We start from the raw sequence: 70839 nt of genomic DNA, 5'->3' as shown, positions 1-70839 counted from the left end.
TTTTCTCAGACATCAGGAAAACTCCTGAAGCTCGAACTCCTGCCTTTGAGCTGTCCAGGTCCTTGCGCCTGGCTCCCCTGCGGCCGTCCCACCTTAGTTCCCGCTTTCCGGCTGGCCGGGCACCCTGACCAGGTGCGTGGGACCAGCCAGCACCGAGCTAGGCTGCCTCCACGCACCTGCCTTTGCCATCCTCCTGCCCCAAGTGCCTTTGCTATTCCTTTAGCCCAAACTAAATCTGCCCATTGCCCGTCCCACGCTGACTCTCACTTCCTCCGGGATTTCTCCAGCCCCCACCCATCTCCCCACTCCCGGAATTTCCTTTTCATACAGGAGCATTGCCATCGTTCAGCACCTCGTTGTTCTCAGTTGTTTCAGCTATTGTGATTCTTTTTTTATTTTTTTGAGAGGGCTAGAAGACAGTTTTATTTAGCAAGGCTGAAGTATACTCTCAAAGAGAGAGCAGGCGGCCTGAGAGGTCAGGACCAGCCGTGATTCTGATTTTTAAACTAGTTTATAATTCCAAGGTCAGGACAAGGATGAATCATTCTCTTTCTACCATCTCTTCTTCCTTCCTTCCTTCCATGTACCAAATGTCTGATTTGCCAGTAGAAAACTGGTAGGACTTTCTTCCACACCGATGGGTCTCTCCAAGGGCCTGGCTGTGTCCCAGGTTGACAAAATTGATGTTTTTTTGCTTTTGTTTTCTGTTTTTCTTTTAATGTGTACCTGGCCTGATCTTGCCCATTCTCTTCCTTCAGTTTTCCTTCTCCAGCCCCCCAAATCCATCCCTCTTCTCAGTGCCTGGATTCGTACTGAGGAACCAGTGACTTAGAAGAGCCCCAAATGTGAATTCTCCCTGAGGAAATTTTTGACTAGGCCCCCAAAATTTGAAAGGATCAAATTCTAATGAATTCAATCCATGAATTTCATGCATGAGCTAGACCTTATATTGTCCAATACAGTAGCCACTAGCCATGTGTGGGTATTTAAATTAATTGAATTAAAAAATATAGCTCCTCCGTTACAGTAGTCACATTTCAAATGCTCAATAGCTACATGTGGCTAAGGGCTACCATACTGGCCTGCACAGCTATGCTTACATCATCACAGAAAGTCCAGCTGGACAAGGCTGAGAGAAGGAAAGACATTCTTTAAAAGCAGGTCTGAAGTATATCAGGAACTTCCTTCAGTCCTGAATGACCCCACTGAGGAGGTTCTTGCTTTGCCTAAGAGAAGAGACAAGTCTTTAAGGCTTTCTTACTGAGCTGAAGGAGAGCTCTCTGAGCCATCCCAGTCACCAGAGATGTGCTCCGGTGAGCAAGGGCCTTAGGGCCACGGAAGGAGTGGTCTTAGGGTAGTAAACAGGCCCCTGGCAACTCCCAGGCCTGGGTCCCTGCCCACTGGCTCTGCGATGCCATCTCTGGCTGGCCAGAGATGCCCACTCACAGGGTAGAGCTGAGCAGAGCTGTCCCTCGCAGCCCCAGGTAGGGGAGGTATGTTCCACAGTGTCCCAGGAGCAGAATCCTAATGTGTGCAGCAATTGGCATCAATTATTAAGCAGAAAGCCCAAGGAGAGTCTGTGGGCAGTGGGGAGTGTGGGAGGAGATGGGGTGGGAGGGGGGGACATGAGGATGCCTAGACAGAGGCTCAGGGCAGAAGGCTCAAGGGCTGACCCTCCTACACAGAGACTAAAACCTCAGGATAAGGAATGAGTGGTATCCAACTATTCCTGTGGCTGAGTACCTGGGGAGATACCCCTCCCTTAAGAGGGCTTCTGGCAAACCTTACCGTGTTCAGGGTCAGACACTGGGATGCTCAGGGGACTTGAGACAGCCTGACGGGAAAGGTGACGACGCCTGAGATGAGATGGCTAAGAGGACCTGGGTGCAGGGCAGGGAGCGCCCTTCAGAATATGAAGGGTAGTTATATCCAGAGCAGGGTTCAGCAAGCTCTTTATGGAAAGAGCCAACTATTTTAGGCATTGTAGACTTCTGGTTTCTGTCACAACTACTCAACTCTGCTGTACACGGAGGGAGCCGTAGGCAACACGTAAACAGATGGCATGGATGTATTCCAATAACATGTTGTTTACAGAAACAGGTGGCAGGCTGGATCTGACCCTACTCCTGATCTAGAACTTCAGTCCTCAAAGTGTGTTGCTTGGACCAGCTGTGCTGGCATCACGAGGGGGCTTGTGAGAAATGCAGAACCTTGGGCCCTGTCCTAGACCTGTAGAAACAGATCTGTGCCTTAATAGATCCCCTGGGCCTATTGAAGTTTGAGGAAAGGATTTAAAGGTATTCTGGGAGGCTCTAGTCAGAATCAGGAACCCATTGGTAGAAATGGAAGCAAGTGAAATTTCATCTCAACATCAAGATGAACTTTCTATAAACAGAATCCTCAAATAACAGGAGGCTATCTCTGGAGGTAGTGAGCACCCTGTCACTGAGATATTCAAGCAGCTACTATAGATTACATAATTCTGTAACAGATATCCATGGTTTTGGTTGGATCAAGGGACAACTTTCGTATCTGAGGTCTCTTCCAACTCTGAGTTGAAAGTGGGAGAGAGAGGATTTGGGGAATATAACAATCATAGCCAGTGTTTTGTGAGTGTGTAGTATGAGCCAGACATTTTGCAAGCACTGGTTAACGGCTCTCAAATTACTTTCAGATACTTGCTGGCATGTAAGAGCAAGTAGATTATAATCTGCGTGTTTCAGCTTTAGAAAGTCAAGTTGAGCCCAGAGATAATGTGCATGGTTTTGTCACCAGTAGATCGATGCTGTGCTGAGGGCGTAGAGCTCCCCAGAGCTGGTCCAAGAGCTCTGCCTATTTTGGCCACATCACTAGCTCGAGTCTCAAGAGAGTAGGGCTTAGAACACTTTGCTGCAGAAAAATAAAGTGCCCTGTCCTATTTGTGTGGAGGCACCCAAAGACTTACTGCCTCTTTTGTCCTTGTTTTTGTGTTTATGATCCCCATTATAGGTTTTAATGGCGGACCTTGGTTTGGATTCTGGCTGTCGCTTCACAGCTGCGTGGTGAAGGGCAAGTCTTTCGACCTCCCTAAGCCTTGGTTCTTTCCCTTATAAAGGGACTGACAATGCTGCGTATTTCACAGCGTTGTCAAGGATTAAGTGAGAATGTATGAGGCTGCCAAGGGTGGGACAAATGTCTGTTGTCTTTTTTGATGAAGCCTGCTCTTCCTGCCCCTCCAGTGCTTGCCACCTAATAAGTGGTTGATACATACTTCTTGCATGTGAGAGGCACACACGGTCCTCGGCAGTCTGGGAAGAAACTGCTTCCTAGTGGGGGTGAGGTGACCGCCCCCTCCCTGCCCTGCACCCCTCATCATGCCATGCCTAGCATTCATCCCTAGCATCTGTGGGCTGCAGAAGTTCCCATGAGCCAGTGCCGGGTCTACCCACCCTTTTTCCAGCTTTGGCTTGGCTCCGTGGAAGCCAACATAGAGTTCTTATCTTCCCAAAGACACCTTTCAGAAAACAACATAGTGAATTTTTTATGGTGTTTGTGTGTTTCTTAGTTTGAAAATGTAGGTGGGAAGGCAAGAGTGCCCTTTGTACCCAAGGGCAGTATCTAGCAAAGCTTGAGGTGTTACTGATTAAAACTGTCCCCTATCTCATTCCTAGCCTCCTTCCCCATCATATAATTTTTGGTGCTTTTTGGTTAATTAATCTAAAGTGAGGATAGTCCCAGATGAAGCTGTAAATTAGTTTCAAATGGCGCAGCCAGGCCACCCACTACTGGAAGATCATATTGCAGTGACAACATTAAAACTTGAACAGCCCTCAGCAAGGCGGGAGGAGGGGAACCCTAAAACCTCAAGTAGAAACACATTGCCAGCTCTGTTCCTCGCTGTAGCCCTTGCGAAAGTGGAAACAGATGGATGGTGGCTTTGATAATGAGAGAGGCAATCAACTTTAGATTAAAAAAAAAAATCCTAAACCCTTCCCAAAAAGGATGAGTCTGACAGTAAAATCCCAGACACATAACGTTCCATTTAAGAGGCTATTGACATAGCCAGGCACAGGGGTTTGTGAGCGAGGTCAGACCCCCTCTCCTCTCCATTGTCACCTCGCCTCCGAAGCCAGAGCACTCTGCTCCCTAACTGAAAACACTGCAGTGTCTTTGGACGTTAGATGGTCAGATTTCCCCTGGAAATCACTAAGTGTTCCCAGGAGGCTTGGCTGCTGCCGGCTGCCAGATACTGGAGAGGAGAAAAGACATTTCTGTTTTTAATTTAGCTTAATTATAATTTTTTTTTGGTTGGGGTGTGTGTGTGTGATGTTTGGGTGGGTTGGGGGCAAGATAACAGGAACAAAGAGAAGCAGTACAGTATTAAGAGGAAAGAAGACGCTGAAGTCACAAGATCTGGGCTCATGCCTCAGTTTGGCAACCTACCAGCTGTGTAACTTGGGACAAATTCTAACATTTCTTGTGCTTCCATTTTGTTGTCTGTAAAATGGTGGTGAAAACCCATACAGCATTGCCAAGGAACTCAGGTGAGGTGATGGGAGTGAGTGCACCGGGTAGATGCCGAAGTCCTGCCACGGCCCTGCATGTGGAAGGTTCTCAGGGACCGAGCCGGGCAGAGGGGCAGGGAAAGGTGTGAGGAAAGGGTCTCGGGGCCTTGGGCTGTAATTCAAGCTCTGCCACTTGCCAGCTCTGGTCTTGGGGGCCAGTTCCTTCCGTGGCTGATCCTCAGCTTTCTGCCTGTCTGATCAGGGCTGTCATTCCTGCCCTGCCCACCGGCCGAGGGAGACTAGGAGGAAGAGCTGATCAGGGCTGTGGCCCTGCTGGACGGCCAGCCCTTTGCCCACTCCCGGCACCTGCTGGGCGCCCAATCAGTCATTGTCAAATGAGCAAATGAACACATGAATGGACTTGGGCAACCGAAAAGGTAATAGTGCTGGGAAGTGGTCCGGATCCATTGATGTCTCAGTAAGCGCAGCACAGTTCTCTGCGGACTTTGTCTGAAGAGACAGGCTACGTGAATTTCTGTTCAGCAGGTTGTTTGAGGCCCCAAAGAGAAGAGAGCCTCAGATGGAACAAAATTTTGGTTTGGTCCAGAGAACATTTGGATGTTCACCAGTTCAATCTTTTTGGAAAACATGGAGATTTGGTTCTGATTCCAGTCTCTGCTCAGGCTTTTGTCAAAGACCGTTTTTGGTAATATTTATACACATCATGGGGACAGCGTACGGGCCTGTCTCATTCACTGAGTGTTCTAAGCATCTACCAGGTGCCCGAAACGCAGGAGATGCCCAGTATATAGTAAGTAAATGCAGGAATCTCTTCTCATTTTTTCTGTCTCCCCATCCCCCAAGCCAAGGTGAACAATGAGCCTTACAAAGCCACGTACGGTGGCTTTCTTACAGAGGGGTGCTTCTGAGCTGTGGCCTCCTCAGATAGAGAATTGCTCAGCACACAGATTTCCCCTGGAAATCACTAAGTGTTCCCAGGAGGCTTGGCTGCTGCCGGCTGCCAGATACTGGAGAGGAGAAAAGACATTTCTGTTTTTAATTTAGCTTAATTATAATTTTTTTTTGGTTGGGGTGTGTGTGTGATGTTTGGGTGGGTTGGGGGCAAGATAACAGGAACAATCACCAGAGCTCCCCAGCGGGGGCTGGGCAGCCACAGGTGGGCCTGGGGACTGCGTGCCCGGGGCAGAGCTCTGCTATTGTTTACGCTCTCCCAAGCCATAGCCAAGATCTCCTGAGATGTGCCTGTTGGGTTGATTACTGTCTTTTTGGGGGCCTGCTCCCCACTCTACTTTTTGGCTTGAGAATACATTTTCCATCAGGTGTTCTCAAGTCCAGGTCTTGCTCAGTCCACTGACTTTTCCATGCCCTGCAGTCTGCCCAACGGGTATGAATCCACTTGCATTTCTCGTGAGAAGGTTGTTTACCCCTGGTGTCCGCAGGGATGGAATTAACAGCAGCAAGAAACAGAGCCCCATTGATGGAGCTGTGGGGCTTCGGTCTGGTCCTCCTGGGCTCTTTTGGACCCTGCTCGGTGCCCCGGGAGGGTCCATGGTGTTCTTGCCCCTGCTCTTGTTTTCTCCACCCCTTCTTCCTTCTACCCCCCCTTCTCCCCTTTCCTTCTTATCTTCTACCTCATCCTCCTGCTCGTCCCCACTCTGAAAATCTAGGCCTTGGGCGGCATCAGGGTGGGGGGAGCTCAGGAGGCGGCCGGAATGAATGCTTCCATGCTCTATAACAAGGATTCCCTGGCACAGCGCTTTCTGTCAGCCACCGGTGGCCAGCCACGGAAAGCGGTGACCCATTAGCTGTTCCTTTGACTCTCAGAGCAGCTCAAATCACGGCACTGGGATAGTTTCGAGACTAACTGGCTATTGTTAGAGACATTTAGAAATGTCTCCCCTTTACTCCAATGTCTCCCTCTCTGCCGGTCTCAGCTCTAACAGCTGGAAGAAATTTCTCCTTCATCTGCTACATTCAATCTTTCACTAAGCTCCATCAATTTTGCCTTTGAAATGCCTTTTGCACCAGCCCCCTCGTTCATTCCCGCTGCGAATCCCTGAGGCCCCCGGCTCTCATGCCCTGTGCGTGTCCGAGCTGCCTCAGGAGCCTCTTGGCAGAGTCCCTGCCTCTGGTCTGTCTTCAGTCCGTCCTGCACAGCAGAGCTAGACTCATCTTTCTCCAGCAGTCTGTGTCCTCGGATGCCTCTGCTCCAGGACCCTCTCTCTCCGGAGCGTTTGGCATTGCCCTGACAGCTGCTCTAGTGCCCTGTAATTTCTTCTTAGACTGGTGGTTGTATTAGTCGCCTGTGGCTGCTAATAACCACAAATAACCACAAACTTGGTGGCTTAAAACAGCAGAACTTGTCCTTTTGTAGTTCTGGAGGCCAGAAATCTGAACTGAGTCTTATGGACCCACATCAAGGTGTCAGTAGGACTGTGCTTCCTTGGGAGGCCCCAGGGAAGGGTCTGTTCCCTTGTCCCTTCCAGCTGCTGCTGTCTGCTGACATTCCTTGGCTTGCAGCCGCGTCATTCCTCTGCCTCCGTGGTCACATTGCTTTCTCCTGTTCTGTCCGCCTGTCAGATCCCCTTTTTATAAGGACACTTGTGATTGCACTTAGGGCACATCTGGGCAATCCAGGATAATCTCCCCATGTCACAATGCTGACCGCATCTACAAAGTCACTTTTGCCATTAAGGTGACATTCACAGATTCCAGGGATTAGACATGGATGGATATCTCTGGAGACCATTATTCATCCTATTATTATTTTCCATTCAACACTTCAACAAATGTCTGTTGAGCATCTGCTCTGTTCTAGGCAATAAGAGTCATTAAGACTAATGAGCCTCCCCAGAGCCAGCCTCCTGCAGGGTGAATTACCCCTTATCTGGGGCCTTCCCTCCCGGAGCATGGTATGGTTGCAGGGGTTACAGAGCGCAGCCCTCACATGATGCCACGTTGCTAACTGTCATACGCCTGTCTCCCTCCGTTTAGGTAAGCTCCTTGAAGGTTAAGCTCACTCACATATACCTGTGCTTGGTGCTGGACGGGATGTCTGGACAGGATTCAGTGAGGGTTTGTTGAATCAATGTTGCTTCCCTTTTCCATTCTTCCTAAATACATTTATAATCTGCTTGGATACTAAGCTGGCTCTAATCATACACTTCTGCCTCAGAACTAAATGTCCAGATTCCGGCCTTCCTGGTGGTCATCTCTTTGGGTCTCGTGACTTGGGTGTAGCTACAGTGGGCACCTGTGCCCCCCCACATGGCCTGGTCCCCAGCAGTGGCATACCTTATTGTTTATTTAATGCTTCCCATTACCCAGTTCTTTGGCCTGTTGGCTTTGTGGGTGGTGCGGGCAAGGGAAACAATAACAATCTTTTATCATTAGAAGACTGCAGTTTGCATCCCCTCCTGGGTCACGGTTCATTGGGACTTTGCCCCTTGGTGGTGTCCTAGTGTGGCCCTTCCACACCCACCACCTCTGACGTCCCGCACAGTCAGTTCAGATGTGGGAAAACGGTACCTTCTTTCCACAGGCACGTAGGATGGATGCTCTCAGTAGGGCCTTCCTCTGCATGTCCTGACACACAACGCAGAAGTGGGACAGACCTTATTACATGGTGCCTTATGCTATTGGTTTATTATTTTAAAATTGATACCAGTTTCCCTGCCTTAGGAAAACACATGTAGTACAATAAAGCCGTGGCACCAACTGGAGTGGTGCCAGTAGAGGCCTACAGGTTTGTATGCAACCCGTGGGTCTGTACACAGCCCTTGGAAGTGCTGGGCTTGGCTGTAGCTTACTGTCTAGGAAGCATTTTTAAAAGGCAGGGTAATTCCAACATTACATCTGTACCATAAACAGAAAACCAGCATTATGATGGGGTTCAGGGCCAGCCACCCCAGCATGTGCCCGTTTGGCATATGGGTCATTTCAAGGCTGAAAACAATCAAGGCTGAAAACAATCAAGGCTCACCACTCTTGGGAAGAGCTGTTTACCTCCTCCTTAACTGCCTGAGAGAATTTAGATTCAGGGTCTGTACCGGAAAGAGAGCTATTCTCTTCCCAGCTTCCTGTGAGTTGTCTTCCTCCCCTTTGAAGCCTGGAGCCCTACCACCTTCCCCATTGCTCAGGATGACACATAAGCCTCCATTACCTGACTTCTGGGGAGCCCTCGTGTCTCTGTGGGGCTCCCGGACATCCGAAATTAGATTTATTTTTCTTCTGTTCACCTGTCTTAATGTCAATTTATTTATCAGAGCAGGGAAGAAGGAAAGCTGTTTACTTCCCTGCAATCACTTATCACGAATAGAATATAACTGTAAAAATAAATATAAACAATGTTATTCACCTAAAAATTGAAATAAACAATAATAAAAACTGAACTGATTCACAAAATCAAGCTGATTCATAAAAATGAGATCCTCAGTGAGAAAAACAGAGTGGTTTAGGACCAGCCAATAATAAAGTAATATTAAGCTTGATGCCAGTTGGGATAAGATGACCACGGATTTCCATGTCAATTAAATTATAACATTTTTTAGTTTTGAGGGTAACCAGCACTGAGAACCCCATCTCCCATGTGTCCATCGTCAGCAAGTGTACCTTACTGTTGCCCAGTTAGTAAATGTTAAACAACTAAAATTGTATATTTTGGTACATTTAAAATAATAAATGTATTCATAACTTACTTTATGTGAAGTTATGATAATATAATATATATAATATAAATAACTATGCAAATATAGTTTTAAAATGACCCTGTAAGCCCACCCCCATCTTGGAAACATTACTACAAACTGTAGGTGCCTGAATCCAGTCCCTGCCTCCCTCTCTTCCTCTACTCAGATAAAAATTGTCCTGAATTCCTTTGTATTTAAAAATATTCTAACCACCTATGACATTCCTGAACAGTATATTTAGGCTTGAATATGAGCTTTATAAAAATGCTGTCATACTCAGAATGTCTTCTAGGAGACTGGGCATTGAGTTGTGGTGCATGTGTGCAGCGGATGCATTCAGACTGCACGTGACCCCACGGATCAATCTGCCTGAGGCAGGAGACTGGTCACCAACTCCTGTTCTAGCTGGTCCCAGTTTTCACCTTAAATGAAATTTAAAGTTGGGTGGAATAAGGAAAAGGACTCCCCTTTCTCCACCTCTCACACCCCAGTTACTTCCAGTGGAGAAAAGAGGTACCAAAGGACCAAGACAGCTCTCCTTAGAAAGACCTGCCTGCAAGGTTGGCCCTAGGCTGGCCTCCTCAAACTTGGCTTTTGGAAAGATTCCCCCTGTTCTCTGATAAGAGTGGCTCACTGTGCCCAGACCGTCCAAACAATGTGATGTGTGCTGAGCACCTGCTTTCCCCCTGGGAGTCTGGAATTTTGGTATGTGGTGGGCACAAAGGGCCTACATGACCAGCATCCCCCGCATCCAATAAAAACCATGTGCATAGAGTCTCTAATGAGCTTCCCTGGTTGACAATATTTCACACGTGTTGTCACAACTCATTGCTGGGGGAACGGAGCGTGTCCTATGTGACTCCTCTGGACAAGGACTCTGGGAAGCTCGTGCCTGGCTTCCTCTGGACTTTGCCCTGTGTGACTTTCTCTTGCGGACTCTGCTTTGTATCTTTTTGCTGTAATAAATCATAACCATATAGTATACAGTATGTCTATTCCCTCCTGGGGTGGCCTCCAGGGCCTCAGCTCCTCCAGACCCTCTGTTTTCCTGCACCACCATGAGCCTCTGAATAGAGGAGCCTCTGCTCCGAGGTTTGCACTTTGGGACTCTGACTATCTCACACACACACACACACACACACACACACACACACACACACGCACATACACACACACACACTCACCTCTGATACTTGGGATCTGGAGCTCAGGGTTGGCCCAACACAATCTGTAACCCTACAGAGCAGCTCTCCTCGCAATTGCCATGAGGACCCCGGGAAACCCTTCGGCACGTCTCTTGTCTTACATCCTGGAACTTAAGGGTGTTGATCGACTACCATGAAGGGTGTGTGCTGTGCATGTCTGACAATGTCAGAGGCAGACACCACTTCAGAGAGCAGGGAAGATCCGAGCAGGGGAAGTGCTTGGGTAAGAGAAAAGGGAGATTAATTAACTTGTCAAACCCTTCCTCTCAGCTTGAATGCAATAGATTCTGTATAACAAATCATTATTTCTCAGCAGTGCCAAACATTCGTTGTCTTGCTGCTTTTCATGTTCCAATTTCTGGTTCTGAAGATAAGCATAACATAGTATTCACAAGGCTTGCCTATGGATGGGGAAGCATATTTTACAATAGTAAACAATTCATATTACTCTTAAGTTTGTATACAGCTTAAGACAATATGTGTGAAGACATGGATTCTTTATATTGGCAGCTAGATGGACACTGAATCACAGAGTTGCAAGTTGTTTTATTTTTATAAAAGTATCCAAATTTTTAAAGAAATTATATTTAAAGCTTTCAGCTTTAAGTACCTTAGATTAAAATATTTTGTATTAATTATGATTTATATTTTGCCTTTTAATTTTTGTAGTAATTTTGAATATTTTAGAGGAGAAATAACTTTTGCTAAGCTCATATTGAAATATACTTTTAATTTTCCCAATAGCTATATGTATTTTAAGGTATTATAAAACTGAAAGTGTATTTATGGGTTATTCCCTTTAAATGCAATGACATTTTATTTTTTAATCATTAGATAATTGTTGTCAATAGAAAAAGATTTTGTGAAGATAAACATACATGGAGATTTTGCCGAGGAAGGCAAGAAGTGTAACGAAATAAAATAATACATGAGTTACGGCTATTGTATTTTAGTACTCATGCAAATATCACCAGCCCAATAATGGAATACTCAGACCTGTATAGTAATTTCTAATTCAGTTGTCTTTGATGGAAGACTTTCAGTTGCAGAGGCCAGCTCCACAAACCAGCTGAACCTGAGAGGAGTGGATAAAGAGATCAAGAAGAACACAGAGATAGCAAGAAAGACAAAGAAACCGGAGCTGGGACAACAGGAGGTTCCCTGACCGCTGATGGCAGGCAAGTGACGCAGATTAATTTCACAGCACAGCTTGTAGACACCGGCTCACATCCCGTGAGCCACCCACCGCGATGTCACTTTCCGGCTGATCTCACGTCCGGTGATCTCACCGCTGGTTTCTGTTGTTCTCATTTCCAGTGATAACACTTCCAAAAGAGATCTTACTTCCGGCCCTCCACCTTCAGGCATAAAAAAAGTCACAACTTTATTAACATTTTCTATATTTTGTTGTTATGAAGACATTTTTGACAAGCTAGAGCATAGGACATCACATCTGATAACGTTTTTGTATGTAGGCATGGTGTATGGGCCCCATTTACCTCTCGCCCTGGCCCTGCCAATATTTGGTTGGCCCACAGCTGTAGGGGCGGCTTCCGGTGTGGCACAAGCATTTACCAGCAGAGGGCCGGGCAGCTGTGTGGACTGGCAGCTGCTGACTGTGTGTGTGTCACCAGGACCAAGGCCAAAGGGGAGAAAAAAGCCCTGGGATCATCCCCAGTGACCTCAGACAGGAAGCCCCGAAGAGCTTCCCCCCCCCACACCCTATGGCTTCTACACCCCGTGCTGGAAACGCAGATGCTGGCAGAGGCACACAGGGTTTGGGCTCGGCTGGACATCTGAATTTCAGTTCTGCCACTTTCTGGCAGTGTCACTGAACAAATTTCCTTAAGCTCTTTGATTTTGTCTCAACATATGTAAAATGGGAATACTCATTGTTGTGAAAATGGGAGATTTGTATTTAAAATCCATAGCGCAGCATGGTCCCTGGGGCTCAATATAAGTTAACCAATGGTTTTGGAGAGGAAACTGAGTAAAGATGTTAAGCAAGAGGCCAGGGTCACACGGGTGGCTGGTAGGAGAATGAAGACCCAGGCAGTCTGATGCCCGGTCCGACGTTCTTTCCCTCTTATGGGCCCCGAATGTCCAGGGTCCCTCTGAAGACCCCTGCTGTCCTGCCCGCACCAGGGCTAGGCACGATGCCTGCCTGCCGAGCTCAGGGCATCCTGGTCTGAGCACTGGTTCACTTTCTTTGGGATCTGGCTTGGAGGATTTACAGCCAGGTTGGGTGCACACCAGAGGTCCCCTTACCTGTAAGTTATTCCACCAGTAATTAGATTTCCTTCTATGGTGGGAAGCCAGCCTGTGTAAATCCACAGAAAGCTGGGACCAGATGAGAAAAGGGTCATCTGAGTCTCCATGCTGCCTGCAATGCATCTTCCAGGAAAATGGTTTCTCTGGGCACGTGAGTTACTGTGGTCCCACGGTGACTGTAGCTCAGGCCCTGACCTTTCCTGTAGTGCTGTGTTCAAGTGATATAGTGCTCAGGGCCCCTCGGCAGCCTGCTCGCCTTGTCCTGATCTCTGAGTAGAACTGCCTAACTGACCTGCTGTCACCGGATATGACCGACAATCAATGGAAAAGCAGCGCTGGATGAGGGGAGGGAAGACTGCTCCCGTACCAGGCTGCTCTTCTTCCTTGGTTAGACTGACCCAAACCCAGGGTTTCTTAGTCCTTCAGGTGAGCCACTGGGAGGTTAAAGACACTTTGAACCAAGGCATGAATTGCTATCCATATGCAAGAGGATAAAATCAGGTACCTACCTCATGCCATGTGCAATACCAAATTCCAGACAGAGCCAAGATTTGTGCATTGAATAAAATACAGATTAAAAGACAATGTAAGACTATATGTATGTAAGATTATATGTAAGCCTATCTGTCTATCATCTGTCTATACCAAGGCCAGATAGAGGGCATGTCCTTTCTCTCTCTCTCTTTCCAGGTAGGGAAGGGCTTCCTAAGTCTGACATCAAACTCAGAAGCCAAAAGAGAAAAATTGGGCAAATTGGACCACCTAGAAGTTTAACACAAGCAAACCATGTAACTGTATTGTGAAAGGTACCTTAAAGAAACCAAACAAATACATAAATGACAGCCTGGGAGAAAGTATTTGTTACACATTCTAGCAGGAAAACTCAATATCTATACTATAGAAAGTAATCTTCTAAATCAATCAGAAACAACAAAAATGGACAAGCGGGCAATTCATACACAGACACACACACACAGAGACACACACACACACACACACACACACTATACAAATGACCCATTAAAGAGGAAAAAAATTCAAAGTATTTAGCCTCACGAATAACTACAATTTAAATGAAAATGACAGTGTGGCATTGTTTTTATTTTTGCCTGCCCAAATAAACAGATTGATAATCTTCAGAATTAGTGAGAACCAAAAGAAATGAACACACATACATGTAAATCCCTATGACCTTTTTGAACGTAATTTGTCATAGGTATGTAAATTTAGAATGTGCTTATTGAGTAATCCATCAACCTCTCCTCTAGGAATCTAACCTCCAAAAATCATAGCATGAAGGAGTAAAGACATGCAAGGGCATTCATGGTGCTGTGGCTTATCAGAACAAAAATTTGCAAAAGTTAAAATTTCCACCACAGAGTATGGTATATCTATGTAATGGAGTTCTATTCAACTATTAAAAAACAAAGAGCTCACATTTTTTTTCTGAGCATTTGCCTGGGGAAGGCACTGTTCTGAGTGCATTATGTGGGTGACCCCATTTAATGTCAACACTTTATAAATTGGATGATGTTGTAACCGTATGGTACAGAAGAGGCACAGAGAGGTTATTAACTTCCACAAGACAACACAACTGTGAGAAGTCAGAACTGCTGTTTGAACCAGGCAGTGAGGTTCCTGGGGTGCCCACTAGGAAAGGGGTCGCCAACAGACATTCAGTCTTAAATGATATAAAAACAAGTTGCAGAAAGATACAGCAACACTGTATTTTGGTTATAATGTATGTGACTCTGTCAAATATGTATTATTCATATGTATGCTTGCATTACTGTAATTATAGAAAGGTTAATTCAGTGGGAATGACAGAAGGGACAATGGGGGGAGGCTGAGTTCTTATTTTCTCTGAAAAAGTGGTGGTATTAAAAAAAATAGCTGCTAATTCCCGTTTGTTTTTTAATTTATTTTTTTAATTACCTATATCCACTTGAAATTTAATAAAATAGAAATGGCTCCATGTGGCCCCAAATGGCCCCATCATGTTAACACAGATACTTCCTTGAAAAATAACACATCCACTTCATGCCAGAAATAAAAATCCCAGTTTGGAAATACATCTTTCAATACTTAGCATTTATCAGTGGATAAATGATTTAAATAAATGTTTTAAAAATGACTTTAAAGGCAGCATATCATCACAGCAGAAAATGTGGAGCTGTAGGGCCAGTAGAGAGACCAGGTCCCCTGGTTGGTTCCGGGAAGCTGGGGCCTCCCTCCAGCCCCGTGGTCGGTGCTGCATTAGGGTCTTTCTTTGCTTTCTTCTCGTATCCTGTTTCCACCACATCCTACCCTGATCCCCAAGCCCAATGCAAACCTGGTCAGGGGCAGGGAGCCGCTGTGCAGGTGCTGTGTCCTGACCCAGCACGTGGTGCCCCACGGGGCTAGTCCAGGATGGAGATCCTGTCCCTTTGCTGCTGGCCAGATTAGCAGGGCCACAGGCCCTCTAGCCGCTTGACTCAGGGGGGCTCTGGGCACGGCGGGCACTTGGGCTCTGTAGACTATTTGCTGTGAGCGCAGAGCAGAGGCTGAGAGCAGTGGGTGGCTGGCCACGGGGGGCCTGGTGAGCCGTGGTGAGCAGCTTTGGCGGGTCCAGACCAATAGTTCTCAAGAGGGGGCGATTTTGCTTTCCAGGGGACATTGGCAAGTCCAGAGACACTGTGCTACTCCGGGGAGTGGTGCTACCGTAGCCATCTGGTGAGCCGTGGGCACGGAATACGCCGAACACCCTGCACGAACACTGGTGGAGAGTTAGCTGGCCCCAAATCTCAGGAGTGCTGGGATCCAAATCCTGCCCAGAGTTAGATCCCTCTGGGAGGCCTTGCTGCAGGAGGTGAGTGTGCAGAGGTTCTCACATCTGGAAGTTCCTTTGCTGGCATGCTCAGATTCTGGAGAAGCAGCAGATTTCTCCAAGGCCGGCAGAGTGCGCCAGCCCAGTGCTCCCCGAGGGGCTGCATTTTGAGGAGCCAGGAGGAATTAAGTTATAATGACTACTAACATTGATGCAGTGCTTGACAGGTGACAAAATGCTTCCTCTGGGCTTGGTTTGGTACAGGTTGGGGTCCTCTGCACTCCCCCATAGTGTTGGGGTCATGGGCAGTGTGGGGGGTGGGGGAGGCTACACCTGCTTCTCATTCTCCCGTGGAATGAGTTCCTTGTCATAAAACTCTCTCCTTTCTCCCTTTGATCATGACTCCAACAACTCAAACCCTGAAGATTATGCCAGGTTCCACTTGTGGGAAGGAGGCCCCTGCAGCAGATGTCAAGTTAAACATGCTCTTTCTCCCCATGCCATGTGTACTGAGGTTGGCAAGCTTGGCTGGAGCTAGGATGCCATGAAGTCAGATGCGTGAAGTCTGCGTTTCATGCACCCAGTAAATAGAAGCTTGGAGGGAGGGTGGGCAGCGAGAGCTGATCAGGGACGCCGGACATGCAAAAGATGGACTGGATGCCACGTGTCAGGCACTTCATGCACATCCTTTCGCTTGCTTCTCAGGACAACTCCCTGAGATGGGTTTATGATCATATCTATTTTTCAGAGGAGGATTCAAGCTCAGAGAGGTTAATTAATTTAGCTGAGCTCATGTAACTAGAAAGCTGAGCTCCTGGAAAGGGTGTGGGGGGCTTCCTGGGGATTCATGGACTCAGCAAGAGCAAATGTGGAGTGAATACGAGCAGACTGGCAGAGCCTCGGGCCACAGAGGGCTCAATCCCGGGTTAGAGGGACTGTCCCTGTGTCACCGAGCAGGGCAGCTTCAGGCTGGGCAGAGTGGGTAGCCACTGGACAGAGCACCACTTCTCTGGGGATTGGAGGAGACAGGGTAAGGGGAACTGGGGGTGAGCGAGGTGGGGCAGAGGCTGCTAGGATGGGGATTTGCAGGGCCTCTGGACCAGAAGAGGAGTGGAAACAGCTCCAAGGGGCTGAGAGGTGCCCTTTGTCACTGTGCGCTCTGTGACTGGAGACACGGGATGTCCCCTGTTAAATAGCACATGACTCCCGGGCAGGCATCACCCTTCTGTTGATGAGTGAGTGATCTACGGTTAAATGTCTTACCAGGGAGTCACTGACTTCTTGGTTCTTTGAGTAGTTTAGAAAAATGTGCCCCCTGGACAGGACATAAATGAGGGTGTGGGCTGGATTTCTGTCCCTTTGGCCAGGTGCCTATGCAGGACAGCTGCAGGGGAGGCTTCTGTGGCTTTCCCTGTGCACACGCACAGTCTCAGGGGAGGCAGACGGCACACGGGCAGGCTAGGAGCTGGAGGAGGGACGTGTCAGCTTCTACAAGTGGCTTTTGGACAATGTAAAGTGATGTGTGTGTGGTGTGTGTACATGTGCAAATAAGTTTATCTGTGTCACAGAGGTGGGGGAACAGGCAGACGGAGGGGGGCTAATAATGAGCAGGGACTGAGTATTTGTTCCTTCCTAAGAAGTAAGGTTTAAAGCCATGGGGTAAAACTGTTGGTCTGAAGTCATGGGGCCTCCAGGAGGCGGGTGGGAGGCAGAAGGCTCAGTCCAGCGGAAAGAGAAGACGGAAAGAGGCCAGTGCCCATGATTCAATGACTTAATTCCAAGGGCTAGAGTGTTCTCATCTTTTCTCTGTTTCTGTCTCTGTCTCATGTGTGCACCTACTCATTCTTTTACCTTTGAAGCAGGAAAGCTATCGGGTGGCTCACAGAATCAGAAGGAAAAGGAACACTCAGACGTTCCAAAGGCACAGGAACAAACCACAGGCAGACTCACACCACAGAACCAGGCTTGTGAGGGTGTCACTGAGGATGCCCTGCTGGCTCCTGGGGGCCACCCACTGGCGCTGTGGCCATGCAGCTGCTGGGCCTTGCTGCCGCCCACCCCAGTGGCAGGGAGCTTCTCAGAGCCTTGGCGTGTCTCTGCTGGGAGCCTTAGAGGTGGTAGGAGAGCCAGAGAACCATCTGGATACAGCCTTGGGATTCTGACTCAGTACTGCAAACGAAAGGGACAATTACAGTCCACTTTTGTGCTAGTTGGGCACAGAGCGTAAATGAAGATTACAAGCTCTAATTTTACCTAGAACACCCCCAATCCCTTCCCTAACTTGCCCTAGAGATTTAGGGGCATCCTCAATCCCTAGTAAGATGGGTGGATGAGTGGAGCATCTCCTCGTCTCGCTAGCTCTGCCCATGCAGTTTCTGGAAAGCACGTCAGCCAGATGGCCCTGGAGTAGGGGACAGAAGGGAGATCAAGGACTCAAGATCATGTGAAAAATGGAGATACTGTAGATCCTGGGTGTTTGTCTCCTTTAGCCCAGAGTGTGTGTGTGTGTGTGTTTAAGCCGAGGCCTTGCCCGGCAGGAGTGAGCTGCCATGGTCCTCGAAGCTGGGGAGCAGCGCTGATGAAGTGGGCAGCACCGGGAACAGGAGGCCCCTCCCTGCCCCACAAGCCAGTGTCTGTATTGCTGCTGTGGCCATATAGAACCTGCTGTGCGAGGGGAAACTTCCCCATCCTGAGAAGTGAGTGTCTGAAGGTCCCATCCTGAAAGAAAAGTCAGACCAAAAAGAACAGGTGAGGGGTGCCCTTTGTGTTTCCCAGCCAGTTCTTAGGAGAGGACAGAGAGGCCTGGCAGTGTGAGTTTAGCCTCACGGAAACCAAATTCAAAAGGCTTGTGTAGCCCTTGAAATATATGGGACTTCTGGGTTCCTTCTCTTTGCACCACAAAACCAGACCTGCCTCTGCCAGGCACAGGGCTGGGCACTGACACCTGGGACTAGAGCTGAGGATAAAGATAGCCTGAAACCCATGGCGTCCTGGACGTGAGGAACACTGGCTCCTAGCTGATGGGAGCTGGCCGTGCTGGGCGGTGTATATATGCGCATATGTGAATGTGTGTGTGCTTGTGTGTGTGTGTGTGGTGGCTGGGGAAGAGCAGAGGCTGGCTCTGCTGAATGGCTCCTCTTCATATCCACCGAGGGAGATGGGCCATTTCCCTGGACTCCTGGCACTGCAGAATATTGGAGAGGATACATTTGCCCAGAACCAAGCAGAATTCTCAAAGATTCTGTCCTGCCTTTGATCCTAGAAAATTATCTGCCCTTCATCTCTTACAATCACAGGCTGACTATGTCAAGAGACATTTTTCATCCCCGGGCATTGCCGGTCGCCTCCTCTCTCGTCTCTCTGTCTATCCAGGGGGTTTGCTTCTCCTTGTCTTCGCACGCTTTGCCGTCGCTGCCTGTCTGTCCCTCCTGCCGCCTTGGCTGGCTTCTCTCGCAGTCTGTCGCTTTTCCGGCGTCTCCTCCTGGCTTGTGCTGAGCAAAGTGGCTGTCAGGGCCATCCCTCACTAGAGCTGAATCCCTCAGAAAAACCGCGTTGGAACTGAAAGTGATTTTGGCTCCCTGTCTGATTTTCCTCCAAGTTGCTTTTGAACCTGTCTTGTGGCCCTGGGGCATCCTGAGGCTGGTGGGTAGGCACTGGGCGCTAGAGCTCTAGGTCCCCAGCCTCAGCATCTCGAACCCCCACCCTTTCTCCTGACTTGGAGTGAGGCTGTCGTTCTGTCTTACAAATTGGGATCACTCCCTGCATGCAGGCTTTGGTGACAGCCACCAGATGGCATGGACTGGTTTTATAGTAACTCATTAACCTCTTGCCATCCTACAATTAAGAAAGCATTTAATTGCTTTTTCTCAAGCCGCCCAATGAGTGATTCGGGCAGTGTGTGTTCATCGTGTGAACCAATTTGCAGCTAGAGGCTGAGAGAGGGGGAACAGCAGGGTGTGTGGGGCTCAGAGGTGGGGAGTGTCCCAGCCAGCCCTGCATTGCCTTTGGGACCTTCTGGGAGGAGGGAAGCACAAAGCTCAGAACCTCCCCTGCCCCAGGTGCTTCCCTTCCGGGCTGATGGAATCCTGTAGATGAGCTCTTACTACATCTTCTGGATTATCTAGGTTCTTCCTCCCATCTAACAGCTGAGGAGGCTAAGGCCAGGTAGGTCAAAGGACTTGCCCTAAGTCACACACAGCTAATCAGGGGCGGAACCAGGCTGCAGCCCGAGTCTGTGCATTCCCACGTGGTGTGCTCTGGGCTGCCCCTTGCTCTGCCAGCAGGCCCTGGGAGACCGTGCTTCTGCAGCGCTCGGGAAGCATGTTCACTCCGCACCCGGACTGCCTTTAGACACGTAACGCCTAGGAGTTCTTTACTCCAAAGCAGCTCAGGGCTTTCCTGGATGGATTAACCAACTCCACTGCCAGCCAGAGCCCCTGGGTGCCTCACTGCAGCATGTGGGTCGCTAAAGGCATGACATCGTGACCCTGGGGGCTCCAGCCCCCAAACGTAACTCCCCCCAGCCCTGCAACAGCTAACCAGGGTGAATGCATGCCTTTCAGCTCTCTGCAAAGGCCCAGTAGGCCTCCTATCACTTTTCCCCTGGCACTGCATCCATGCAGCTGGTCTCCAGGCATTTGTTCCTTGCTATTGTCTTGTTCCCTTACTTCTTGTACCTTGCCCAGCCCCCACTCCTCTCCTACCTCCCAAATTCCACACCCTTCCCCTGGGCCTCCTGTGCTTCTGTGCCATGAACAACAGATTTCCTCCATTTTCAGCAGAGCAGACATACCGAGGCACCACCCAGACTCCTGTCAAGCAAGGCCTTCCTCAGCTGCTGGGAGGGGGGTCAGCAGACCAACTTTAGCTGCTGGTCTCTCTGCCTTACCCACAGAGGGCTGCCTTGCCTAAGGTCACGCCCTTTCAAGGGTATGACGCGTTTGATGACTGACCCATGTGGGAGCATACAGATCTGCTCTTTCGGTCCGATGCAGGACAGCCCCCTCAGAGGCTGGGGGCTGGCCATGGGCTGTCACTGGTCCTGCATCAGGCTTCACAGCCTCCTGGTTTCCTCTGCCCAGTTCTTCTTTATCCCAATCTCATCTCCAGGTGTTGATCCCAAGATTATTCTTTCATAAGCACCCTGCTTATGCCCTAAGTTACACAGCTGATCAGTGGCAGAACCAGCACCCTGCTCGTGAAGGAATAGTAAATAGGGGGGAGCTCCGTATTTAACATTTGAGAAAGTGCCAAACTAGTTCTCACAATGGCTGAGCCAGTTCAGATTCCCACCAGCAATGCCAAGGGTTCCAGTTTCTCCAAATCCTTATCAGCACTTGTATTTTTGATAGGGCTCTCCTAGTGGGCATAAGGGGAGAGCTCACTGTGGTTTTAATTTATACTTCCCTAATGACTCACGGTGTTAAGTATATTTTCATATGTTTATCGGTCATTTGTATATCTTCTCTAGAGAAATGTTTATTCATATTCGTAGCCCATTTTTTGGACTATGTTTTCTCTTGTTGCCTGTGCGTTAGGGTGTCACATTTCACAAAAAATTGCCTAATTCAGGATCACAAGGTTTACACCTGTGGAGTTATAGTTTTAGCTCTTTCATTTAGATCTTTGATCCAGTTTGAGTTGGTTTTCGTGGTGCAAAGGTCCAAATTCATTCTTTTACATGTGAGTATCTGGGTGTTCTAGTACTACATATAGAAATGACTATTCTATCTTCATCTAATCATCTTGGCATCCTTGTTAAAACAAATTGATCATGGATGTATGGGTTTATTTTGAGGCTCTCAATTCTGTTCCATTGATCTATATGTCCATCCTTATGCCAGTACCAAACTGTCCTGATTACTGTAGTTTTGTAATATGTTTTTTAAAAGTTAAAAAATTTCCAGCTTTATTGATACATAGCTGACATATAACATTATGTAAGTTTAAAGTATATGAAAGGATGATTCAATACATGTGAAATTATTAACACAACCTCACAAAATTACCATTTTGTGTGTGTGGTGAGAAAATTTGAGATCTAACCTCTTAGCAACTTTCAAATATACAATATGGTATTGTGATTATAGTCACCATGCGGTATGTTAGATTCCCCAGAACTTATTTTAGGGTCTGCTTGCCCATTTCTGCAAAAAGGGCAGTTGGAACTTTGTAGGAATTTCATTAAGTCTGTAGATTAATTTGAGGACTATTGCCATATTAACAACATTGTCTTCCAATCCTTGAACACAAGATGTCTTTCTAATTAATCTTTTTAAATTTCTTTCAACATGTTTTGCAGTTTTCAATGTCGAAAGTCTTGTACTTCTTGATGAAATTTATTCCCAAGTATTTTATTCTTTTTTATGATATGCAAATAGAATTTTTTCTTAATTTCATTTTATGATAGTTCTTTGCTAGTGTATTTCTATGATTTTTGTATAGTGATGTTATATCCTGCCACTTTGCTAAGATTGTTTATTCATTCTAATAGTATTTTTTGTAGATTCTTTAGGGCTTCCTACATATAATACGTCATCTGCAAATGGAGATAATTTCACTTCTTCCTTCCCAATATGGATGCCTTTTATTTCTTTTTCTTGCCTAATTTCCCTAGTCAGAACCTTCATTACTATGTTAAATAGAAATGGAGAGAGCAGATGTGCCTAGGAATTCCTGACTGCATGCTGGACATTTTGGATTTTATATTGTTGGGTGCTGGATTTTGTCACATTATTTTATTGTTGGACTTTGCCCTGGGATCAGAGTTAACTTACTTCAAATCATTTTGATACCTTTAAAACATATTCATAAGCTTGGCAGGGCAGCCTTTGGACTAGGGCTAATTTGGCCTCACTTCTAAGTCAATACCTTTCTGAGATTTTCTCTGATGACCTGTGTATGAGGAGGCCTTTGCACCCCGGAAGTTGGGGTTACAGACCATCTGAGGCTCTGTGTGAACTCCGGGGGGCTTTACATGTTCCTTTCCTAGCCTCAGGCAGTGTCCTCACATGTGTGCACAGATTAATGCTCAGATAAAGACTGGAGTCAAAGTCTGTTCGATCTTATTCCAGTCTCAAGAATGGACAGATCCCAGCTATGTTTATTGATTGTCCCCATTTTCTATAGGAATTTAGACTAAAGTTAAGCTGATGTGGGCATCTTCCTCTGTCTGTCACCTCCAGATTCATATTGGCAATCAGGGATGCCTGTAAAGTCCTCCCTGAGAGGAAAGCCTTGGCTAGGGGTTGTGGAGGCTGTGGGAGAACTGGATGGGGCTTGTTTAGGCTTCAGACAATCAGGCATCTCTACCAGGTTTGGAGAGCACGGTAATCTTCCTCATTACCCCGTATATGGCAATGCTTCTGCAACTTATGTGCTGAGAGCAAAGGGCCAGAAAGTACCAGAGCAAGCCAGGACACACAGGAGGTTGCAAATTCCTGGAATTCTCAGCTCAAGTCCAGACTGTGTTGCTACAACACTGGGCTTCAGTTTCCTTAACACTAAAATGCGCAGAGCTGGGCTCGAAGTTCTGGAGGACCCGCTCAGCTCTAGCAGCTGGGAGCTGTGGCTTTCCCTGGCCTCCGGCCTCTATTCTTGACCTGAAACTCTAGGTTCGGAGCAGTGTCGTTTGTCTCTAACTCAGCCAGTGCACAGCTTAGCCCCGAGGAATCCTAGCGGCTGGACAAGAATGTCAATAAACAGTGTGGTGTTTCTGCTTTTTCCTAGTTGTCAAAGGCTGGACATGATAGAAATGTCTGGTATTTTTGAGAGAACAAACTGTTCCAGATAAATGATTGACTCTCTTTTAGGGGTCGTGAGGGGAAGAGGATGGAGTGGCTCACTGGCACTATTTCAGACCACAATGCGAGCAGTATCGTGGCAGCCCTGGCTTCTCCACCAACAGATTACCTGTGTAACATAGGGAGAGGCACTCGACCTCTCTGAGCTGCTGGGTCCTCATCTCTAGAACTGGGTAAGAAACATCTATGATCTGCTTTGCCTATGCCAGCTACAAGAAAAGAAGAGACTTTCAAACTTTACATGAAATCTTATGTAAAATTCCTAGGCACACTGACATGCTTGTTTTTTTTATGTGTACACAGAGGCAAATACATTGATAAAGCGATTGGGCCGGAAGGAGAACTCCCAGACGGTTCCTTCAGGCACAGCCATCCTAAACAGCTCTGCTGCTCTTGGGGGGAGCAGGGGAGAGTGGGGAGAAGGGAGGGGCAAGGGAAGGGTGTGTGAGGGTCCCTGGAGGTTGGGAGGGAAGCACCGCGTGGGTGGGTGAGGGCTAAGGGGTCAGGGGGTCAGAATGGACCCCAAGGAACGGGAAAGAGCAGAGGGCTTTTTTAAGTTGCTGGCAGTGAGGCATGAGATGTGGTCTCTTTTCAGGACCCCCCAGCTCTTCAGTACATATTGTTGTGTGGATGACTGATTGGGCATGTGTGTTTGCTTCTTTATTTGCTTACTTATTTATTTTTGTGGAACAGGGGAAAAGGGCTACTCCAGGCGTTCCCATTGACTAACTGGAATGGAGACGGAGCCCTGGAGGCAGGAGCCCATAGCAGGGAAGCCACCCTTTGCGCAGGGAAAGCTCTGGGAATCCCCCAGAACTGGGACGAGCTCCCGGCTTCCTGGGATGGGTGGCAAGGGGAGCCGGGACAGGGGGAAGCTGTCTCCACTGGGCGTCACGGGCGAGGCGGCCCCGCCGGCCTCTCAGCAATACTGAGTGCACGGAGGTGGAGCTCGCCGGGTGCGGTGGGCAGGAGGGGAGGGGGGTGCCACCCACCCAGCCTCCCCGCACACTGCAGCCCTCAGAGAGCTTCTGCAGAACCTGCAGCATCTGTGGAGCAGAGTTTGACCACCATGGCCGCAGGAGGCCTTCATAACAGTAGCTTTGTGACCCCTGCTTACTGGGGGAGGGCATCTCTCTCCCCCGCCCGCCTGTGGACAGATGGGGTTCACGAGCTCCCTGGGACTCCGTCTGTCACGTCTTCCAGAAGCCCCATTTTGGAGCTGACAGCTGGCCTGGCTGCCTCTGTGGCGTGGCAGCTGAGCCAAGTTCCTCTCAGCACCATCACTCCTTGGGTGAGTCTGTGTGTCTGCAGCGCTGGTTAATGAGACCCCAGATAACTCCTGTCCTCTGCACAGAGGGCAGGCCTTTGCACAGACTCCAGAACTGGGGTGTGAGGCCCGGGAGGTCAGAGTTCCAGACAGAGAGTGCCGATGTGTGTGCAGGTGTGTGCGCAGGTGAGCGTGCATGTGTGTGTGCAGGTGTGCGTGATCCTTACAAGTGCCCTTCTTTAGGAGTTCCATTTACTCGTCCTTTCCTCAGAATCCTTCAGGGAGAGAGAAAACATTCTGCCTCCTTTCGTGGTACTGGAACCCTCTCCACTCAGGGCTGTCCAGATCCGGTCCCCAGATGCCTAGCTGGGGGATGTCCAATCACTCATCCTTAGGCCTGCAAAAATCCTAGGCCTTCAGAGCCACAGGTGAAAGGCAGCCTGGTTCATGAGGGAGGCCACAGACTTTAGAAACACCCTGACCAGGTCCAAACCCAGCTCTAAAACTTGCTTGCTGTGGGTCCTTGGGCAAGTCACTTAACTTCTCTTAGCTCCCCTTTCCTTCTCCGTGAAAACCCAATAGGGTTGTTACAATGATGAAATTCACATACAACAAAATGCCCTATGATTTGCCGTATGAAATGCTGCATGTGCATCTGTCAAAGGCTGGGTTCCCAAGGACACAAACCGAGACAGCGTTCAGCACTCAGGCTGTTAACTAGTGAGTGCCCTTTGTATCAACAGTCATGGAAGGCAAGGGCAAAAAGCAGCAGTGGGCAGGGGGAAAGGCCCGCCTGTGAGGTGGGGGGCAGGGGATCCCAGATGCCGCATCTCCTGACCCCCACAGAGCTCTGAGGCCAAAAAGGCCTTTTGCATCCTGCGCTGGAGGTCCGCGGGTTCAGTGCTCGCTAGGAGGACTCCCTGGCTTAGCCCAGAGTAGTACTTACCGTCATTACAGTGAAAGGATGCGAAGCAGAATTCGCAGGGAAAGGCATATGGAAGAATCCCAGAGGGGTCCAGGACCAAGCTTCCAAGAGGCCCTTCCTGGTGGAGTCGCCCAGAACGCACTTAATTCTTCCAGCAATAGATTGTAACCACGTGTTTGAAATGCTGCCACCCAGGGAGGCTCATTAGAGACTCAGCACCCAGGGATTTTTCTGGGAGATGGGGATGGGGGAGGGCTGGCACAGAGGCACCCTCTGCCTGCCTTGGACCCAAATTCTAGACTCCCAGGAGGGAAGCACGTGATCAGCATAAATCATATCGTTCGGACAGTTTCGGTCCAGTGAGCCACTCTTACCACGGAATGGTGTGAACCTTCCCCAAAATCCAAGTTCCTGGAGGTCAGCCATGGGCCAGCCTCGGGAGCAGGCCTTTCTAAGGAGCGCAGTCTCAGCGGCTCTAATTCTTCTGCGCATTTCTCTACCTCAGTCACTGGATGAGGTCCTCCAGGGGTTGAGGTGAGATCTTGGGTGAAGCTGCCCTCTGCAGCGAAGGCAGCCCCTGAAGCCTGTGTGCCTCAGCCCTCCCAGCAAGAGCCTCATCTTGGGGAGCCTGCACCCAGGCCTGGCCACAGGCGGCCGATGACTCAGGCATCGCTCTTGGGCTGTGCCTGTGACTTGCTAAAGAACTCGGTTGTTGGAAATCTGGCCACCTCAGGATGAGGTCACATCAGCTTGTGTAAACCCTGGAGAACTAAGCCAGTTGGGTGCCCTTGACATTGTTCATTCATGAAACATTTACAGAATGTGCAAAGGTCAGACAGCAGGAGAGAGAATGAGGAGCTTGCGTTCAAGGGAGAAGGGAGACGATGCTAGGGGGTGCGGCTCGTCTGTAAACACAGATAATCAGAGTGGAACATAATAGACTTAGTAGAGACGTATTTGCTGAACTGAATTGATCCCACAGTCTGCCTTCTCCATGCTGAGAGCTGGGGATTCAGACATAAACATGGCTTGTTTTCTGCCCTTGCACAATCTAGGGGTACACTGACCTGTACTCAGAACGATGTGATCAGTACCCATCAGAGTGGGGAGGGCCTGGTTGACCTCTGTGCCTAGTAGGAATGCAGTGAGGAGGGAAGGCTTCCCAGAGGAGATGTTATGCATGTTGGGCCCTGAAGGATGAGCAGGAGTTAACCTAGTGGACAAGGATGGAGGAAGATTTCAGGAACGGCCAGTAACACCGACTTAGGGTAACTCAAAGTCCATGGATTCTTTCAATCCCTGGAGTCTGACTCTTTTGAGTGGTTTCTTCTAGATCAAGAAAATTTCCTGGATTCATAGAATCTCAAGTTGGACAGAAACTTAAAAGCTCCCATAGCTGAGTGTGCATGTCTACCAAGCTGCCGGGGAGTCTCTGCATACGTCCCTCTGATACTGGGCGCTCACTACCCCGTGAGACCGTGAATTCATGTGGACGGCTCGGTGTGCTAGCAAGTCTTCTGTTGAGCAGGAATCTATTTCCTTGTTTATTTCACTCACTGATCCTGATTTTCTCCCTCGGATTGATTTAGGACAAATTTCAATCTTTATGGAATCATGAGGTTTGTAGGTTTTCCACTGTTATTCTCCAGGCAGTTAGTCCTTCCATGTAGCCTCAAGGAGAGAGGCAGTGGCTGGTGCACATGACAGAGGGAGGCAGTGCATTGATGCCACAAAAGTGAGGCTCCCAGCCAGACAGCCCCTTATCGTGTGGCTGTGGCAGGTAATCTAACCTTTCTGTGCCTCAGTTTCTTCATCTGCAAGTGGAGATAAGCACAGTAACTGGTATCTTTGGGTGGTGATGAGGATTAGTTGGCTTAATGCTTGTGACGTGCTCAGAACAGAGCTGGTGTACAGCTCGTACTCAATATGTGAACGGCAGCTGCTATTAAAAATGGACGGTGATAGCTGCCGGGCCACAGGAATGGTGCCACAGAACTACTAAGTGAAATTAGGGGAAAATAGCCAGGGTGGATTGATGAGGATAAGGCATTTGCTGGTGAATGAAAGCCATCAGCCTCATTCACAGACTGTGTCTGCTATTTGCTCACTTTTGTAACCTCTGTCAGCCACTTAGCTGTCACCAAACCCTCCCTTTGCATGGGGTCACCCTTTGCTATTTAAATAAAAATACTGCAGGTCTGCATTTCATGAATAATGGGGAACCCACAGCCTGATCCCTTCCATCTTTGAATCCCTAAAACAACCACAACATTAGGATGTTGCCTGTTCTACGTGGGTCATGGGCTGCATATTTGTGTCACAGCATAGCACAGTGAACTTCAATGGAATGTCACTCACAGCTGCTCTGAAGGTCCTGGGCCACTCCTTCCCTGGGAAATTCTCGCCCACTGTCCTCTTCCCCAGGCCCCCGGGCTCCTCCTCTCCTGGGGCTCTCACACTTCTCCCTCCCATTGCTTTCTCTGCCCTTTCACCCGCTCCCTTGGGCTGACCCCACCCACCACATACACACCAAGAGTCAGGATTCCTTGTCTTTATTAGAAAAGCAGTTTTTAGCCCTTTACCCACAACTTGGGCTGGGACCTATTTCTGTAAATCAAAAACATGAGCGGGAACCAGCAAAGGCCCTGACATGTCATCTCCCCTTCACTCTGATCGATTTTCCCACGTGGCTCTCCGCCCCCACCAGACTCTGTCAGTAAAGGGATCCAGGCCACGATGTAATCTTTGCCTGATGTAAATTATTCTACACCCCTGACCCCCTTTAAATGCAGATGGAGTTACTGTCTTTTATTTTTTAAAGCAATTTAAAATCTTGCCTACTATGCCTGGAATGTCTTCCTTCCTTCTCCCTGGCTCCTCAAATTCAGCCTGCCTGCCTTTAGGAATGAGTTTCATGTCTGTTTCCTGCATCCAGCTTCCCTGATCACGTGGGCTGGCATCTTGTGGCACGGTCCCATAAGACCCCTTACCCGCTACCTGGAGTTAGGTAATCTGAGGCCCAAACTTGTATGATTTGCTGCCCTAATTAGAATGCCCTTTCCCAGAAGCCTTAGGAGACTCTTTAGGTTCCCTGGAAGGTGGCCTGGGGACTGAAGGATTGAGGAGTCACAGAGGCCTGGGCTTAGTCCTCACTTCTCCATTCACTGCCTGTGTGGTCTTCCACCCGTTACTTAACCTCTCTGAACTCAGTGCTCCCATCGGTCAAAATGCAAAAGAATGAAAGAATGGCTGTGAGAGTTAAAGGCAGTTGAATCTGTCAAATGGCCCACAGAGGGTCTGGCACATAGGAGGGACTTTATACATTTCGCCTTCCTTCCTCTGGAAGAACCCATAGCGTAAGGGTGGGCAAACAGACAACTGGACCAAAAGCTGAAGGGAAAGTGTACGTAATGAAAAAAATGGGGGGGACAATGGCAGGGGGTGATAGGAACAAGCTGGATCCAGAATGCCACCCGACAAAGTCCCTGGCTGGGGCCCGTGCAGGAGCTGACACGTAGCAGAAATGGGAGCAGTGGGCTTCCTTTCCCTCTGCTGCTCAGACCAATCTGCAGGCAGCTCTTGGGCACCAGTCTCCTCCCCAGGGCAGCCGCCTGGGCCAGACCACCGCCTGAGGCCCGCAGCCCGGAGGAAGGAGGGGCTGTGGCAGGGCAGACACCGGAGTGACGGATACGGATGTGCCCAGCCTGGCACACGGAACCGGCGGGCCTTCTGAAAGGTACCCGGAGGCCGGGAGGGTGCGGAGGGAGCCAGGAAGAGGCCAGCTCTGCCCCTCGGGGCCTCAGTTTCTTCATCTGTGCAACGAGAGTTTGGGTATATGATCACGAGAGAGGCCCTTCTGTCCAGCACACTCCGGAGTTTGCCTGTGCGTGTCCTTCGAGAGCTCTGCGCTCTCATACATGGCGATTTCAGACCTTATTGATTCTGAATGTGTAATTTTTTTGACTTGGACTAGGCTGAAGCCTACTCTTGCCTAAATGACACAGAAAAGGGCTTGACTCCTTCATGACTGGTGTCGACGTGACGAAGGAAGAATCCTTTCCATCACACCAGCTGCCTCTGTCTCAGTGCCTTTCGGATGCCACCTGCACTGACCCAACTCCCATTTCCTGCGGGCGCTGCTCTCCCCTCTCCGTCTCTGGCCTCTCCCTTGCTGTCCGGGGAAACTTCTTGAGCTCCTGACTTGATAATTGGAAATTTGATGTGTTCATGCCTTTATTTAGTCCAGTATTATGACTTTTACTTTTATAATCATGGTTTGAATGTCCAAGAACTGTCGCTTTTCACCACGACTTATTATTCTGTGTATGTGTGTGATCATCTTGACTCTTTCTGAGAATATTGTTATTCTAACTGTGTCTTCCGTTTCCCCTGTGGGTGCTGTCCCCCGGGGGCTGATCCGTCCCGCGGGCTTAGGGCCTGTCTTCCACATCGTTTCCTCGGCGGTCCGGTGGCTTGGGCTGCCTGTTCACATTTGCGCCGGAGGGTCTCCATGTGTTTCTCACGGGCTCCTCATGTCTTGGATGGTGATTTTTCTCTGTACTTGTTTCTCTGTCACCTCAGTCCCTTCTGCTTTCCATCTGCCAGCAATTCCTCAAAATTTCTGGTCTGCTAGCATCACTTATCTTCCCTCCTTTCTTTTCTCCCTCTCTCCCTCCCTTCCTTCCAATTTTCAGTTCTGGTTCACATAGGCCTGCCCCCTCCTCCCCTCTTCCCCCCCAGCTCCCCCACCCCTCCTTCTTCAGAAGGTATCATTTCAGTGACCACAGAGACTTTGGCTGGAGGAGGACATGGCTGTGCTCAACCTGGTATCTTTGTTGACTGGGTCTTTTTGCGCCCCTTTCTGTGGTCCATGCTATGATCCGCAAGATGCATACCATTTCCCTCTTTTTCTGGATGAAGACACTGAGGGATGAAATGACTTCCTTGGAGTTGCACAGTGTGTAGTGGATGGCTTGAAATCATGTCCTTTGACTCCAACTTCAGTCTTTTTTGCTATTCCTCCTTTCTGAAATCTCAGGGACCTTTCAATCTGCTTCCACTGTTCAGAAATCTTTGTTCACATCAGCAGTTGGTGTGCATTTGGGTGCAGAGGGCACCATGAAACTGTGTGTTTTCGGTGGGAGCTGGCCCAGGAAGACACTGCCGCCTTACTGTGGAAGCAGCAATGGCCAGGATTTTCGCATACTTTATAAATCTGCATTTATTTAAAACTGTTCTAGAATTTAGCTTATTCAACAGGTCAGAATGACTTTCTTCTTGCAGTAAACTTTAACAAATGTTAATTAGACTACATTGTCTGGCTTATTAAATTGCTTATTGATTTTTTTTCAAGGCAGTAGTCCTAATAAAGTAAATACAGTAGTGTGGTCATAGTTTGGGGTCTCTGGAAACCAACTCTCAGAAATGTGGGAACTTAGGAGCAGCTCTATCTATTCTAGAAGCGAGATTTTGAAACAAAAGAGGAAAGTTCCAACATGTCCGTGGGGCTGGAAGAAAGTTACCAGGTCCGCAGAAGGCTGGGACTTGAGCTTGAGGTAGGAGATAGTCGAAGTCTATGACGCTCTCAGTGAGTACTCAGTTCAGAATCGACACTGGCCAGTGAGTGTGTTTATCTAAGGGTCCTTTGAGCCACCTTGAGGTCCTTGTTCTCAGTTCCCAAGGAAAGTGCACTGAAAAACTGAACGTGGGCCCTGGGAACATGCTGTGGTCACCAGAAGCAATGAGTTCAGGGAGGCTGGAAAGAGGTGTACCTGCCTGGGACGGTAGCAGCCAAGGAGCTGGGGGGAGCTGGGGGCTGGAGGAACCGAAAATTCTCATGTCATGGGGGCAACAGGCCCCTGGGCCTACAGAGAGTGAAAGGCTTGGGACTGGGGACGCAGGAAGGTAAACAGGTGGGACTCACATCCGGCAAACTCTGTGGTTATCACTCAAGTCACCACTGGTCCCTAAAGCTGGTAGAGCCTAGGAAGTCGCAGACACATGAGACACATCTTCTCCCTTCTCTGCTCTGTGCCTCCCGAGAATAGGTCTGGGCAGCCATCTCCTCACTGCCTTTGGGAAACGGATGGTGCTCATCCTCTCTTGGACTGGCCAGCCACCAGGGTCACTTGCTCAGAAAGAGAGTTCTGAAGAGTCTGTCAGCACCCTGCCCTGGCTTCTCTGTGGACCAATAGATGGAGTCTTCTTGGGGCTGGGCTAAATCAGGTGTCAGGTGCAGGTGGAGATTTAGAGGCAGCAGGTGATGTTCTGAGCTGGGGTAGGGATTTTAAGAAAATCATCAATATAAAACATATGTATAAGGATCATTGAAGGCAAGGTGCTGTAAGGAAGATGTACACATCTGTGGGCACCACTTTCTGGAATCCAATTCCCTGGGGTGTCTCCCCATGAGGCCAAGGGCCACTTCCTTCCCTGACGGTAGCAGGATCTTGGTGGTCCCCAGCAGTCTGGAAGGCCCCTGGGGCAAGCACGGTGTTTCTCCCTTCCCTCTGTCTGGCAGTTGGCTTGGCCTTTCCCGAGGACGCAGTCCATCTCTTCTCTGCCCTCCAGGAACCTCACCAGAGTATTCGTCTTTAATGACGTTGGGAGATTCCAAAGGGTAGGGAACACTCTTCTCTGAGAGTTTCCCCAAAGTAGGGACAGTGTCTGCCAACCAAAGCAGGAGCTTCTTGAGTCCAGGCACCGTATTTCTAACTTTGTTTCCTGCCGCAGTGCACAGGACTGAGCCCTGCACACAGTGGGTACTCAGAGCTTACTGTTCACTGCCTGGGACCGGGCGGTGGTCCTGGGGATGGCAAGGGCTTAGTGCTGAAGGGAGATGGCAGTCACCCTTCAGTCGCCTGAGCCAGGTGTTTGCCTCCGGCCCACTGCCCCAGGTAGCCCCTGCCTTCCATCTCACAGGTTCCTCACCGTGCAAATGTTCTCAGGGCAAAGGGCAGTGCTCACAGGTTGTCAAGGGCAAGCTTGTGTGTGAGCACATGGTTTTAGCTCAATCTTCTTCAAGTCCTGGGAGCTCACCTTAGCCCTGGGAATGACTGGGCTGCCATTATGGAATTCATTAGTCTGCTGACAACCTGTCAAGGGGGCTCCCACCTGTGATGTGATGCTCTGACTGCTGCCATGACAAGTCACCCCAGAGTCCACTTGGTTCGGGGGCACTGTGTGTACGAGAGTGTGTGTGCAAGTGTGGTCTTCAAGGCGATGACGCAGGCAGTGGAAAGGAGGCCAGGGTCATGTACTGAGTATCAGGCAGCAGGATGTCAGTCCTATAAGTCGTGTGACCTTGGACAAGTCACTTGGCCATCTGGGCCCCAGGGAGTTTACAGCTTGGAAACAAAATAAGCCATCCTGCCACTCAACTGACCTTTCTTTTACACAGACTCCTCTGCTCCCACCCTCATTATAATCAGAAAAATAAGAGCAAAAATCACTGCCTTTTTCACAATTTTTTGAAGGGGGATCACATTTCTACTCCAGATCTCGGTTCTTAATTTCCCTCAATAGAAGTGAAGGGAAATATGCTTGAGTTGAGAGAGCTGATATGAGTCTCTGACACCAGTCAGCACATGGTGTCGGTGCTCTTGCCTGGATACGGTGGCCCATTTCATTTGGGCCAGTCAGACAAGGTCAAGGGAGTCAAGTCCAGCAGCTCCAAGGCCCAGGGTGCACCACATACTGAATTGGAAAGACTTAGAAACCAAGCCCCAAGTGCAAGCACAATATTTCCATCTGTTTCATCTTCTTACTAACTGAACTTCCCACATCAGGCACATCTCTCCCAAGGTCAAGGTCATCTTCAGTGTCAAACAGCTCACCATGTGCCAATCACTGCCTCACAGGGAAGGCCAGTGGTTGGGAGAGCGGGAGGACCTGAGTTCAAATCCCACCTCTACTTTCTATGTTTGACCTTTTGCTAATTATTCAAATTTTCTGAGTCTCAGTATCTTCAACTTTTCGATCACAAGGTAGCCAGTGGGGACTGAATGGAAACTCTTCTAAGCTGGAGAGCTACCATGTTAGAGACTCGAAGTAGTTGTGCTTTCTGGGGCCGAGTCTGGGAGTGGCTGCTGAAAGGCCAGGACACAGACACCGAGCCTTCTCCTGGGCCCTGATCACAGGATGCTTCAAGCTGGTATTAAATGTTCTGTTTTGAACCCAAGGGACAGAACTGTTTCCCCACAGAGTCAGAGAAAACTGCTCCCCTCTAAATTTGGAGCGAGTGTTCTCTACCTGTAAATTACTGTTTCTGTAAATGGAGTGCGCGCACGTGTGTGTGTGTGTGTGTGTGTGTGTGTGTGTGTGTGTGTGTGTGTGTGTTCTTGTCTGAGCTGTTGTTCTCAGGAGATGGGAAGTGAAACCTGTACCAAAGCAGGAGGGACATGCAAGCCTAGCTTTGGCCCTTCATTCTGGCGATGGTGAACGGGGCGACCCTGGCTTGGCCCAGCTCAGCCTTGATTGGGTTGCTTGCCTCCTGGGAGAGATGTTAGGTGGGCACAGTTTGGGACAATGTACCTTGCACTTTTTTTTTTTTTGGTGCCATTAATCTACAATTACATGAGGAACATTATGTTTACTAGGCTCCCCCCTTCACCAAGTCCCCCCCACAAACCCCATTACAGTCACTGTCCATCAGCATAGTAAGATGCTATAGAGTCACTACTTGTCTTCTCTGTGTTGCACAGCCCTCCCTTGGCCCCCCCATTACACATGCTAATCGTAAGCCCCCTTTCTTTTTCCCCCTCCTTATCCCTCCCTTCCCACCCATCCTCCCCAGTCCCTTTCCCTTTGGTAACTGTTAGTCCATTCTCGGGTTCTGTGATTCTGCTGCTGTTTTGTTCCTTCAGTTTTTCTTTGTTCTTATACTCCAGTCATGAGTGAAATCATTTGGTACTTGTCTTTCTCCGTCTGGCTTATTTCACTGAGCATAATACCCTCTAGGTCCATCCATGTTGTTGCAAATGGTAGGATTTGTTTTCTTCTTATTGTACCCTGCACTCTTATGAGTGTCTTATCTGGGATATACCCCTGTGGTGTCCACATTTCACTCTGAAACAAATATAGCCTGGCACTGTCAGCTGTCTTGGGATGAATTTAATCCTGGGATAGGAGTCTGAGACAGCCTGGAGGCCATGCCAGGAACACCCCAATGATGGCCTTGGCTTGGGGTTGGGTTTATACCATGGAGCTTAAGGAGTAGCCACGTCTAGTAATGGTCACATATTTTCCACTGGGTTATAATTCCTTCTCTTACCTCAAAGTAAATTGGCACTGGGGTAAATTGGCAGTGGAGGAGCTGAGAGGCCCAATGCCCCCTTGGTGATGCTAAATGGGAGATTTGGATGCATGGAGCACACTTCGATAAGCCCTGGGTTAAGGCAACAGTCCCAGCTCATTAGCAGGCTTCCTGGACCCTCCAGAACTTAGGCCTTCCGGTCTTTTCTTTTACCACAGAAACACCTCCTCCCTACCCCTGTGTTTCTCCACCGCTAACCCATGCTGTGCACAGAGCAGGTGGTCAGAAAATGTGTGTTACTTGAATAAAACTGAGCAGCTATCTTGGCCCAAACTCTGGAGGTCCCCTTGGCTTATGCTCTCCCTCCACACCCACCTACTTACCAGCGCTTGACCTCTCAACCCTTCCACTTTCAGGAGCTTTTACCTCTGTCTTCCTTTGTATTCCTACTGTTGGTTTCAGGTGAAGAGTGCTGCTTGGACTGTTGCAGTAGCCTCCAAGCAGTTGGAACTATGCTCAGTCTCTCCCATCTCCCACTGGCTCTGCAGATTGTTGCCAGGAGATTATCTGCAGGTTGCTGCTTTGATCAAGTCCCTCTCTGGCTCCACATCTTTATTGGCTCCAGTAGAGGTAAAATCCAGACTTCCCTGTCTGGCCTTCCACAATCTGCCATCAGCCTACCTTCCCCATCCTGCCTGGTGCACCAGCCAAGTCAGACCCCTTTGCCATTCCCCTCCTTGCATCTGGAATTGCTGTCAGTGAGACGGCCCCTCTCCTTGGAGGAGCAGCTCCAGTGCCAGCCCCTCCCTGTCCTCTGCCCTGCTTCTCTCCACTCAGAGGACTTCTCTGCTTCTGAACTTCCTATTCCCCAGCGTCCTGGCCCTCCTGTACTGCTGCGCAGTGCTGTATGCACGCTGCCTGTCCTCAAGCTCATGAGCAGGGCCTGTGTCTTAGTCACCTTGGGCTCCCCACTGTCCAGAGTAGACATTTGCAGGGTATAGGAGCTCAATCAATGTTTGTTCAATGGAGAAATACATAATTCTAATTCAGTGCCCTGCTTTCTTACAAGACACTCAAATCATTCTAAGCAGAAAGTGTATTTACCTTTCTAACAGCCTCCTACTGTTGTCAAAATTAGAATAAGCACTTGGTGGACTAAGACCTGAGCTGTCATATTACATCTGACACCATGAAGATTCAACATTGGGGTGCCTCACATGGGGCTTAGATGCTGGCAACAGTATCATCTGCCTGGGAGAATGGTTCTGCGCCCCGAGGCATGTATTGTTCTTGAGTGCTCCCTCTGACTTTGCACGCCCTGAGCCCTGGGTCCACCCCTCTCTCTCTCTCTGATTCAACCCTCCCCCTGACCATTGGGTCTTTGGTCTTGGCATTTGTTCCTCTCCTATTTTCATTTTCCAGCTCTTACTGGTTAGGGTACTGTGGCGGCAAGCAACAGAGACCGCTCTGACTAATGTTAGCACAAGGGAGTTTACTGGAAAGATGTTCAGAGCTCACAGACCTGAAGGCAGTGCTGGAGAGCCAGCTCAGAGGGACTGCAGCCAGGACATACATGGTGGGCTATGGGTTTCAGAAACGGGAGCTACTGATGAAAAGACACTTTGTGAGGGGCCGCCACGCTGCTGTTCTACTGGTTCAGGTGAGTGCCAACCATGTAAAGTCTTTCTGTGGCTCTGCTCCAGATTCACCTCCAGGGGGAGTCCAGCTGGACCTAGAATGTGCTTCCACTTGGACGTCCACTGTCCTGCCTCCTGACTTCTCCGGTTACCAGTCTGCCCATCCCCGGAGACCCGCCCAGGGCTGCACAGGCGACCACACAAGGTGTTTCCAGAGTTGCCTCCCAGAAGGTGCAGACTCGTGCCCAGTCTGGACGACACAGCCCTCTGAGCAGCAGCAGAGCCCGTAACCACGGAGGGAATTGTCCTCCCGTTGACCCATCATTGCAGAAAGGAAACCATTTCCTTGTTTAGCCAAGATTACGGGTCATTAGTGGCCAATAACATCAGGCAAATTTGGATTCAATGAGTCACTTTAAATTTCACAAGCCTTATATTTTCTTTCCTGTGGCGTGAAATGGATAAGCCAGTTCTGAAACCTCGCAATTGGTTTGTTCTCACAATCTAAGTGCAAACTTGAGGACAATTTACTAATTAGCTAATTGTTCTTCCTTCCTTGGCCTTAGCAAAGTGATCTTTGGGCACAACAGACAGATTCAAATTGTTGCTCCCAGTTGCTACAATACCAACATAAGCTTCTTGGGAGGCAGGTCTGAGCAGAAGTCATAAACACAGCATTCTTAGTTTCTACGCGTTGGACTTGTGGTTTCACTTAATGCTAGCTTTCCCCCTAATGAAAGGCAAGGGAAATATCAGCTAGAAATTTCATAATCAGAGTGTTTGCCCACTTTGCTATTTTTAAACGCCCGAGGCTGTGCTTGCAACGCAGGCCGTGCATTAGTCCAGCAAATGCTGCTGAAGGATGTAGACCGAGGTTCTTGTCTGCAGAGGTACAATTGAGAGGACAAAGAGTGGGCATAAATAATGGATTAAGAGTGGCTCCAATGAGAGCCTATTCGTCCGGCAGCCTCAAAATGAAAACATGTCGCCGATGACTCATTGGATAATAGTAAATATGACGGGCTCATAAAACCGCTGGTTCCCACGGGGGCTGTTCAGCTGCCTTTGTCTGGTCTTGAGCTTGTTATGTTTGGAAGCTACCAATTTAAACCTCCCTTCCCCCAGCAAAGACGTGGCTCCTGGAAAGAGTTATTTGGGCGATTTGCAAAGCCTGGATGGTACAGAGAGAGGCGGCCTGCCCATCCCTCCACCCCCCACGCAGGGATGTGTGTGCCTCTGCTCCCCTGCATGTGCCCTGGGCTTGGTGCCAGTTCTGTGCTGGGCCCCATGGAGACCTGGATGCTATATGTACTTCATTAAGGGGAAGGCAGAGACCTTGACCCCAGGGAGCCTGAAACTGAAAGGAGAGACATGGCCTTGACATAAAGTAAGGGTTCTGAGTCCAACGTGGGAGACAAATAAAGAACATAAACATGTCTTTCCTCCACCATCCTAAGCATTTCAAACCAGAGTACAACTGAAAACAACCACAGAAAGAACAATGCATTCTGTAGGAATACGGTCGCAGTGAAAGCAGTTGTCTTCAAACTGGGGATAGCCATGTGGGCAGAGGAGCTGAGCTGGTTCTCCGAGGTCTCAGAGACTTCCCTGGGACCTGCGAGGGGAGGGCACAGGCAGAATGAGTTGGGGAGAAATCTCCTCAACTCTGGCGTTACCCAAAAATGGCATGGAGTCTCCTTCCCCTGGAGGTGTACAGGCACACACTCATTCCTTCACAGGTTTGTCTTTGGGCCCTTGTCATTCATTGACACCAGAGGCACAGACTGGATAATACAGGGACTGCATGCTGACTTCTCTTTGCAGGTGGGCTGGATGCCCTAAAAGGCAGGCTCTTAACTCAAATTCCTCCAGTGTATGGGTAACTGATAAAGAGAAAATTAGCCTCAGCTTTGTAGCCAAACTACACAAAGGAGTGGAGGTGGGAAGATTATAGAGTGTGTTGAGTTTATACCTTATTCCAGGTATCAGACTAGATGCTTTGCATAACAACTCTGGCTTAGAAGTTAGGGCTCCAGTGACTGTGTGACTTACCCTCTCTGACCTTCACGTTCCTTAGAAGTCAAACAGAAATAATATTTACCTCTACACCTCCATGAACCTGTGGTAAAATGAATTCATCAGGCAAGTTATGAAGTAATTAATTATTTCAGGTATCCATGCAGCAAACACTTTCCCATGGCACCTGATGCCAGGCACTGTGTTAAATGCTGGCAAACAAAGACAACTGGGACCAGGCTTGCACTCAAGCCACTGGCAGCCTCCCGTGGGAGGCCTGGGTGCCAGGATGACAGTGTGGCATGTGACATCCACTGGAGAGGAATCAGGGAGGACTTGGAGAACTTGGGGCAGGAGTGGAAGGCGGGGAGGAGTCGGTGATTCACGGCAGCTTTCCATGCCTGGTGGCAGTTGGAGAAAAACATAAACCCAAACATGTTACTGTCATAAGCACAGACTAGTAGAATGCAGCAGACCCTGTCTACGGGAGGGATGCGTCCTGAGATCTGTGCAAAGCCCCAGGGTCATGAATATCGCCCTGGCACTAGCTGTGGGCTTTTTCCTGCGTCATTTTCTAAAGGAAGGAAACTGTCTTGCACTTTCCAGTAGTCCTTGCACCTGATGAGAAGAGAAGGGGGAATGGCAGCTGAGAAGGGCCCCAAACTAGGCCCTTGCTCACACACACTCAGGGCTCTCTTGCCCCCACCGGCCTTGTGGGACCTGGGATTGAAATGTGTGACTCAGCCAAACTGCAACTGGTTATAGACTTCGGGTTGGAGGGTTGCTAGCAAACAACCAGACTCAAGAATAGTAAATCTGCAAATGACAAGGGTCAGTTATCTCAAGGCTGCTTCTGCTTGTGCAGTAAAGTTCCTCTGGGAGGAGGAGAGGAGAATTTTCTTGTCATCTGGCTCCAGCCCTTAGAAGCTTACACACTGTGGATACTTGGGAAGTACCAACAGTGTTGCATTGGGCAATTGTTTCTGCTCTGCAGACGACTGGATGACTTGGTATTTGATGACATTATGGACGGTGGAGCGAAGCAGACTTGTGTGAAAATCCCAGCCGTGCACCTGGCTAGCTGTGTGAACTTGGGCAAGAAGCATAATCTCTTCATGCCTTAGTTTGCTCATCTATAGAATGAGCTCAACAGTGCTGATCTCATAGGTAAGGAATGAATGGGCAGTGCAAATAATAAATGCTTCATCAATGGTTAGCAGAAGCATCTTACTATCTCCCTCTGCATCTTTACCACCAACATCATCACCACCACCATTCCTGACTTGTGACAGAAGGATGTCTGGGTCCTCCTCGCCCTGAGGTCTTCTGTGCACTTTGTGGGCTCCTGGACTCCCACCCCAGCAGACACAAGGCCCAGCCAGAAATGTGTCTTTCTGCAGCCCCGTACTTCTCAAACTTGAGCTGGCAGCAGAGCCAAGAGCCCAGCTAAAACCCGATTGCCAGCCGCACCCACAGGGTTTCTGGTTCAGCAGGTCTCCGTGGGGACGGGGAATTTGCATTGCTAATAATTCTCAGGATTAGGCCTTGAGAACCACTGCCCCAGTTAAGTCCCAGAGCGCATCCAGGTGTCCAGTCACCAGCACTGAGCGCCACCTGCCTGCCCTTAAGGGCTGGCTGTTTGTAAGGACAGACCAAGGCCATCACCACTGTGGACTCAGCCAAGGAATTCAACCAAACTTCTGGAATGTTTCTGCCTAAGATCATTTGCCCAATTCCTGAGTCTCCCCCTTTCCTAATATGTAAGGGATCGCCCAGGTTTCCTGGTTGTAAGCTGTGAAGGTGGGTACTGGTGTGCCCAACTCTCAGGCCAGAGGAGGCCTGACTGTGGCACGATACTGCAGGGGGGGGATTTATTGGGCTTGCCTTACTCGGTCCCAGTGGACAGGCCTGGGCCTTGAAGTTCTCACATTTAAGAACCTGGAAAGTGCACCTGCAGCTCTTTAGATCCGTACCCTGTTCGCGGTGCTGGGGGTCCCATGGTGAGTCCTTCTGTGAACATTACCCCAGCAACACCTCCTTCTGGAAGCCTTCCTGGGATGCCCCTCCCTGATTGGGTTTGGTGCTCTTTCTCAGTGCTGTGGCCGGAGCGAGTATGCACGCCCTCCACCACCTCGCCTCTCCCATTGTTTGTAAATGGTATCCTTCCCTGCTTCAGTCTCCTCTCCCCTACTTGACTGAGAGCTTTTGAGGATAGGAACCGTGTTTTATTGACATTGGATGACTGTGTGTTGAATGAATGAATGAGCATGGAATCATCTGAGGTTATAGGCCAATAAGCATGGATTGAGTAGATCTGCTAAAATGTCCCAAAGTTCTTCTTATGCTTTCCTGCCCACAGCTCTCTTATCCCTCCTCGGACCCTCCCCACCCCCAGGGGGTCCTGCATGGGACAGCTGTGTGCACAGAGTGAAGAAGGCTGAAGAGGCTTTGATAATTCAGAAGACCTCATCCCCCCCGGCACTGACTCCCCAGTCTCCACAAGGGAAGCTCTACTTCACTCGCTTGCTCCGGGCTCCAGGGCCAGAAGCCTGCTGCCTGTGGCTGGAAGGGTGGGGTGGTGCCTTAAATGGTAACTCGGGTCTGCCCTGACCTTGTGCCTGGGACTTGGAGTGCTGACATGCAATGGCTTGGAATACATCCCCGGCTCCTTGCTGGGTGACTGAGGGTTAGTTACTGCATCTCTCTGAGCCTCAGCTTTTCCTATGTAAAATGGGAACGATAATAATGCCAGCTTCACTGGGTTGCTGAGAGGATTAAATGAGATGTTTCTAATGTGCTTAAAATACTGCGTGGCACATAAGACATGTCCTGTAAGCACTAGCTACTATGATGAAGTGATGGAGAGAGGGTGAAGATGAGGGAGAGGATTCTGCGGCACTCTTTGGTGCCCTCTCAGCTTGTTTGGTTCTTGAGCTCGTCTGAGACCAGGGCCTGCTCAGCTCCTGGAGTCTCCCCTGCAGGGACTGGCATCCTGCCTGGGGCCCCAACACCTGCTGTTTTACCTCTGTGCTGCCTTCTGGGGTCTCAGCCTCCCACCTGCCCATTGCCCCTGTATGCAGGACACTGCCCCGGCAGCCCCCTGACCCACCGTGTGTGTGACACAGCCCCTGTCTCCTGCACCCTCCCTGACCCAGGGCTGCACCTGCCGGGCCCACTGCCCTTGTTAGCAGCAACTGCTCCCATCCCTAAGTACCTGGTACTCCCGGTAGACCAGGCCCCCATGCCCCCGCCTCCGCCTCCCAGACAAACCGCCCACCTGGTGCATACTGTGCCTTTGATGTCCTCAAACTGCATCTGTCTTGCGGGGAACTGCCCGGATGCCACCGCGCCTTGCCTTGCTTTCTCCTGGCAATTGCCGTGCAGAGGCTTGGCCACCAGCAATGCCAGGGGGCTGATTGTTTGTTTCTTGTTTATTCCATATATATTAATATTTGGCAGTGGAAACTGGGCAAAAGACCCAAATCCAGGACTTTCTGGGTCCACCCGGGGTCCCCTTCCTTTCAGCCATAATGGGGAGGAGGAGCATCTGGCAGAAAGACCCTTGATCTTGATCCTTGGTTTTACAAAGCTCTCCCCCAGCACCCACCATGTTGGTTCACAGGTTGTTTGGGGGCAAACAAATATATCATATGTTATGAAGCCGAGTTTGGGGAGTCGAGAAATAGTTACTATTATGGATGAAGAAATGATCATAAATCTATTTTTAATCTCCTCTTACTTTTAAAATATTCGAGGTTGTCTTTTCATAAGACGAAGAATCCAGGCTTTGATATGAGGGAAGGTGCAAAAAGCTCTCCTTCTTCTAGCTGAAAATGCTAATTGAGTAGTCACTTATTTTTTTTAACTTTCATTAACTGCATTAGCCTGCATTAACACCTTTTAAAATCTCTTTAAAATTGTGCTCATTTCACTTTCTTTAATCTCCTTTTCTGGGAGTGTGGAATCACTTTGATCCTCATCTTCATCTTTTCTTTGATGAGAACTTTGGGTTTAATTTGTATTTGGGAATTGAAATGCAAATTTGCAATTACCCACAACTCTTTCCCCTTCATGTGCTGCTGGGGTCGTGAGAGCCAGGTTATTATTGCTGCGGCGTGTCCCTGGCCAGAGGCGCCCCCCAGCCTCTCCCAGGTGCCCAGGCTGGTGAGGGGAAGACAGTTTGCTCTACTGTTCCGGGCACTCGAGAAAGTTGTATAAAGTGATCGCTATTGTGCCTGTCCATGGAAACCCTTCTGCCAGTCATAAGAACAGTTGTTTATTTGCTTTTGAAAATGTGTGAGGGGTTTCTTTCTTGTCTCTGGACATTGTTTCTCTTTGTCCTTTGCCACAGTATCTTGATATTGGGGAGAAAGCTGTGGGAATTTTCAAGAGAAGAAAGACATAAAATGACATTGTTTTCTCATTAAGTTAAACATAGACTTACTATATGTTCCAGAATTCTCTCCTGCTATATACCCGAAAGAACTGAGAATAGGTGTTCAAACAGAAGCCTATACATGAATGTTCTAGCAGCATTATTCACAATAGCCAAAAGGCTGAAACAACCCAGCTGTCTGCCAATGGATGCATGGTTACACAAAATGTGGTCTGTGCACACAATGGAATATTACTCAGCCACAAAAAGGAATGAAATATGGAAACATGCCGCAATATGGATAGACCCCCCAAAAACACAATCCTAAGTGAAAGAAACCAGTCACAGAAGGCCACATATTGTATGATTACATTTATTTGAAATTGAAATGTCCAGAGTCAGCAAATCCACAGAGGCAGAAAGTAGATCAGCGGTTGCTGGGGGTTGGGGGGCGGAGGAAAGGGAGATGGGGATTGGCTGCTTAATGGGTGCAGGGTTTCCTTCTGGGGTGATGAGAATGTTCTGGGTGGCTGGGCAGAGAGTGGAGATGGCCACGTAATGCTGTGAATGTGCTAAATGTCAACAGCGACCGATTTTGTTGTGTACATCTTACCCCAAAAATAATAACTAGGAAAAAGACTATACTGGTTTCTTCAAAGAGAAATGGGTTTTACCCCAAGACGGTATCAACGTCAGGCGGAGGGTGACGGGATGTGGGGAGACCGAGAAGGGGTGGAAGGGTGGGAAGAGAAGAGAAGAGCTTTTACAGCCGGACAGACCAGGGGAGGTCATCATCGGCTCCGTGCCTTCCTGGCGGGCACACCTGGCATGTGGGCACACCTGGCATGGCATGCGTGGCCGCAGAAGCCTCACCTCCGTCTCCTGCATCTGTAAGATGGGGATAATACTGCCAAAGCCCCACATGTTTATTGGGAGGATGAAGAAAGATGACATGTTTTATCTTCCTAGCACACGCGTGCTCAGTGAGAAAATCGCTCACCTTCCCTTCTCTATCCCCTAGGTTATTTGTATTTCAAGCAGCAGAAACCAATCTAAGTGGACTCGAGCAAAATAAGAAACTTCCCTAGAAGACTCCTGGGGCTTTCCAGAAATCAAAGGTGAATCACCTTGGGAAGGGCAGGGACCAGGCTGCTCCTGGGCCCCTGTGGCCTCCAGCTAGTCAGCTTTTGCTCTGCGCCCCCTAAACACCCTGAGTGTCCCAGGTCCTTGTTAGTCTACTGCGGAGAGGCCGGCCGGCCCAGCTTGGTGGGGGCTGTTCTCTTTGCCCGGGCAGGGTCTTGGAATTCCCTGACATGGGGAGTCCCGAAGCAGTTGCCCCACGTGCCCACTACTCTGTAGCTGCATGGGGCAGGGGTGAGGAGAAGCAGGACGTGTGGATAAGTGGAGCTGCGGCCCTACATGTGAGCCTGGCCTCCCTTGGCCAGCGTCACTCGCTCTTCCTGTCCTCTAACCAGAAGGTACAGCATCGGGCATCTTCACAGCTCTGCACTCTGGCTCACCCACTTCTCCTTTCATTTTTTGCTACCATGTAAGCCCGACGACTTCTCATGCTCAATCCTAACTTAACCTCCTCCTTGAAGCCTTCTCTGATTAGTCCCACTCCAACTAAGAGTTCTCTCTTTCCCTGTATCATGCACACGGCTCTGAGCACAAACTGCGAATCGATACCCCTTGTATTGTTCAGTTTTCTCAGTGTGTGTGTGTGAATGCATGTGTGTGTGTGTGTGTGTGTGTGTGTTCTCTACAGCCGTGCTGTGTGGGCTCCAGGGACGCATCATTTACTTGCAGTTTTTGTAGCACTAGTGCAGCACGTAGGTGTGTAAGGTGATTGTAGGAGCCCAGGGGACAGGAATCCCCTACAGGGCACTGATGGAAAAGTGCCCTGCTGCCCAGTGAGTCCCCATCTGTCTGGGGCAGGGCCACAAGAGGAGAGTCACCTTGCCGAGCTGCGGCCCCAGGCCATGGGACGTCTACTTGTCTATTTGCATGAAGACCCAAAGGGCCTCATGACAAAGATCTTCCCCTAAGGAAAAGCAGGGATATGCAGGACCCTGACTGTCTCAGAGCAGAGCAGGGATTTAAGTGGGCCTCACACTGTCCACTGTGCAGACTCAGAGAGAAAAGCCACGCCTCTGCCCCACAGGGCTCAGAATCCCCATGGAGGAGGTAAGGCTTCCAAGACGCAGCTCAACTGCATTTGAACTTCACTGTGCCTCTTACTGTGTGGCTGAAAACAAGCCTTCTAACTTCAATTTTTTAGTCAGTTAAATGGGTGCCAAAACTCCTATTTTGCAAGGCTGTTAAGAAGATTGAAGGTAATGAATTCAGAGCACCTCACACCTGTAGAGAGAAGTGACCTTAAGACAGGGCTAGAGGGTGCGGTCCTGGAGTTCGGAGGGCTGTGGAGGGGACCGTGAGTAGCTGTGGAGCCTTGGGAAGCCCCGTGGCTGGGCCCCTGGCACCCTGCCTGGCAGGGGCTTTTGTTGGTTCCCCAGGAGTGGTGAGCATCTCTCAGGAGGCAGGGCTGTGCTGTGAAAACTGTTTGCTCTGAGATGATGGTGTGGGGAGAGGATGCATTTAGAAAAGGCAGCCTCCCCCGTGTGCAGCTGGGCTTGTGCAGCCAGGCAGCAAGCCAGGGTGGGCGAGCCAAGAAAGTTGCAGGCAAGCCCCCATCCCCACCTCTCGCCGCCCCCCGTACTTCTGCATGTTGACTAGGACCAGTGTGTCTGCTCCTATTCTGAGCTGAGAGACCATGGAGACCTATGGTTGCTGGGATGGTGGTGGAGAAGGACACTTAATTTTCACCCTTGTGCAAAAGGCAGAGTGCCAGGGAAGCAGCCCATGAAAGTATGCATTCATTTCCATCCAAGACTTACTTTCACAGAAAAGTCTGGGTGTGTCTTGTTTAGATGTGGGGCCACTGGGACCATAGACTTTAGGATTCCACCCTCTCTGCTGGATTTTGGGGCCACTCTAAGGCAAAGCTGTGCTGTTGCTGTGCCTCTAAGGCCCCAAAGTCTGGCTGGAAAACTGAGAAGTAGGCAAACACGCAACCTGAGGTCATGACTCAGTATCCAGCAAACTCCAGCTTCTGTTCCCCAGAGCACACTTTATAGTGTGACACAGAAGATGTGGGGAGATCACTGGCTGCACCATCCTTTAGCAAGGAGGTGGGGGTCCTTCCAGGTCACAGGCAGCCTACAAGCTGCTCTTTTGCTTCCATAAATGCCTGGGCTGCATGCACAGTCTCATTCCACCCCCATATATGCACAGAGAGATCAAGGTAAAGGTTATTTTAATCTTCCTGTTGCTGGTGGCCAGTCTAGGTTTTCCCTATGAGCTGGTAACTTTGTGTAAATTATTTCAACACTTCAGACCTTCATTTTCTTATCTTTGAAATGGGACTAACTAATAATACTTTCCTTAAAGCACTGTTTGGAGAATTTGGTGAGGTAATGAATATCAGAGTGCTTAGTGTGGTGCCTAGAACATGACAGACACTCAATAAAGATTGATTATTATGATTAAAATGAAGAAAGCTCCCCAAACTTGGGGGTTGGGGAATGTGTGGAATGGAAACCAAATCTCAGAATTTCTCTCCTGCAATACTTGAGAAAATGGATTACAAAATTGTCCAGTGCAATAAGCAAGCAATCAACAACAACCACGTGAGAAGGTGCATGCCCTGGTCCCATAAATGCTAACACTGGTGGCTAAGAAAAGGAACAGAAGATTCTGGAGTGGGATGGAGAGATGTAGCCCAGCAAGTTACCATTTTAAGCAGATAAAAGTGTAGAGGTTTTTTTTTAATTTTTTCAAGAAGAAAAAATTTTTTTCGGCCAAATCTGGGGAGAAGTGAATTGACTGGATTTTCTTCCCACTTTCCTCTTCTGTCTTGAGAGTAGTGGGAAGGCTGCAGGGGAGAGATGACGTGGGAAACGGACATGAAGTGGACACTGAGGTTCCTCCTCCTTCCAGGGCTACCTTCCCCATTAGGACAACATCCCAGGCTTAGGATGTTCCTCGTGGTGATGACAGACACCCTCAAAGCAGGTGCAGTGAGCCCTGAGCCAGGCCACTTGGCAAACTTTGGAAGAGAAAGTTGAGCCCAGTCATTCTACCCAAAGGTGCTGATGCATAGGCTGAGCTCCTCGCACCCCACACCGACCCCCCCCTTCCTCAGGCTGAAGGGAAGTGGACCAAGTGCTTTCTCCAGGCCTCAGGTAGAAGTTTAAAGCCCAAACAAACTGATCTCAAATGTGGCCAAAAGAGTCTAGAAGGCCCGTCATGATATCAGTGCAAACAGGAAGTCCAGAGCTATTTAAATGAAAGCAAAATATACAGCACAACTGTGCTGTAGCCAAAAGAAGAAAGCACCCAACCTAGAAGAAAACATACCCATGGAACAGAAGAAGATTCTTCATTACCATTTCATACATCAAACAACTTTGGAAATACCTGAATTCTCACTCTAAGTCACATGAGAGAAATCACAACATGGGGAAAGAATTGCTGGGCAGAAAGAGTGAGCCAAGGACCCAAACCTCTGCATATACTAAATAAATGAGGAGGAGCCAGGGAGGAATTGACACAGCTGCACACAGATGAAATTGAAATCAGTGACCTGGAGGGAAGTCGTGATGAGGCAGATGAAAAAGACAAAGAGATTCTAACCACAAGAGAGGAGAGCACAGTGTGACAGAGACGCTCCAGTATGAGCATCATAGGTGTTGCTGAATTCAAGAAGCCAGCAAAGGACCAAGAAGGTGTAGGCAAAGAGGTACCTGGCCATTTCCCTGAAACGAGGAGAGACAGAATCCTGCAGATCAAAAGAATATGTGGTGTTCCTTGAAAATGTGATTTATACATACTCGTTGTTGAACATAGCCTAGGTAAGCTATTGAACTTTCAGCGTAAAGCAAACAGTGTCTTCAATATTAAGAAAGCAAAAGCAATTCACCTACAAGGGTTTTGGGGGGAGGGGTGGGAGTGGAATCAGGCGGACTGCAAGCTTTCTCCACAGCAATCATCAATTTCCCAAGACCTTTAAAGAATGTCTCCAATGCTCGGGAGAGACAGAGCATTGCCTGAGAACATTATACACAGGCATGCTACATGTAAGTGTACAGAGGAGGCAGAGAGACATTCTCAAATGGAAAAGAGCTTGTGAGCACATCACCCATGAACCCTTAGGTGGGGCTCTACTTGATAAGGAAATGAAGTCAAGTAAGTTATGAATAAAAGCAAAGAGTTCAGGAATTAAGAAGGACTGATGGTGATCACAGAATCCATTTAAAAATAGAATTGCAAACAACTATGGGAGTGACGGTTATCAAATATGAATACTGCAAGCCTTATTAAAACAATAACATAACTAATAAACAGAAAAATTAGGAAGAGGTATGAAAATACTAATGTCTTCATACATACTTGGGATCAATTGGTACTGTTTATTATATAAACATGCAGTTTAATAAAATAATGATCACAATATGTAATGCTTTTTATAATCTCTTTAGTTAATCTTACAGGAATCTTTACACAACTTTGTGTGTGTGTGGTAAAGAAACTTTGGTTTGTAGTTCAACAATCCTTTCTGTCTCATTTCAGTTTCTTTTTCTTTTGATAAATTCATATAAAATTCAACTTAATACTCTTTTATTAAATTAGCTTAAGTGGTATTATCCCATTTTTATTAAAGTATTTCCGAGTTTCTCTCTACATATGGATCCAATCATTTGGCTTTCTCTTCATATACACGCAGAGACAAATATCTGCAAGGAAGTTTACCTGATGCTCATCGTGGTTATCCCTGGGTGATAGTTAACTTTGATTTTGTACTTTTCTGCCTTGCTAAAGTTATTTTTATGAGCATATTTATATTTCTAAGTAAAAACTGGACAGTGATTTTTTTTTTTCCTGTTTGTCATTCTAAACTCTGAAAATAATTAAGCCAAGGAGTTAACAGTGTTTTTAATTCTGGGTATTGGGAATAAGATGCTCTATTCTTCTTACTAGTATCTTTTCTTGTGTTTTCAAAGTTTAAATACAAATTCTACATTTGGTAGAGTGATGCAAATAAAGAGGAAGAAGTAGGTGTTTGTGAAGCACGCTTTGAAGGAAAGCCAACCCTGCCTGTTCTGGGTGTTGACCAAGTCTGTGGAAAGGCCAGGGACAGACCTGGCCGGTGTGGTAGGAACCTGCTGGGTGAGGCTGTGCATTCACGTCCACCGGTGAGATTGCAGGCAGCACCTGCAGATTCTGGGAGGCCAAAAGGGACCATTTCAGGAAAGGCTAGCATGGGGTAATAGAGGGCTAGGTAGACGATAGATTAGATAGGCAAATAGACAGACAGACAGACAGATAGGTGGAAAGAAAAAAGAATGGGGTCCGGAGGAGGATCCTGGATGGAAAGGAGCCGATGATGAAGGACAAGCGAATCTTGCTTGGAACTCTGTTTCCCTCCGTACAACCGACAAAGTATTTCTCAATTCACAGTGTGTTTAATGGGTCATCTGCTGGAGGCTGGAAACTGCCTCTAGGGGACTGTAAACATCTGGAGCAATCTAGGGTAGAGATTGGCATTCATCTTCTGGGCAGTTCTGGGAGCGACCCCATCGTTGAAGCATTTCAGTTGGGAAGCAAGTACCCGTCCGCTTTTCTTGAGGAGTGTCTGACACATGAGTGATGTGTGCCAAGGGCAGAGGCTGCTGCCTGAGATGGTCAGGGTCTTGTTTACAAGGCACCTGGTGTGCCGGGAGAGCCTGGTCCCCTGGAGTCAGATCCCACTTGCACCCGCTCCTCCATCTGACATCCGCATGTGTGACTCTTGCTCTGAGTGGTCTGTGTTCTCTTTTCTTGAATTTTCTCCCAAGATACCTGGAGCCAAGACTGAACCCGGCCAAGAGAGGTGTGTGTTAGCTGCATCCGCCTTCCCCTCGGGTGGGGAGTGACTGTCTGGCACCTAGCATGGGCTGCGGCTGCTCTTCCCTCATTAAACAGGGTGACCCCTCATACCAGGAGTCGTTTTGCTCATCAGGTCCGGGCCCTGGTGGTCAGACCACACCTGCACAGCCTGGGAGCTCTCCTGAGGGAAGGGACAGAAAGGCATGGGAGAGGCCACAGGCCTTGCACAGGGAAGGGGAGCATTTTCTCCTCTCTTGGGGGCCACTGTGAGGTGAGGAGACTCCCAGAGATGCTGGGGCTGCTCCCCTGCACACGGAGGCCTGCTAACAGCGGGATAGACAGGTGAGGTCAGGTTTTGGACTCTGAGCTTGAAGACTACCAACTTTAAGTAGCAGTTGTAAATCGATCTCCATGTTGTGTGCATGTTACTCTTAAGCCTTCGGGAAAACTATTAAAATACCAGTTCAATCTTAGCTGAGTCAGAGGCTGGGGACCCTGGTTTGCATCCAGGACTGAGAAGAAATAGTAAAGGGGGTGGACACAGCGGCCTAGATTCCAAATGATGACATGGTAGGCAGTGACCCCCACATCCTGGAGCTGCCGCCTGGGGTGGAATGGCTGGGGGTCAAGGAATAAGGGAGAACCAGAGCCTCCTAGGAACATGTCCCTATTATGCAGGCAGGCTCAGAAATGCTTGTCAGGGAACCCCAGCTGCTGCCAGCTGAGGGCGATGCTCAGACTGCTGTTATTGGGCTACTAAAGGACAGGTGCTCCTTGGACTCCGGAGGGCTGGAGGCACTCAGGTTACTGGTAAGAATGTTCACGTAGATGGTGCATCCGTCTGTTCTCATTTCACAGTGGATGTCCTCCCAGGCTACTTGATCCTTTGGGGGTTGTGCTAAAAATCGAAAGGCACTTTCTGGCGTCACTAAAGGGAGGGCTCTGAGCTAACAAAGGCAGCTGGGATCGCAGGAGCAGGGAGGGGGTGGCGTGGGTGCCCATCCCTCAGTGCAGGGGCTGGATGGGGTGTGCCTGTCCTGGCATCCACTTGCTTACCAAAGCGTCCGCAAGCAGCTAGCCCCTCTCAGCTTGCCGCTCCCTTGCTGCAGCTGGACTTTGTTCTGTCAACCTTACTTTTTAGACGAAGTATATAGCAGTGGTTCGGGGAACCATGGTCTTCCCGTTCTCCACTTCACTTCATCCCTGTAATGCCACTTGTGGAAAACAGGCTTTTTTCTTTTTCCCACACCAACTCCCCAGCCAACACACACACAAGCACACTTTCATCATGCTTTGTTTTGTTTGAAAAAAAAAATCAATATTTGTCTTGTTTCTTTTTTTTCTAACTCAACTAATATAGACCCACTGCAGAAACTTGACCCCTTTTAATCTGGGAGGCTACGAGCTTGCAGGAGCCTGCCAGGTATTGCAGCTGTGCCTCTTCGTCTTTGTGAGGTCTGGCAAAGGGCCACCTGTTGCTGTGTCCAGGAAAACTCTTCCTAGTGCTGTGGGGGACCAGCTGTGGTGCCGTTCTCCTGCTGCCAGGAGAGCCAAGGGGCAGCCCCAGGGGTCGCTCAAGTCTCCCGGCGGTGCCTGCAAGTGGCAGCGGGCTGGCCCGGCAGGAAGAGGCGCTGTGGAGCCAAGTGCCATGCATTGTGACTTAGGGCCACCAGCCACGCCTGGAATGATTCACGTCCGACGACCCCTTGGTCTGCTGCAGACCCTCGGTTTGGTCTGAGGGTGCCCCACAGGCAAGTTCCACCGTAATGGTGAACCTGTATCATGGCACGGCTTTAAGGCCACTGGGTAGGGCTCCTGAAAAACATGGTCATGTGTAATCTTCACAAGAGGCCTAGAAAAGAGGTGTTAATTTTCCTACTTTACAGGAGGAAGCAAACTGAGACTTAGAAAGGATAGGAAGGCTTTCAAGTTCAAGATCATCCAGCTAGCAAGGAGGGGAGCTGTGACCCCCAGAGCTGGCCTGAGAAGGCACCGTATTTCCCACCAAGGGGAAGTCTTGTCGCAGCAGCAGGAGGCCCACGAGTCCTGCCCAGGTGCCAGCCATGCAGGGCCCTGCTGATTCACGGCTGCTGCACTGGTGTGTGCCCACGGCCGTCAGGCCTGACCAGGAGGTGGCAGCGGCCGCCCCTTCAGGGCAGAGCTGACTGGAGATGCGGGCATGCAGGGTGCGGTGTGGGCTGTTCACCCTGGAGGCTCCCGCGTCTGAGCTGGTGGCACCAGGGCTGCGAGGGCTGTTTGCTCGCCCATGGGTCACTCCAGATGTGGGTGCTGCCCACTGGTCTGCAGGGTGGGGTGGGAGTCGTGCTGAGCCATGTCTCCAGCAAGGAGGGAGGTGCTGCTTCACTCCAGAGAGCCCACGTGCGTGCCCCCGAGGCTCCCTGTCCGTGGAGCACAGTATCGGGAGACTGTTTTGAAATGGGCACCTGGAGTAGGGATGGGGGTGCCCTCTGGGGAATGGGGAAGTCCGGGGCAGGTCTTGTCAATCTAAGCTTCCTGCGATGCCCCATGGGCAACAGGACCAACTTCTTAGAACTAGAGTACACACCAAGTGAGCCCAAAGAGGGACTTGTAGATCACTTTGCCTGATATCCTCATTTTATGGATGAGGAAACGGAGGCTTGAGCGGAGCCATGACTCTTCTAAAGTGACCAGACCAGTGAGGGGCAGAGGTCACAGGCTCCTGACTCCTCAGCACACCTGTGGCCACCCAGGAACTGCCCTGCAGCTGCCCTGGCACCTTTTCCCATCTTCCTGCAGACCGAGTCCATGCCCCACCCCCTTTCCACTCCCAACCTGGCTCCTCCCAGACCAAACCAGACATTCCCTTTCCCACCCAAGCTGGTCGTCCCTCCCTCCGGGCCTGTGTCCCCCTGTTCTACTCCCCGGCCCTGCAGCAGCTCCTCACTCACCCCACCGGCTTGCCCTAGAGCTCCTCCTCATCCTTTACAACCTAGATCAAACATCACCTCCTCCAGGAAACCTCCCCTGATCTCCCCAGTTGGAAATGTCCCTTTCTCCTCTTCATTCCTGAACCCGTTTTTTGGCCTTTTCTATAGGACCAGGTATCTGCTTTCTCTCTCTTTACCACAACGGTTTACAAAGTGCACATTTCCCTTGGGACAAGAGGAAATGAGAAGGGGGAGGATCGTAAACACCCTCCCCACCTAGTTTGGACACAGGACATCTAAGACTCAAGGATGCTAGATAACTAATGTATGAGTTTGGGAGCAGACGTGGGTCCCTGGGCCTCTGACTCCCACACCATATGGACAGGAGCTAGCTTTGTTTCCTCTGCAGAACCACCTCTGCTGTCTCTGGGGATGGAGTCCCTGGAGTTGTGCAGTGCACAACCTGGGTGACTGTATTCCTTGGCCCTGCCTCTGTGCCTGGATCAGTAAGGCAGATGCTCAGTAAATGTGGGTAGACTCAGTAGAATCACAACTCAGAGTCAGCTCTCTTTTCTTTTCCTTCCTTCCTGAACCTGTTCCCCCCACCCCACCCCTGCACTTTAACTCCCTGCGTTTTCCACTGAATTTTTCATTGGGAAGGTGCACATTTAGAGATGTGGAGCACCCGCTTTGCTGGGCCTCAGCTTTGATGAATCTTTGATGCTGATGCCGGGGAAGCAGATGCTGCAGCGGGCTGGGGGAGGGAGGGAGGAGCTGGGGAGGGGCTTGTGAAGGATGAGGTCCCTTCCCCTCCTCTTCCAAGGGCCTGCTGGGCCTAGGTGCGCCCTGCACTAGGAACCTGTGTCTGTGTGTTGGTGGTGGGGGTGGGGGTGAGAGCACGCAGGCTGTGAGTGGGAGGGGCAAGAACGAGGCCGGGGGCCGGCAGCTGGAAGCGCATGCTACCCCGGGCACCCACTCTAACCTCCGCCCACCCATGTCCCCTTGCTCTCCACTGGCTTGTAGGTCATTCTAATTCCTAGCTGTGTGGCTTCAGCAGGTCACTTACCCTTTCTGAATCTCAGTTCTTAATTCCTACTTCCTAAGACCACTGTGAGCAGCTGAGACACCTTGTTTACTGTGCCCAACTCACATCACATGCTGATTAAATATCAAACCCCTGCCCCTCCATTGAAATCCACTCAGAGCCTGGCAGGATTGACACCCAGCTTCATGCTGTCTGCACAAACAGCAGAGGATGACCAACATCGAGAGTGCTGTCCTTGGCATCTGAAGGCCTGAGTTTGAGATCTGGCCTGATTCAGGTTGTACATGTGCCTCCGACAGTCCCTGCTGGGAGAGAGACCCTGTCCGAGGCACGGATGAGGCCTGCAACGCCCAGCACAGGTGCCTGGCCGGACCGAGGGGATGATGGCAGCCGACACTTGGGCACAGCGGGAATACCAGCCCTTCATCCAGGACCTGCTGCTCTGCATGGCCTCTGTTAGGGATCTAGGGCCGCTACCGTGCGGACACCGGGGACGACTGGTTCTGGGCCCTCTTCCTGTAATCTGCTTCCTATTACTATCTCATGATTCCTCTTTTGCTAAAACCCACAGGCGTGGAGTCTGCCATGGGCAACTGCCTGCACTCTGCCGGCTGGCCTTGCTCCACACAGCCACTCCCTTCCCCCTAGCATTTCTCTGGCGGCTGAGGTGGAACGGCTCACCTACCAAGGCAGGGTCCAGGAGGCCAGACCCGCCGCAGTCTCTGGAGTTCCTCCAAGCCCCCCTGGGAATTGCGAGCAGGAGACCATTAGATGCTGCTCTGGGCTCTGGCTGCAAGCACAGCTCTGTTCCACAGAAGTCCCTCAGCAGGTGACCCGCCGAGGGCTGAATGCCCACTCACAGGTCAGTCTGCATGCATTTGCATACCCCAAGGGGCCACCTGGCCTGGAAAGTCCTTCTGACTCTGGGGGCTGTGTTCTGTGCTTAACCTCCCGATGCTTGATGGATTGTGCAAGTCCTTTCTGCCGGTGGGGGTGGGAGGGAACTCCCCGGCAGCCCCCTGGCTCTTCTCTGTAACTGCCTTCAGATCTGGTGTCATGGGTTGGTCAACTGTCTGAGAGTTCTCCCTCTGTTTGGGGTTAGCAAGATGGGTACAAAGCAATCCTTCCTACCTCTTCTTACCCCCACCCCCACCAGGGTAGTATTAGTCAGCCACACCTGTGGATTCTTTATTCGGATTGCTTTCCCCATTAACATCCCCAAGGGAAGGCCTGAATTACTCATGTATCCCTGGGCTGACTCTGCCTTTCAGAATTACTCACTTTGGGTGGGTCTGCACAAACAGAGGTAATGGATGAGAGGAGGACTGCTCTTGGCCTCAGAGGGCAGGTCCGGGGAAGTCCCGCAGGGCTGCAGAAGACTGGGGACAGAGCGGTCTCCTCCGGGACTCGACTGCCTGGGTCATTCAGTCACCTCTGGTCTGTGCCCACTGCCCATCTTGCTGTCCAGACGGTCCCGGAATGTGTGAATGTCGGAGCCTGGTGATGCAAACCTGTGGTCACCAGCAAGAGGTTTTGGCATCCAGGGCCAAACTAGAGGGTTATTCTGGGTTTGGGGGGAAGCTAAGAGCTGCAAAGCAAAGGGGCTGGCACTTTATTAAGGATTAGGGTGTTCAATTTTTGCCAGGAATTCTTTTGCCACCAGCTAACAGCCAAGCTTAAATTTGGGTTCCAAATCCAAGCCCTTCTAATGGAGGCCTGGGATACCTGGAACCCTTACCATGGTGGGGGGTGCCTAGTCAGCTCTGCATCCCCCAGCCCCTCAGATGCTCCAGCTGAGGCTGAACCCAGCTGGGCTGCTCACCACCATCACAGTCATATCCCTCATCACGTGGCCTGGGAGCAGCAGGTAAGTGTCTTGGGCGGCAGGGTGTGCAGTTAAAGGAGTCAGGGACCTGAGATTGACTCACAGGATGCTACTGGGCAGCACACAGCTCTCTTGAGACCCTGTCTGTGTGGTGAGGGGTGGATGAGAGGTACCCTGTGGAACATTCTAGCTTTGTAGCTCTGCCTTTTTGGCCACCCAGGGCAGCCCCACCATGGTTCAGGTGCTGGCATTTGGGGATGACTCCTGTAGGTCGTGTGTGGTGTTTGGACACAGGGCCTTGCTGAGGAGCAGGCTGAATGGGTGGCTCCTGGGCGGGCCTGCTCCTTCCAGTACTGGCAGGAAACCCCACCCCCACCCCTCCTCTCCCACACCCATTAGAGAGCCTATATTTGGCTTTCAGAGGATTTCACCCCCAGGGAAGGAAGTAACACGCTGCTGTCACTGACACTAGGGTTATTTAAGAGGAGGGGACCCCAGGACATAGAGCATTTATGGGAGTGAGAGAGAGCTTGAGAGGAGAGGATGGCTAAAAGACAAATCCCTTTATCCTAACGCTTATCTTTGCAGGCAGAACTTCACTGACACTAAGTTCTTGCACAAACCCAATTCTACTAGAGTTCCCAGTAACTCTGGGGTGGGAGGGTGGGGGCGGGGGGTGCACAGCTGCTTTCGCATGGCACACGTGGGAACCCGAGGCTCCCAGTGACTTGCCCAAAGTTGCAGAACCAAGCTTCAGGAGAGGCGGGCCTTGTGGCTGTGAGCAAGGCATGGCTGGCCCCAGAGGCCCCAAGAGGGCTTGGGGTAATTCAGGGGAAGTCATGCAGGGTTCTGCAGCCGGTGGGACACTTCAAGGTCAGCCCCGCCAGGGGTTCAGGGCTTGGGGGCAGGGGGAGCTGGGGCTTTTGGTCTGAGAGAGGAAGCCTTGAGAGCTGCTGGCCGGGCCTAGTTGTGGGGTTTTCGGAATCAAAAGGGCTGTAAGGTGGACAGAGTCAACCGCATCTCCCCAGTTTGTGGCAGAAATGACTGAGGCTCAGATGGCTCAGGACCCTGAGCAAGGCTCCCAGCAAACTGGGGACGTGGTGGACACTGACCCTGGTCTCCTGACGGTTCTCTCCCTGTGGCCCTGGGCTTGTCTCTCTAATAGGTTCTGCTGCAATATTAGCAACTGGTTTTCTAATTTCCCCCACCTACATGTATACGGAAGCTTTCTCTTTTACTCTCTCCCTTGGGCTTTTGAGTTGATATTCTTCTTTCTCTATCCTCTGACCTCCCACTTTACTGACTTCTTCAACAGCCATTTGTCCATCCAACCGTCCATGTACTCATTCACTGAACAAGTATTTATGGGCATCTCCATGTGCCAGACTCGGTTCTGGGCCAAGCCAACCTGGTGCCAACATACTCTAGAAAAGGGACAGAGACTTCAAATGGATAATCCCACCAACATACAGTGAGGCCTGTGACTCATGCCAAGGAAAAGCACAGGGTACCAGGAGAGTGTTCCCCTAAGTCTTGGCCTGGGCTGGCGGATCAGGGAACCTTCCTGCAGAAAGTGACATTACTCTACCCCCTCCTTAACCCTGCCAGCTCCTCGAGGTCAGGAACCCCAACGTCCATCCCTCTGACGTCTTCTCAGCAAAGAGCACAGCAGCCCTGGGGACCGCGTTGGGAGAGGAATGAGTGAGTCCTCCCTGCTGATGACTTGGGGCAAGTTCTCTGCCTTGACAGTTGAATGGCCCCTTCTGGCCTTTGATTGGCCGTCTGAGAATCACTGTCTCAGGCCATCTGTTCTGGCTGTTCCTTTTTCACCTTGTGATGCAAACGAATGACAGAAAGGCTATCTGGTATGAAGGGGTCATTTTTGTTGGAAAGAGCCCTGGTTCTGGGATCAGAAGACTCCGGCTCCAGTGCTGTTTCTACCCAAGCAGCTACGTGGACTTGAGCAAGCTGCCCTCCTGGGACCTTACTGTCCTTATCTGTGGCATGGGTCTGCCTGTTTCCCAGACCACAGAGAGGGCAGGTGCCAGTGCCTGTCACAGTTGAGTACTGAGACCTCTCCAGAGGCTTTTCTGCCAGGAGAAAAATGCTGGGTGGACTGAGTAGTTAGCTGAGGGTCTGGCAGGATCACGGGTGGGATGGAGCTCCCCAGCCCAGGCCATTAGCCATGCAAAGCCCGAGGCTCCTGTGCTGCCAGCTTCACTTGGAATAAACAAGCAGCACTTGGGTGGAGCGGGTAGAGTCGAGGGGGGAGGCCCCAGCTGGTTCCCGGGTGCAGGCATGGCTAGTGCATGAGAAGACCCGGGGGGCTCATTACTGGCTCTGCTCCCCCAACCCTCTCTCCTCTCCCGACAGGGAAGCGGGACCATCAGATATTCAGAGCAGAAGACGCGGAGCTGACAGGCCAGGGAAAGATGCTCCTCCTGGCCTCCAGGTCATGCCCAGGCTGGTGCAGGGGGACCCTGGAGCCCGTACCCCCTCTTTTAATCCCTTTTCCTCTTCCTGGCCTGCCCTTCACCTGCTTCTGGCTTACCAATTTTTCTTCTTTTTCCTTGTTCTGCCCTCTGTCAGGGCTCATTCGTCCCCCCTTAGCAGTCCTCTCTTTCCCTTTATTCATTTAGGGACTTAATTGACCACCTCCTCCTTACTGGGCCTGGGCTCTGGGCAGATGCCCAGGATGTTTGGTGGAATGGTTTGCAAGAGCTGGTTTTCCTCAAGTGAAAATACCGCTGGAGTTCAGTATATAAAGCAGAGCAGGGAGAGCTGTGCTATCCTGGCCTTGCCCTCTTGGGCCCATGGTGGGTGTGGGGTGTCCTCAGACCCAGCGTGGAGAGGGGTTTGCCCAAGGTCACTCAGCAGGTCGGGAGCAGAGCTGGGACTGGAACCGGGTTGCAAGGTCTCTTTGTCCCTGATGACCTGTGTCTGCTTCCGTTGGGCTCTAACTTCCCATCAAGCTCGGCTTGGTCTCTGCCCGCGGGTCTGAGCCTTTCTTTCTGCCCACCAGGCTTGTGCTGGGGCATCTCCAGTGCTCTCTGAATATGGGTTGAGGCCAGGGGTTGACAGAGGACCCAGGTGGCATCCAGGTGAAGTGGATATTGAGGACAGGGCAGCCATGGCAAAGAAGCCCCCCAAGGGGACATTGATAGCCACTGTGGTCTTGGGAGAGTAAGAAGAGAAGCAGGAAGTAGAGGTAGGTAGAACCCCTTCTCCTTGCCCAGGAGGGCTATCGTAAACAGATGTCAGGTATCCATCTCCAAGAACACCTCAGGCCCTGCCACACTGTGTAATCCATTCTACAGCTAGTGGGGGAGTTTTACTGTCCTCGTTTCCCCAGAACAAAACTGAGGCTTTGTGAAGTTCATTGCCATGCTCAAGGTTGCACAGCCAGTGACAGTACTGGGATCTGAAAGCAGTGTGGCTCCAGAGCCAGGCCCAACAACTCCCTTGGAAGGGGTTTGGTGGCTCTGGGATGTGTCGGGGAGCCTGGAGCTCTTGAAGTACCAGCAGCTAACATGGCCCTTTGTCTTCCCTGCCCATATTCCCCACCCTAGACACCTCGTGGTCATGCTGACTCAGGTCTGTCCAGGGGATGAGAGGGATCTTGCAAAGAGGGCCTGAAATGCAGCACCTGGCTATCCTCTCAGTTGGATGCCTCTAGTTGTCTGCCGCCCCCAGACAAGGAATAATTTCTTGCAAGTTTCTGTAAAAGGCTGTTTTGTTTGATCTTGGAAGCCACATCTGTACAGGCAGGGCCTACAAGATTCAAGATCGCTGGTGAACATTGTCAAGACGTTTGGCCTGATGGAATAATCAGAAGGATATTTCAAGGAGGCTGTGAGTGCCTCTGACATCTGGAGGATCTCCAAGCATTTATATGCATGCTCTTGGGGCCTCTCCCTTGAATTGGGAGCTGGTGCCTCTCTGTCTCATGATGGAATTGCTCTGTACATTTGGCTTTTCAAATCCTGGATGTTCCTAGAGTCTAGAAGTACATTTTGGTGTGAGCCCCCTTGTATGAAAATGAGTGCGATTTCCACCTCTTACCCCTGGCATTAGAGGAAAAAGGGTCCCCTCTTCTCTGGCAGGCCTGGGACCAGTGGGCATCAGGGACTACCTGCTTTTCCTGCCCATGGGCCCCCCTGAGAGGAGCAATGAGTATTTTCCTCCTGGCTTCATTTATCCCAGGAACTTGGAAGTGGGAGAGAGAATTTCCTCATTTCATAAAAATTTAAACTAATGTACAGAGACAGCCGGGTCCTACCTAGCTATTTCCTCTCTCCTGCCCAGAGATAATTCTCTCTCTTCCTGGTGAGAGATAAGGTACTGGAAGAAAACAGACAGCTTATGGTGGGGAATAGTGCGTTTGATGGAAGGAGTGTTATCTTGTGGGAACTCATGGGAAAACTAGCATTGACTGAGCAGTATGTGCCAGATACTTCATATAATGTCATTTCATGTAATTTGTACAATGATCCTGTGAGCTAAAGGATTCCTTTCCCAATTTCACAGGTGGGGAAATTGATGTTCAGAGAGGTGAAGTGACTTACTTCAAGTCACACAGCTGGAGGCTCAAACCTCAGACCCTGTGCCGCTAAGGCCTGGGCTGTGAGTTATGTGGCTTCCCGCAGGAGCGGCAGTTGCTGACAGCCTCGGGGTGACGGGGTCAGGTCCTGGCCTGCTAGCTTGGGGACTCAGACTCTCCTCACTTGGATCTGGGTGAGACCTATTTAGGGGCAGGTGGGGTGGAGTTTGCTGATGGGGGAGCTGGAAGATCGCATCCACCCCATAAGAACCTCGTCCCTTTGCTTGAGCTTTGGGGGAAGAAGGCTTTGGAGTCGAACCTGGCAGGTCTTGATCTTGCATGTTCCCTGATTCATCCCATGCCAGGTTCAGGTAGCTCACATGGTCTACCCCTCAGGGTCCCCATGTGTAAAACAGGGCTTGCAGCAGCGTCTTTCTCTTAGGAGCGGCGTGAGGGGCCATGAGTCAATGATGTCTGTTGCCTGAGCCCAGTGCATGGCTCCTCTCTGTGAATCCTTTCCGGAGCCACACTCCTCTACATTCTGTGATCTCACTTTGATGTATTGTCTGCCCACCACAGCTCTGTGAAGAAAAGGGGTCTGTCTGTCACTCTCCCTGCTGGTGGAGGGACAGGGTCTCCTTTGGCCACCACAGGGCCTTTGCTGTGCCCGCTCATCAGATGTGTGTGTGTCAGCAAGGTCCCTCCCACCCTGGAGTCCCAGCTGCCCTGGGGAGCTCCCTGGCATAAAGGTTGTGTGCTTCCCCAGGGAATGCTGAAGAGAGGGTGCCTTTCTCCTGAAGCCCATCGGGAGGGGCTGTCCCTGGGAATGTGACCAGGTTACAGAGGGGTCATGATGCCCAGTGCATGCCCATGGATCTCAGAACTTCCTGGGGCTTCCCACAACTTGGAAGAGATGTATCTGAGCCTTGAGGGAATTATGAGTCATCTCAGCAGCATGGACAGGAGGTCTGCTCTGACCAGAGCCTGGCAGTGGCAGGCTGACCTAATGAAGGAAGCTTCTGCTGAAAGAAGGCATTCAGGTGGGCGGGTATCCAGTATTGGGAAGGTCCCAGGACAAGAGGTGGGGCACAGTCACAGTGAGGCAGGGAAGAAGTCCTCGGCCCTCAAGAGTTGCTCTGTCATGTATTTCTCCCCACAGCCTGGGAGGTGTAGGTGTGGGAACCTCTGTGTTATCGGGGAGAGAAGTGAGGCCCAGAGAGGTATGTCTTACATCTAAAGGCACACGGATAGCGGAGCGGCCTCAGGGAAGCCAGATCTGTCTGGCTCCAAGGCCTGCAGCATTGCCTCTCTCCTTGGAGTTCGGGTGCTGGCGCTGGACGTGCCTGCTCACTGCATCACCAGCTGGTGTCGGCTCTCAGTAACAGGCCGGAGAAGCCAAGCGACAGCTGAACAGGCTCTGGGTGGAGGAGACAGCCAGCACCCGGGGTCATAGGGAGAAGGCCATGACAGGGGCTCACGGGGCTGACTTCTTGGGGGTCCCTTTTAGCCTGGGCAGTTGAGGAGTCTCTGGGGCAGAATTTGGGGCTGTATTTCAGACCATAGTTCGTCCGTGCTCACATCCACCTGTCCCGCCTGAAGGGCTCTGCCAGGCTTCCTGTCCTCTCCCACTGGAGAGCTGGTGCCGGCTGCTTCCCTTCCTCCTCTCTGACCCCTGGACCTGGAACCCAGACAGATAGGCACCTCCTGTGCTTTCAAGCCTGGCTGTACTGGACAGGTTAAAATGTTTTATTTAATTCAGCAAACATGCCTGTGGCCAAGAGAGTGTCTCAGTTAATCAGAGGCTTCTCCCCTCAAGGAGCTCACAGTTCAGGGTTGGTGTGAGACAAACGACCAGGCCATCACAGTGGGACATGTCTGTGGATGGAGACGTGAGGGTGCAGTGAACCCAGCCTGAGGAATCAGAGAGAACTGCCCTGGGAAGGGATGTTTAAGTGAGGTTTGAAGAAGAAACAGCTGGGATTAGGATCCCCAGGCCCCTGTGCACAGCAGGGGGTCCAGGACACCCAGGGCACCCCCTTCTCCATACAACCAGGCCTTTGGTTAATCACTGAGATGTCAGCATTGCTGACGGTGAGGGTGCCAACTGGGGGATTTCTATAGCGTGGAGACTGTTGTTGGATTTGAATCAGAAGTGTCTCATTAAAGCTGGGCAGTACAGAGCTTCAGTCCTGCTGGAATTGGAATCTGGAGGGTTAGGGGAGTCAGGGAATCCGTATTTTAAACCAGAAGCTTGTCCACAGAGCCCAGTTTGAGGACACTGCTTTAGGAGGGGCACATGTTCTCCTTGAACCCAGCCCATGCTTGATACAATGGAGGCACTCAATAAGTAAGAAGCAAAAGCAATGGAGAAAATAAAATAAAATAAAATATAACAAAAGAAAGTAAAAGCAAAGAGATGTATACTTTGTGCTTCTCTGTACGAGACTATCTCTCTGGGGAGACAAACCATCCACATGGAAAAGACTCACATCTGCTCAGCCTGGGAGCCACAGCGGACCCGCCCTGCTGAGGCACGTCCAACATTCGCTGCCCAGATCAGACAGGCAGGGCTGAGGGGAGTCCTGGGAGGAGGAGCGGGATGGCGTCAGGGGGGCAGGACACGTTCTCCACCACTCTTGTCGAATCCAGTTCAGCCAGGAGTGCCTCCTGTGTGCTGGCCCTGGGCTAGCTGCTGAGGGCACGAGAGAGAGAGAGAGAGAGAGGCGGTCTGTGCCGCCTAAGAAGTAAGTGCTTAGAAAGGGAGACAGACTTGTAAATACGAAACTACACCAGGGTATGATACATACAGAGAGAGCATGGCATAGGGATTAAAATCTGGGCTCCGGAATTGGGCAAACCGAGATCTCAGTGCCATCGTGGCCCAGCTGGGGAACCTGGGGCAAGTTCCTAACATCACCCAGCGTTGGGCCCTTGTCTGCAAAGTGGGATCATTTTAGCACATAATGCAGAGAAAGTGATTAACTGTGTCAGGGTAGGGATCAGAGGTAGTCAAGCCAGGACAGAGTTTTGAAGGGGGAAAATGAGTTCATTAGGCAGGTGAGGATGCAGGGGCTTTGCAGGCAGTGGGAACATGCTGTACAAGGACTTTCTGAAACACATAGCAATGTATTGTCTTCAAGGATATGGTCAGAGAACCTTAACCACCTGGGAGTGGCTAGAGGTGAGAAGGATGGGAAAGGAGTGGAGATGCAGCCGTGGTCCTGTTGGGGAGGGTGCTAAATGCCATGTCATCGATGGAGCTTTCTGGGATGCGATCATGCTGCCGCTTTCTGATGCTGCACTCATGGCAGATATTGCTAATCAGTCACAGAAGCCAGGATGTGACTTTGGCATCCTTATTGAATCTCTAGGCAGCCACGACCAACTGATTGTCATTGACCTGTCAGCTGAAGTCTGTTTGTCATCCCCGAGAGAGGACTGGACGCTGGTCCCCCCCACAAGCCACTCACACATCCCTGCCCCAGCTGGGAGTCTTATCAGGCCTTTCCTGTCTTTGCCACATTGTGCTGTGGGCCGGCAAGCCATAGCCTTTCCTCGTGTGAGGCCCGCCTTCGCTGGGTCCGTGTCCCACCCACAGGCCTAGGAGGCAGCGGCGGCAGCCTGCCGCGGGGGGTCTGGCTGGCCCGGGGCTGTTGCGCCCAGCCCTCCCCGCGGAGCCCGGCGTACGGCCCGCCCTGGCCAGGCTTCCCGGGAGAGCGCGGGCGGGTCTCTCCGCGGGGTCTGGCTCTCTTTCCACCCGCAGCAGCTGTTGCCCAGCGTCAGCACACTGGGCTCACGGACAACTTTCCAAGCTTGCCCAAGATATTTCTAGTTTGGGAAGAACCTCAAGGGGCATGTGGAAGTGAGGGATGTGGTCGGGGTGGGGCTCGCTTGAGACGGGCCCCTGCAGCGGGGGGCCGGGAATAACCCAGCCGACACCGCATGGCACAGCCACGGTCCATGTCAGCAAACCTTATATTTGGAGAGGAAGGAATGAAGGGCAGATGGTTTTCAGGGAGCCTAGATTCAAATCCTGGCTCTGCTACCTACCGGCTCTACCACTTGTCTTCTCTGTGCTCCAGTTTTCTCATCCATGACATGAGGTTAATAGTAGCAGCTACTCACGGGTTTGTTTCAGGGATTAACTGGATGAGTCTGAGGGAAGCACTGGTGCTTAGTAAGCACAAAACAAAGATTACTTCTTAGAAGGAAGGAAGGACAGAAGGTGTACACAAAGGGCTTGTGAGAAGGAGAAGTGCGTCTGGACTGACCTTTGCAGTAGGTAAAGCTCGCTGCAAGCTCAGTGCCTCCCCTCAGCTCTCAGGGGCCCCGTGGCCTGTCCCGCCTCCATGTCACCCCCAGGACAAACCTTGCTTCTCCTCGCTGACTCTGGCCTCCCTGCTCCCCAAAGGCATGGGGCTCCTGTGAACTCCCCCTAGCCTGGTGAAATAGGAAATTGATCTCCCTTTAATCTTATGCTTCATGTAGAGAATTCCACTCTGCAATTAGATAAGGAAATTAACCTGCCACGAATTTTCTGTTGGCCAATTCTGGGTTTCAGCATTTTCAACCCTGCTTTTCCAACTGTCTTTAGCTGAGGGAAACAAAGACCTAATCTCTTCTCCAGCCTTGTTTAGTCTGTGTCTTCAAAAACTGAATCACACTGGTATTTTGCTTTACTGGTTTGGGAAGAAGGGAGGAATGAGGTTTCCTCATCTCTCCCAGAGGTCATGGGCTCCAGCCCTGTCACCCCAGCCTCTCCCCAGCTTTCTGGGTGTGAGGGGATAAGGGCCCATTATTTGTTTGCTCACTCCGAGTCTAAGTGTATCAGTCAGTGACAAGATGACTGACAGCTGGGCGGTGGAGGACTAGGACCCTAGTATATCCTGAGCATCTACTATGGCCGGGCACAGGGTAGGCTTTCATATTAGCTCGGTTACTTCTCCAGAAACATCAGGAAGGGGCCATATTATGCTCCCCATTTTACAGGTGGGAAAACTCAGGCTAAGGAAGGTTAAGTCACTTAATCAAGCCACAGTAAGGCAGCAGTGAAGCTGGGATTCCCGCTCAGCTCTGGCTGACTCCAAAGCCAGTTCTCTTTCTGTCCTGCCTGCAGCCTCCTGCGGAAAGGTGAACAGAGTGGACTCCAGCCCCAGTGAATGGGCAGGGGGCTGCCAGCCCGGCAGCTCCGTTCTTCCCACGGCTGCAGGCAGACAAGGACGACTTGAGGACAAAGTTACAGGCGCGGGCAATGACAGAGGGCTCCTGAGCCACAGGGACTGGATTTTCCTGGAGGGGTTTTCCACTGCCTCAGGTACCCAGGTAGATTGGACCCTGGACAGGCAGATTCCCCCCCCACCTGTGGGTCAGGGGTGGATGTGCAGTGGGCCGGGGGTGCGCTGGGACCTGTGGGGCAGCAGAGGCCAGGGCCATGCAGCTGTCAGGAGTCTCAGGCTGGCTGTGCCAGGCATGGGGCAGGAAGTGGTTTGTGGGGAGGGAGACCAGGCTGAGGCCGTGCGGTGTGGCTCTGCCCGAGGCTTCTGCTCTGGAAACCTGACTCATTTGGGCAAACACCAGGCTCCCCCTTCTCCAGGGGGCAGTCAGTGCAATTACAGTGTAACTCCAACGCAGAGGCTGAACCGGCCTCAGGAACCCGAGGCCGCCGCATTGGTCAGTGGTCTCGCCGTGGGCTGGTTGGGTGGGGGTGTTTGGAAGGGCGAGTCCATGCAGCCTGGAGCTAGGCTGAGCAGCAGGAGGAAACAGGCCGTGTGCTCTGCCTGCGGGGCTGGGGCTGCTCCCCCGGAGGCCTTGCTCGGAGCCCCAGCTTGGTTCTGACTCACCATGTGAACTTGGTCAGGGCCTTTTCTGTCTCTGGGCCTCACTTTCTTTCTTTATCTCTAAGATGAGGTTTCCACCAGCTCTGAGAGTTAGATGACTCTCCCCTGCCCCCCCCAATCAAAGAAGCATGCAAACCACAAGGGAACAAAATAACAACACGGAAAACCACAGCTAACAAGGAGTAGCTGCCGGAGAGGTGCTAGGCCTTGCTCTGAGCCCTTTGCAGGATTTCTATAATCCCTCCAGCAGGCCTGATGAGTGCATTTCACAGATTCAGAAACAGATGGGAATATTCATGGGATCCACGGATGGGGCCCCCCGGCCCACACACCGCAGACAAGGGGAAATCTGGAGTGCAGCAAGGTGCTGCCAGACGCCACCTGCCCAGTGACCCTGCTGACGTGCCTTACCCTAGTGCCACTGGTCTGCATTGTCACCTCCTTCCCATGCTGCCTCCTCAGTCACTAGAGTCATGACACATGGATAAGAAATTTCTTTCCCTGATTATTCTGGGGAAAAGGAGCGCTGGACCCTGCCGCACAGATATTCTGCTCTTTTCTGGGTTGTCTCTCACCTGACTGCCGGTGCTCCCCGACTCCCCGCTCCTCCCATCAGATCCCAGGGTGACAGAACCAAGGGGCACCTTATAGACCAAATGGAGTAAAGCTCTGGCCAGCTCCAGGGAGCATCCTCAGTGGGCCGGGAGGGCTGCACATGCCCAGCTCTGAGGGCCGCCTGCTGCTTCTGCTGGGTCCACGGTCATCTGTGTGTTCTGTGTGCAGTATTTTGTGAAGAAAGTGTTGTCCTACACAAAACAGATTTGAATATCTCTGAAGGAGTCCAACCCTCCCATTTAATGGGTGGTGAAACTGAGGCCCAGAGAAGGGAAATGACCTGACCCACAGGCATTTGACGGTAGAGCTGGGACTAGAACTCAGGGGTCCTGACTTACAGCTCTGTGCTGTGCACCTTCCAGAGCTCTGGTCAGGCATGGCTGGGCTTGGGGTTGGACCAGGAGTTGCCTGTCTTGAGCAAGGATGAAGATCCTTGGCTGTCAGAATCTGCAAGCAAGACCTTTTGGATTCCACTAAGCAGGGCATGGCTACTAAAGTAGGGTAAAGCCCAGCTTGCATTTTCCAGTTTTATTGAGATATAATTGACATATAATATTGTGCAAACTTAGGGTGTGCAATGTGATGACTTGATCCAAATATAGATTGTGAAATGTTTGCCACAGTCAGGTTAGTTAATACCTCCTTCACCTCACATAGTTACCATTTTGTTTTTATGGTGAGAACATATAAGATCCACTCTCTTAGCAACTTTCAAATACACAACACAGTATTATTAAGTATTGTCACCAGGCTGTACATTACAGCCCTGGAACATATTCATTTTGTAACTGAAAGTTTGTACCCTTTGACCCTTTCCCTCTGTACCCCACCCTGCAGCCCCTGGCAACCATCTGTATTCTCAGTTTCTGTGTTTGATGTTTTTAGATTCCACATGTGTGTGAGATCATACAGTATTTGTCTTTTTCTGCCTGACTTATTGCATTTAGCGTAATGCCCTCAAGGTCCACCCATGTTGTTGCAAATGACAGGATTTCTTTCTTGGTTATGGCTCAATAATATTCCATTATATATGTAAACCACATTTTCCTTAGCCATTCCTCTGTTAATGGATACCAATTTGCATTTTTCTCTTGGGGAAAGTGGCTCAGTTCTGGCTAGAAACAGCAGATCTTCTAGATGAGACAATGCCAGCAAAGCATTTAACAAGAGTGTCTGCATACAATTGGTGTTCAAAACTGCTAACAGGCTGAACAACTGTTGGCCTCTTCAGAATCACCTTCCATTGACTCATGGGGAAGAATCCAAGAGACAAGACTTGGCTCAAGAGCAGGAGGGAAGGCCAGTGTCTCCTTCCAAGGCCAGGAAGCAGAGTATGTGTTGTTCCTTCCTCTTTGCACCTCTCACAACCCTGGCTGAATATTTTGGGGTACACCAGTTTGGGTGTACAAAGACCCCTGATTCCAGACCAGTGACCCTGGTCCTCATCCTAATGTGTCACCAGCTCCTCCCCCTGGGCCTCGATTTCTTCCTCTGTGAAAGGGAGGGGTTGGACCTGATGATGATGGTGGTCCTCAACTTTGGCTGCTCAGAAAATCACTGGGGCAGTTTTCAAAGAATTAGGAGGCCCAGACTTCACCCTAGGTCACCTACACTTCTGTGGGTGCCATTTGAGCATCTGTGTTTTTGATGCTGATGCCTAGTGAAGGGTGAGAACCACTGACCTAGGTGGTTCTTGGGTCCCTGAGGGTTGAATCACAGGGTATGGGTTCTCTACAGACTGCTGCGAGCTGAGCTCTGCATCTCTTAGCATGCTGGAGGTGAGCGGCAGCATTGACCGCGCATCGCCCTCGGCCAGGAGCTGTCTCCGCACGTGGCCAGACATGTCCCTCCTGCTGCGTAACAGGTGCCGGGCGGCCGGCCTCTGGATGCTTGCGGGAGGAGTCCACCCGGGACTGGTCTCCAGGGCTGAGACCCCAGAAACCTCATTCTTCTTCCTGCAGGGCCGTCTGGGCACACTGACTAGATCATGGTGCCCAGGGAGCTCCCAGCTCTGAGGCAGACTCTTCTAGCAGAAGTCAGACCAGCCACAGACCCAGAACTCCCATGCCTCGGACAGAGATCCCGGCAGGCCGCTGGGGTTGGAGATGCGGTGGGAACTCACCGGGGGCCGGCATCCGAGGCAGACTCCCCATAGCCGGTCAGGTTTGCTGCTCTGATCTCGGGGGTCTCCTCTGTGAAAGGAGCCATGTCAGCCACAGCCAACGCCGTGTTAGGTGGCTGCTGTCGGGGTTCTGATAAAGAGGACTTCGGAGAGAGGGTCAGTCGGCCCCAGGGATTAAAGTCGCAAGGAGGATGACAAGAGGGGAATGAAAGCTTATGGAGCAAGGGTCCAATGATGGGCTGGGAAAGGTGAACTCGGGAGTCTTTATACCAGAGAACAGGGTTACCCACAGGCCCACCCACTTCAAATGTATATAGGGCTTCAGATTGTACATAGGTGAGTATCTAAGCGAAGCTCTAAATAAAAAGAATTTGGCAAGGAGCACCCATTTATAAAATATGGATAAATGGAGTCTGTGCGGCTGAGGTGGGGGACGGGCTCCTGGCATTGCCTCTCTGTCTCCTCCTCACCCCCCTGCTTGGTGGCCTCGGCCGGGAACCAGTGAAAAACCACTGACCTGGAGCAGGAAGATCAGCCTTTTCCTTCTCCTTCCGAGATGCAGCTCAGGGGAAGTTAGCCTAAGATGCAGCAAGAGCCCCAAGGTAGGGGTCGGGGAGCGTTTCCGGGCCACGGGTTGCTAGGTCCTGTGTCTGGAGGACTTGGGGTGCTGTTGTCTTTGTCCTCATTAGACGAGCCAATGCCAGCAAAGCAGTTAGCAAGGGTGCCTGCGTACAGCTCTGCTCTGGATTGCTAACTGGGGCTGAAACGGCTGTTTGCCCACTCGGAGTCAAGGGGCGAACCACCGCCTCTTGGGAGACCTGCAGGCCTCCTGCTCGGGGATGGGGGGGAAAGGCGCCTTCTGCAGGCAGGGGCCCTTCCGGCTCTGCCCCTCAGCCCCGTGAGCAAGGGGGCTCTTCTCTCGGGAAAGCTGCCCTCCGACCACTTGGCTGTGCCTTCTGGGGGATGGAGGCTTGGGGTGGGAAATAAAATCCAAGTGACTCCCCTCTCTCTTCCCCGTGTGGACCGGCTGCCAGAGCAGAGCAGGGACAGCCCAGTCAGGTGACAGGCGGCTGAGGAGGACACACGGAGGGGGAGGGAAAGAACGGAAGCCGGCCTGGGGTGGAAACTGAGGGTGAGTGTTTGAGGGGGCAGACGCGGAAGCCACGTCCACACCCAGAGCACATCCCCAGCACCACTGCCCGCCACCTCTGCCACGCAGCCCCTGGCGCACCGCCGTGTCCTCCCAGCTGCCCCGTGCCAGCCCTCCTAAGCAGCTGCTTCTCCCTTCAGCTTATTCTGCACGTGCTTGTCAGAATGATCCTTAAGAAAAGAAGCACATCACCACATCACCCCCCACCTGCTCAGAGCCTGCAGTGGCTCCCACCTTCCTGTCTGGGTCTCCTGCTTCGTCTTGCTCTTCTAGTTAACAGGACTCCAAGGACCTGTTCCTGGGATCCCCGCCCCCCCACAAACTAGCTGCCATTCTCTCCCATTCCCAAATGGCATCGAGTCAGGATTGCCAGATCAAATAGATGACACTTAGTTAAAATTTGAATTTCAGATCAACAACAAATTATTTTTTAGTATAAATACGTCCCAAAGAGAACATTCACTGTTTATCTGAAATTCAAATGCAACTGCACATCCTGTATTTTTATTTGCTTCATCTGGCAACCCTGATCTGGTCCATCCACTCTAGACTTGAGCAGATCAATTATCCTGTGCTTCTGGGCTATTGGAAGATGGTAGAAAGTTATTAGAGGTATTTAATTTTAAATAAATTTAAGTGTGTTTATTTTAAATGCATGCATTTATTTTATTTTAAATAAATCCACTTGCCTCCCCAACGCTTTCTTGCCTTTAGTGACCCAGAGTGTGAAGATCTTAGGAAAGCTGGAGGGGATGGCCTTTCAAGTCAGAAAATCTGGGTTCAAGCATAGGATCTGTCATCCCTGACTGGATCTGGGAGTTTCTTTCACTGCTCTGGCCTCAGTTTACCTGTATGTAGGAGCTAACACTCGATTTGCCTTCCAGGTAACTGTGGGATTCCTGATACATGAGCACACCCCATGCGAACAGTATAGTTATTAAGGTCCTGTTGCCTCGGGGTGCAGAGTCACCCGGATTGGAGGGCTGGGAGGCGCGCCCCAATCCATGAGCTCTGCTCAGGTCAGAACTTGGCCTGGTCTGTGGCTCTGCTGTGAGACTCAAGCCTCTTGACTTCCTGTTTGGCCGTCCATGCAGTTCAAGGTTAAGGTCACCAGGGGTC

General features: G+C 50.4%; 2 long non-coding RNA genes across 5 annotated transcripts; one reads left to right on the top strand and one right to left on the bottom strand.

Moving 5' to 3' along the window:
• The first annotated feature begins 17891 nt into the window (after positions 1-17891).
• Positions 17892-68544, top strand: LOC118923710 (uncharacterized). Of its 4 annotated transcripts, XR_008992659.1 has the most exons (5): positions 17892-18223; positions 23287-23450; positions 28974-29205; positions 43772-43868; positions 68410-68544. It is a non-coding gene; the product is annotated as an uncharacterized LOC118923710 (long non-coding RNA). The 4 variants fall into 4 exon arrangements; XR_008992658.1 differs by lacking the exons at positions 43772-43868; positions 68410-68544 and adding an exon at positions 29443-30225; XR_008992660.1 differs by lacking the exons at positions 23287-23450; positions 43772-43868; positions 68410-68544 and adding an exon at positions 29443-30225 and having other exon boundaries at positions 17898-18223.
• LOC130679626 (uncharacterized) lies at positions 62400-69601 on the bottom strand. The gene is made up of 2 exons (XR_008992661.1): positions 69088-69601; positions 62400-62685 (listed from the first exon to the last, which is right to left on the bottom strand). It is a non-coding gene; the product is annotated as an uncharacterized LOC130679626 (long non-coding RNA).
• Positions 69602-70839: the final 1238 nt, after the last annotated feature.

The sequence above is a fragment of the Manis pentadactyla genome, chromosome 11, assembly GCF_030020395.1.
Source record: "Manis pentadactyla isolate mManPen7 chromosome 11, mManPen7.hap1, whole genome shotgun sequence".
Taxonomy (NCBI): domain Eukaryota; kingdom Metazoa; phylum Chordata; class Mammalia; order Pholidota; family Manidae; genus Manis; species Manis pentadactyla.
Note: the sequence above shows the minus strand (reverse complement) of the source record. Positions and strands in the feature narration are given on the sequence as shown.